The sequence below is a fragment of the Chiloscyllium punctatum genome, chromosome 31 (assembly GCF_047496795.1).
Source record: "Chiloscyllium punctatum isolate Juve2018m chromosome 31, sChiPun1.3, whole genome shotgun sequence".
Classification (NCBI taxonomy): domain Eukaryota; kingdom Metazoa; phylum Chordata; class Chondrichthyes; order Orectolobiformes; family Hemiscylliidae; genus Chiloscyllium; species Chiloscyllium punctatum.
This window is the reverse complement of record NC_092769.1, coordinates 38,693,004-38,765,092: the sequence shown is the minus strand read 5'-3', so window position 1 is coordinate 38,765,092 and position 72,089 is coordinate 38,693,004. Positions and strand designations below refer to the sequence as shown.

At 40.5% G+C, this 72,089-nt stretch overlaps 2 gene segments (V, D, J or C); both read right to left on the bottom strand.

Moving 5' to 3' along the window:
- Positions 1-27,082: 27,082 nt before the first annotated feature.
- LOC140456938 (Ig heavy chain C region, membrane-bound form-like) lies at positions 27,083-49,112 on the bottom strand. The segment is given in 9 exon segments: positions 27,083-27,703; positions 27,843-27,970; positions 30,770-31,099; positions 31,554-31,862; positions 33,803-34,108; positions 37,199-37,504; positions 47,699-47,789; positions 48,499-48,882; positions 49,011-49,112. Coding segments are annotated over 6 exon segments (1,095 nt in total).
- Positions 48,506-53,978, bottom strand: LOC140456873 (Ig heavy chain V region-like). The segment is given in 2 exon segments: positions 48,506-48,882; positions 53,963-53,978. Coding segments are annotated over 2 exon segments (393 nt in total).
- Between the last annotated feature and the right edge of the window lie 18,111 nt (positions 53,979-72,089).

The following is a 72,089-nucleotide window of genomic DNA, read 5'->3' as shown; positions in this document are numbered from 1 at the left end:
TCCTCCTATTTAATTTCCCTCCTAGCTCCCTGAATTCTTCTTTGAGGACCTCATCGCATTTCCTACATATATCGTTGGTGTCCATAAGCACCAAGACAACTGACTGTTCACCCTCCCCTTTTAGAACGCTCTGCAGCTGATCGGTGGCATACCTGACCTGAGCACCTGTGAGGCAACATACCATCCAGAAGTCCCATTCCGGCCACAGAACCGCCTATCTACTCCCTTCACAAGAGAATTCCCTGTGACAATGGTCCTACAAGTCATTTTACCGCCCTTCTGAACAGCAGTGCCTGCCACGATGCCATGAACCATGCAACTGCTGTCCTCCCCTGGTAAGTAATCTGCCCCAACAGCATGCAAAATGGGATACCTGTATTGGAGGGAGATGATGGCAGGGGACACCTGCACTGTCTTCTTACTCTTTTTCTGTTTTTTGGTCACCCATTCACTGTCTCCCTCAGCAATTCGAAACTGTGTTGTGACCAGCTCACTAAATGTGCTATCCATGGCATCCTCAGCATTACCGATGCTCCACAGTGAGTCTATCCCCAGCTCCAGAGTCGTCATGCGGTCAAACAAGAGCTGCAGCTGGACACACTTCTTGCAAGTGTAAGAGTCAGGAGCGTCAGCCACATTCCTAAGCTCCCACATCAAGCAAGAGGCACAGGTCACGGGTCGGAGTCAACCATTGTTGTTTTGCAAAAAACGTTGACATAGTACAGTGGAAGTTTATAGTATCCATTTGCCTTACAGACATCTTCCATTTCATGATTTTCACATATCCATGGTGTGTGTCTGTGTGTGTGTGTGTGTGAGACAGAGAGAGGGGGGCTGACAAGAATCCTATTGTTATTTTGGTATACTCTGATTATATTCAGAGGTTCAGCCTTTTTTACATGAATGTTCATGACTTCGGTGTTTGGAACTGAGAATTAACCGGAGTTCACAATGGTTACGATCATATAACTTGAGCAGCTATTTAAAACAAATCTGAATCTGCTCAAATCTTCCAAGTATTGACTCACAGTCCATGACTCACGAAGGAATTAATATAAAGCTGACATGACAAAAGAAAGGTTAAAAAATAACTTTAGAGGACATTGGAGTGCTTTCGAGAAATGTAGGGTAAGTGAGTAGTCAAAGGCCTGACAAATAGAGTTTTACGTGGATAAAAGTGAAGTTGTCCATTTTGACTGGAAGAAAAGCATTTTTTTTTAAATCGAGGGAGATTCCATAGCTGTGAGATGCAGTGGGATCAGAGTGTAACATTACCTGAATCACAAAGTGCTAGCAGTACGTAATTAGGAAAGCGAATAAATGTTTTCCTTTTATCGTGGGGCAATTTAAAGACAAAAGTAGAGAGCACTGTTGAGCTTGTATCTTGAATGCTCTAATTCTTATCGGTCACCCTGTTTACGGAAGGAAGTAAATTCATTGGAGGCAATTCGGAGAATGCTTACCAGAATAATACTTACAGAATGACTTGTCATACAAAGGGAATTCGGATAGGCTAGGCTTTTGTCAGTTTGTGGTTAGGAGAGGAAGAGACAAATTAATTGAAACAAGGTGTTTCCTCTTACAGAAGCGTAGAGAATGAAGGATTGCTGTCTAAATGTCAGTGGTTGCCCATTTGAAACACATCGAGATGATTTGTTTTCTCTCAAAATGTGGAAACTCTGACACGTTATTAAAGCAGAGCTATGGAATATTTTAAAGGTATAGATAAATAGTTTATTGTTAACAGAGGGGTGGTGAAAAATTTTCAGGGTAGGCAGGAATGTGGATTTAACGTTACAATTAATGAGACATACTCATGTTGAATATCGAACTCATCCCTGTTTGTATGGGATGTGGCAGGGTGATTAAACTGACAAATTGGAGTTTCAATGTAAAGATCCAACAAAGTTTATAATGCTGAAATCCTCCATCTTCAGAGCTTTTTCAATGGTTGAATTTTTCAAGTGTTTGTTTAAAATCACCTAATTTGTGCTGTAACACTAATTGCCGATATGGAAACTGTGAAGAGATTCCAGTAATGAATGCAGTGATCACAAAGAAAGTTTTAGTCCAATGTGTGACTTAATTAAGATTCATCTGAAACACAACAATGTGAAAGAAAATTAGTGTCACTTCCCAGAAGTTCTATGGAGGGGCTTCTGTCTGAGAACATGCCACAGCAATGCAACAAACGCCAGCTTATGTCAGTCACATTAACAAAGTTGCTTTAATATGTCTATAATGATTGCATTTTTCTGAGAGATTCGAGATTTTGTTTGCTTAAAAAATAGTTGCATCAATAAAAAACCTTCAAAAGTGGTCAGTGGAAAATTGCTTGCCCATTCAATATTCAGATCTCAATTTGTATTCGAATATTTAGATGGCTGAACTAGGAAGAAAGAATAAATATATTGAACGATTAGGGTTCCTATATCCTCTGCTCCCCTCATTCTGCCTGTGGTGTCTTTCAAAGCCCCTATGAAAGTTTTTAAGAAAAAACCTACTGTTTTCCATTGTCCCACTACCTCTGGATGTTGATCTACTTAATAAATCCAGTTGATCAAAGAATATAATACTGAATCCCTGAGCATCCAGCAATTTTATACCAGCCATCAGCCAATTGTGCATACAAGACCTAGCTTAAGATGTCTTCTTTCATGACTAATTTCAGCTGCGTATACTGTGAAGAACCAGGAAATCTATATTCTCCAGGGACAGTTGCAGAAAATAAGTTTGCTCCAGTTTGTGTATAAATGATATTTGATTCAGAATTCAAAGACGTGAAAGGATATTGCTGGATGCTGTTGTTTAGATTGTTCAGGGGCTGCCTATTGAAAGCATGTGACAGCAGTGCAACAAACACCTTTGCAGACCAGACCACAGCAATCGCACTAAATTTGCATCCCTAATGCTTACTTTGTTCCTACAGACTGAAGCTCTTATTTAACTAGAACAACAGAATCCATCCAAAGAAAACCCGAAAGAACTGTGAATGTTGTAAAACAGAAAGAAAAACAGAGTTGCTGGAAAAGCCATTGCTTTAAAATATCCAAATCTCTTCAGTGAAATGTTTCCCCTTCATCAGCCCGGTCCTGAACGCTCTCCCTCCCATTGAACTCTCTGGTCTATACTGCAGGGAAAATCCCTTCTCCCCGACATTCTCTGCCTCTTCCCCTACCTGTGCTCTGCTTTCTTGCAAACTAGTTATGTAAATTTGCCAAAAAAAAATCACCAAACCATGCAGTCATCCTTCTGCAGTGTGAACAGTTTTTAAAAAGCAGCTGAATAAGAGCTGCAATACTGAATCCAGATTTTTCAGCCATTCCAGCAGCTGGCACACCCTTGTAGATGGAGGCAAATGCTGATTTCAGTGACTAAACTTGTCTGTTCAGTTGCTAGCCTGGTAAACGTGACAGCCTAAACTGTGATGGAGATGGAAAACCATGCCTTCCAAATCGAAAGGGGTCATGACAAAGTATGTTTGATGCAATATGTGACCATGATTTTGCTTCATTCAGAGTACAAGAAAATGAAAGTAAATTGCTGGTGAACTGACAGTTACAGTAAGATAACATACAGACTCCTCATGAAAACAGCACACAGCAATGCAGAGAATACCATTCCCGACCATAGCAATCACATACTGCCTCTCCATTATCGACATTATTCTTCGGGTCGGAGAGTTTATTACAAAACAGACAGTTTTAGGAGAGGACATCAAGGAAGCTTGAATTCAAAATTACTTGCAAATTTGAGTTACTTATCCCTGATCATTTTAGTCTCTTAAAATGAATATATTCAGGAAATACGTATCCCACTCTCACCCTTATCACCAGCTATAATGTTCATCAAACCTGTGAAAGGGGTTGAAGAATGAAATCAGTATTGATTGCAGTATCCATCTGGATTGTAAGAAGTTGAACAAAAGCAGCTGAACGCAAGCTGCAGGACTGTATCCAGAGTCTTCAGCCATTCAAGCAGCTGGCACTCAATAGTAGCTGGAGGCAAATGCTAACTTCAGGATTTAATTTATCTTGTCTGACCAGTTACAGGCATCGTAAGGTTGACAATCCAAACTGCAAGGGATATGTAAAGTATAATTCTCCAAGATTGTTTGCATTAACTGGAAACTATGTTTGATCTTTTGTGTAATTCGTACTTCATTTGATATTATATTTTCCAAGGCAAATGCTGGAGAAGAAGCAGTTCCTGTGAAGTTATGTAGATATTTCCTTCTGCATCCAGGAACCATGTAGCAGGCCCTAGTTACCACAGTCAGCTTTAAACCCCAAAAGATGTATTACATCCAGAAGTTGGAAGATAGTGTTCTTTCTTCCAGGAGACTTTTGCAGTCATCATTTTATGAATTCTGGTGAAGCCCTGCTGGTTGAACTGAGAGCTTGAGTCAAACGTGATGGTTGGCAGTGCCAAGGGTGGCATGGTACTGACAGTAGGTAGTACAGAAGATGCTGCCTCGTCACAAACCATTATTGAAATGACATGATCCCAGGAGCTAACAGCAACAACAGAGTGAAGACAGAGCAGTGACCTGTCCTTTGCTCCCAGTAGTGGTGGATATTGCTGATCCTGTACTCAAGAGATTTGCAGGCCACGGCCCACTGCGGGAGTTGAGGAGCTCTCCTATTCACTACTCAGACAGACACGAGTGGTCCTCAATTGTTGACTTCATTTGCCCCCGCACGGACAGGATAATATAATGGGGCAGAAGGGAGTTGGGCTTTGCTCCTGACATCCCCTCCGCTTGGCCTAACTCATGAGAATCTTGGCAAATGCCAGTTGACCTGGAAAATGCAACCCTGCATGTGGAGACAGTACTAAAGGTCTTCATTGGAGATATTGCAAAATTGGTTGCCTAGTCTCCATTTGGGCCTGGAGCTCTTCCGCTGAGATATTTTGAGACGCTGCAACAAGTATAAAGTTTTGAAGAAATGAATTGGTTGCATCGTATCTCCCTTTCTTTGCTTCCACACTCCAACCTCATTAGCTTATCTTGCCAACAGTTAATGAGGGTTTTGAGGTAATAAATCTTGAACCAGTTTTATAAAACTAGCTGTCAATCGCTTGAAATATTTACTCAATTCTTCAGGTTTATTATGATGATTTTATTTTGGATGTAGATGTACGCTTAAAATGACTCAATAGCACTTTTCTGACTATTTGCAGATCACCTGACAGTCCAAAGTACAAGGTCGATGAAAAACTGTACACTCCAAAATCTATCATGAAAAAAGTAAGTTTGAAAACAATATGTGATTAATGTTTTGCTTCATTCAGAGGACACAAAATAGAAAGTAAATCACTTTCTGTGGACTTTTCAAGAAACATCACACAGCAGTGCAGGGAACACCACTGCAGGCAAGAGCATTTGCATTACTGTCTCTCTGTTATCTGCATTAGAATTAGGGATTCAGAATTTTGTTTCAAAAATATTGTATCAGGAGAGAACATCGAAGACACTTCATTGTAAGTTTGCTTACATTTTATTATTGATGTTTCTAAACTCTTAATATCAATACATTCAAGAACTTGCTCTCCCCTTTTTGTCTCTAATCATTATCACCAGCAAGAAAGGTTTTGAAGAACACATTCATCATTTATTGCTAAACATCACACAACACCAGGTTATAGTCCAACAGGTTTATTTGGAAAAGCACACTAGCTTTCGCAGTGTCGCTCCTTCATCAGGTGATAGCGGAGGGCTCAATCCTAACACACAGAATTAAAAGCAAACATTTACAGTGTGATGTAGCTGAATCATGAACATTTATTGCAGTCACCCATCTGGAGTATGGCCAGTTTCACTCATACGGCTGAATGCAGGCTGCAGTCCTGAATCCCGAATCTTCAGTCTTCCAAACAGCTGGCACACAATTGTGGGATGGAGGCAAATGCTCATTTAAATAACTTCATGTATCTTTTATCATCAATTGCAGGCATAGCAAGTGTAACAATCCAAACTGCAATGGAAATGAAACCTATAGTTGTCAGGAACAACTGAAGAAATTAAAGTGTCAGTTTGATCCAATGTGCAATTTAACTCCTGAATAATATTGTATTTGGAATAAAGGCTATTGCTGCAGAACCAGCAATTCTTGTGAAGTTATGTAGGTATTTCCTTCTGTATACATGCAAGTACAATGTCAAATATGCTGTTCCAGGCCACAGTTAGCACATTGTGGAACCAGCTGGGCTCTGCCTCCCAAGTGTGTATTTTTCCGAGAAGTTAGATTGTGGTGTTTTTTTATTTAAACAAGACTTTTGCAATAATAATGTTGTGAATTGTGGTGGAGTCCTGCTGCTTGGACTGAGAGCTGGAGCCAGCGCTGCTGTAGTGGATGACACCACCAAGGGCAGCATGCTGCTGATGTGGCCTGACCAAGAAGATATTGCTGGGTCACTATCCCAAGAATGAAATGGCCCAATCCAAAGAGCTGATGGTGAAATCGGAACGATAACAGAGTGGCAAATCTTTCTGTGCCACCAGTAATGTTTGCAATTGCTGAGCCAATACCCATTGATGAGAAAAAGTCAATTCTGTATTAGAACCAGTATCCAAAGCTCTTCACTGGAGAACTTGGACAGTTAGTTGCCCTTCTATAATTGCCCCTAAGCTCTTTATTTGAGACTTTTCTGGACTGTGCAACTGTGAAGAAATAGGTTTGTAACGTTATTCATTTCCATGTTCCAGCCTGCCAGTGGCTTGAAATCCTGACACTCCGATTCAAGTTTCTAAAAATGTTTTTATTCTGAATGTAAATGTTTGCTAAAATTGACTTAATGGCACTTGATGACCATTTGCAGCACTGAAAACATCAACTGCTGAAAGTACAAGGAAGCTGGTGATTCTGGTTCTCCAGAAACTAAGAAGGTCATTGAAAAATAAGCTGAATACAATGTGTGACTGTCTACTAATAGCTCGCAGGTCTGGCTGCATCTGTGGAGTGAAAGCAGAGTTAATGTTTTTAGTTGAATGACTCATGTTCAGAACTTCAGACCTCTCTGAAGAAGGGTCACTTGACTCAAGGTGAACTCTGCTTTCTCTCCACAGATGCTTCAAAATATGTTGAGTTTCTTCAGCAACTTTTATATTTTTTTCAGATTGTCAACTTCCACAGTTTGTTTTCTTACATTAAAGAAATTATTGACTGGCGTATAATCTTTGCTCTATCGTTAATCTTGTAAAAAGACATTTTAGGTTGAAGTTTGCAGTGAATGCTGCAGACCTAATGCTGGGACTGAAACCTAGAGTTTTGGCGTATGCTAAGGATGGTATATTGCCAGCAGTGACCAATGAAGAGATTCTTCATTAATGAAGGGCCTTTGCCCGAAACAGCGATTTTCCTGCTCCTCAGATGCTGCCTGACCTGCTGTGCTTTTCCAGCTCCATTCTAATCTAAAATGAAGAGATTCCTGCCAGGGTTACTCATCAGTTGACAGTGCAGCTTAGTTTCAAGAGTTGCTCCTCCAGTAAGAGGGACACATTTCTGAGCCCTACTGTTCATACTGATCATTGCTGAGGCTGCAACGGTGGGTACAATCAGGGATATGAGGGCGGCAGGACTGAGAGATCATGCAGAGTCAAGATGTCAAAGAGAACTGGTCTATGTCAGCATGGCTTAGCAATGAGAAGGTGCCAGACTCCCTACTGCCATTTTCCAAATTCGACCACCTCCCAGTTAAAAGCTAGTGAATAATTGAGTGAATAATGCATTAATACAAAGTCTTTCAATAATCATTTCCAGCCCTTCAATGTTCAGGCGTTCAGTTGTTCACTTCAAAGCACTGGACTGTACAATGAGGCTAAATATTTTGAAAACACATTGACTACCTAACTCTCTGCTTCCAGATACTATTACATTGGCCACCTCCCCTCACCCCATCTCTTCAAAAAGAACAGACTAAGGTGTCCTGCAAACCTCTGTGGAAGTTGAAAAAAGTCAGCATATATTGCAGTCATATCTTTTGAAAGTGGCCTTTTTTAACAGAATATAATAGAACATAGAACAATACAGCACAGAACAGGCCCTTTGGCCCACGATGTTGTGCCGAACATTTGCCCTAGCTTAAGTACCTATCCATGTACCTATCCAATTGCTGCTTAAAGGTCACCAATGATTCTGACTCTGCCACTCCCACAGGCAGCGCACTCCATGCCCCACCACTGTCTGGGTAAAGAACCTACCCCTGACATCCCCCCATAACTTCCACCATTCACCTTAAATTTATGTCTTTTGCATCCGGGGAAAAAGTCTCTGACTGCCTACACTATCTATTCTAATGTAAACAGGAATTTCTGGAGAGCATTAATTTCTGTAAGATTTATGGAGGAACTTCCTCTTGACAACATCTCTCAGTGTTATAGCAAACCCCACCATTCCAGACCACAGCCCCTCCCAATATTTGCATTACTCCCGGTTATTAGAGTGATTCCTCTCTTTTTTAAAAATATGCTGTATCAGCTCAATAGAGCCTTTTGATCTTCAGGGTTTATTTTCAAATGTTTGCAAGTCATTGATAAGTGTAAATCCTTTGTTTAATTTGTGCTTCACGATGACTTGTGGCTGGGGCCATTTTGACAGACCAGATTATCAGGAAGATGGGAATCAAAGTTTGCCAGAAATGAGGAAGCACGTTTGATTTGATCTGATTTTGATGTGGTTTAATTATGCTTCATTTGGAATACAAGAATGTGAAAAGGGAACGTTGAAGAACCATTGATTCCTTCAAAATGTTTTGTGCAATGCAACGGATGCCAGTTCAGACAACAGCAGCTCCATTAAAGAGGCTGCTAGACTGCCTCCCAAGGAATTTAAGGTGAGTGACAGAGTTGTCTTAAACAGTAGTACCACCACCCTAAATGCTGAGATGGGAAATTGCTTGCTGATCAATATTGAGGTTCTGTTTCTGGACATCGGAGCTATAGTGAAAACACTGAAGAATTGTGTTCCTTTCCTTCACCCCACCTCATCGCTTCTTTTTGTTTCTCTTTCCTGCTCATCCTCACTCCCCCACCCCCGATTCCACACTAACTCCAAAATCATCGCAATGGTCTCCAGAGTTCGGTGACATTTGATGAAATATGGCTGCATATTTGAAGAAATATGGCTATGGATTGGGACCAGCTCCTGGTCTCCTCACCTTGGTCTATCTCCCATACAATGTCGCCATTGAATGCTTCGCACTTTTTATAATTTAAGTTGGCCAGAGGCACCTTCCCTAGTAATAGTCATTTGTTTGAATCAAGCTTATAAAGTGCTTTCATGGTGAATTCAATACAGGCAGCATCACATCCATACCGTTTCACTGACATCATCAACTAATAGAAGACTAAATACTGAGGGCAGTACAGTGCTCTGGGTCAGAGATCTGTAATTACTCCCGGGTTTATTATGGTCAGGTCTTTCAGTAAACTCCAAACGGATGAAGGAGCAGGAAAGGAAAAGGAATAAAATTCTCTTTTCAACAAAACAGCCAATACTGACTAATATGACATGAACATTCAGTGAATTTGAATAATGAGAAATTACTATATTCGGATTCTGAATCAAACATTGAGCTACAAATTGTGCTTGTAAGGGTTAAATTAGCCATAGTGTATAAAGGGCTTGAGTTACTTTTTCAGAGATAAAGAAGTTAAACTTGAATCCTTGCATTTGGGATGTTGTCCCTCTGTTCAAGTGCAGACAAGTCTTTATTTGACCTCTTTACTCCCCACCCACCAACTCCTACCCTCACAACCAAAACTTTCGATGTTAATAAGAAGTGCCAAACATTAATTTTGTGATCATGCACATATTTAAAATGATTTAACTGGTAATTTATAACCAGTTGCAGCTGTGAAAATGTTGACACCTCACATTGTGAATTAGGTGGAAACCTATGTTTGTCAGAAACTAAAGGGTACAAATTGGCAAGTAAGTTTGGTCTAATGTCAGATTTAAATCTGCTATATTAGGGATCCAATAATGTGAAAAGGAAGTGCTGGCAGTTGTTGTAAGATTATGTCAGGATTGCCTCACGAAGGCATCCCATGGCAGTGTGGTGAACACCAACACAGATGAGAACAATCACAGAAAACAGCTGCTTGACTGGTTCAGAAATGCTTGGCTTATTTCGAAAGATCAATCTTGAATCAGCCTAAAATATCCAAAGTTTTTCAATGGTCGGTTGAATTTTGCTTGTCTTTCAGTATGAAGGTCTTGCATAGACCAGAAATAGCTATAAACAATGGTGACATACTAAATAAATGGTTTTCTCTTCTTTTCACTCTGTACTGTCTCTTCCACACCCCAACCCCAGCATTCCCTCATTGTATTGTACTGTAGAGATCCTGTGAAAGTCAAAAGAACCCCATAACAACAGGACCAAGATGGTTTATGATGCATCTTGAAAACAAATAAAGTCCCAGCACCATTTTTTAGATCATAGAACAGCATTGTCAACACACTCCAGGGGGATGGGTGGTGAAGGCAGCAATAACTAGTTACATTAGCAAGATTACAAGACTGGGATTCAAGATATTCTGGTCTGTCATTACCCCCTCATTAACTTCACCATTACAAGGCTAAAATCGGGAGCATTGGAATCTTTACTGCTCACCTGGTGATTGGTTTATTTGCAATCATAGTCAAGAAGCTCAATATGATCAAAAAGAGAGCAGTTTGATTGACTGGCAAAAGAACTAATGAACCTAATCTCCACTCCCTTCACCATCACTGAGCTACGATGTTGGGCTACCTAGTACTTACACTCTACGGAATGAACTGCAGCAACTTATTAGCCTTACACCGAAAGAACCTTTCCTGTCTATAATCTCTATTTCTGAACAGAACAACGATCAGCTAAAGGTCTGTTACACCAGATTCTGACTTTGTATGGATATCTCTGTTCTGTTATTATCGCTATGGCAAAATAATGTGATTTATTAAAATTGCAGTCATTAACTAACTTAAGAAAACTAATCGATCAGGCTTGGAATATTGAATCGCAAGTCTGCGGTTTTTTTTGTTTAAATTGCTTTGGAATAAATTCTGCACAAGTTTACTGATACCAAATTACTTAATTTGTGCTCTTCGATGAATTGCAGTTCTGGAAACATTGTCAGTGCAAACAGTGAGGAAAATGGGAATGTAGGTTCTCCTGGATCAAGTGAAGTAATTGCAAAGTCAGTTTAGTTTCATGCATGACTGACGAAGTCGTTATTTCAGAATATGACCAACCATTAGGAAATAACTGGTGAGCTGGGAGTTTGTGCAATGTTATACAACGATCAGTGGTAACAACTCGGAGGCAATGATTTGATGAGCTCTCAAAGAGGAACTTGCCTGTGTTCACTCCCAAGTCCTTTTAGTATGTGATACTGCAAAACCTCTCCGTATGAAAATCGGAGATTCCCTTTGAAGACCTCAGTTGAAGCTGCCTCCACCACTACACTATTAGGCAGAACATTCCAGTTTCCGAACTATGCTTTTTTTTTTAAAAAGCATTCCTTGTAACCTTTGTTTTATTTTGCTGATCATCTTAAATCGGTGTCCTTTTCTTCTCAAGCCTTTTTCAAATAGAATCCGTACAGTATAGAAACAGGTCACTTGGCCCAACAAGTCGACACCAACCCTCCACAGAGTAACCAATCCAAATGTATTCTCCTCCCCTTTTACTCTACTCTATCCAAATCCCTCATGATTTTGAACACATGTAAAATGTCTTCTTCATCTTCTGTTCTCCATAAAGAGCAGCCCGAGCTTCTTCAAACTATCCACATAGTTCTCCAGTTGCTCATCTCTGGTACCATTTTTGTGTACCTTTTGTGCACATTCTCAAATCCCTTCCTGAAGCATGCTGCATAAATACTAAACATGTGGGAAAAGCAGGACTGTTTATAACTATTTGTCATAATTTCCTTATTTTGCATGCGACGGTCCTATTTCTAATGTTCAGAATCCTAATGATATCTTCAATCTGCACTGCCAACTTCATAATTTGTGTGCATACACACAATATGCATAAAATGCATTAAATATTATACCGGGATCATTTAAGAAAGCATTGATCATTGTATCAAAAGATTTTAGCTTGTTTATAAAATGAACAAAGAACAATCCAGAATAATTCTGAGTTGGCGGAGGGCTGAGTGCAATGGGGCAAGAGGGCATTTGAGCACAAATCTGGGCAACGTTCAGCTTCAGCTGTACAGTACAGCTTAACATTTCCACAAGCAGGAAATGGTGGCAAAAACAGTACTCTAATTCCCTGCATGATGTTGCAAAGGATATGGATTATTGTTAACTCCAGTGAGGACCATGCTAAATATAGACTGTTCAGAGGGGAAATAAAGAGTAAGGGAGACTGGCAGCTAACTTCAAAAGGGAATCCAAAAGTCATCATTAGTCACAAACAGTGAAAGGGTAGCAAAGGAATGAGTGGGGCCAATTATCATTCATCTCCTGTTTAAACGTCATAGGGGCAGGGGCCTGGCTGAGGTATTATGAAGAGGAAGTTGATGTCCAGTTCATGGTGAAACAAAATGTAGTTGAGACTTGGATGAGATGAAGTTTGACAGAATTTTAGAAAGGCTAAAATAAAACAAAATTGTAGATGCTGGAACTCTGAAACAAAAATGAAACTGCTGGAGAATCTCAGCAGGTTTGGCAGCATCTGTGGCGGGAAAGCAGAGTTTTAGTTTTCGAGTCCTGTGACCCATTGAGTATATCCAGCTCTTTCTTTTTCAATGAGAAAGGCTGATCATCATTGAGTGTTGTAACTGATAACAGCGAAATTGGAGATACCTGAGGATACAGAGGAAAGGAACATTCAAGCTGCAGTGGGAATATCCACAACAACCGAATCCTGTTCAAATAGAGGCATGGAATCAGAGACAGGAGAATCACAACATTTAAAATACTTTTGTTCAAAATTGTCTGGATAAATCCAGCAACCAGATTCATCTTAGTGGTAGGAAAGTTTCTAATGAAGTGTAATCACAGCTCAAGCAACAATACTTGGAGATCATATGGACTAAATTTATATGCTGACTAAAAATCTAATATGTAACCTGTTTACCTAAATCAACTGATGAAGGCTCATAATTCTGAATCTTCAGTTTTCTTGGAAATTTAATCCACTTTAGAAACATAGAAAATAGGGCAGGAGCAGGCCATGCAATCCTTCGAGCCTGCCCTGTCATTCATCATGATCATGGCTGATTGGAGTATGACCTTGTTTCATTAAATTCGTTGATCAAAGCTTGAAATGCAGCATTGTGAGACTTCTGCTTTTTTAATGCCTGGCAATAAATTATAGACCCAGACACCATTTTAGTTTGCTTTTAATTTTGATCAATTGCAATTTAACAGACAGAGCATTCAAAAAAATTATAGACTCAATTCTACAGAAAAAAAAGTGACGAAAAAGTAAGTTTGATTTGTCATGTGGCTAAATTGTATTTTTAATGTGGAATCGAACAACATGAGAGAAATTGCTGGAGAGAGTGGGCGGCACGGTGGCACAGTGGTTAGCACTGCTGCCTCCCACAGCGCCAGAGACCCGGGTTCAATTCCCGCCTGAGGCGACTGACTGTGTGGAGTTTGCACATTCTCCCCGTGTCTGCGTGGGTTTCCTCCGGGTGCTCCGGTTTCCTCCCACAGTCCAAAAATGTGCAGGTTAGGTGAATTGGCCACGCTAAATTGCCCGTAGTGTTAGATGTAGGGGTAAATGTAGGGGAAGGGGTATGGGTGGGTGCGCTTTGGCGGGTCGGTGTGGACTTGTTGGGCCAAAGGGCCTGTTTCCACACTGTAAGTAATCTAATCTAATATCCTGCAAAATAATGTAGAGACTTTCTCATGAAGACATGCCCCGAAAACCAGTCTACATTGTTTGTCCTTGAATTTTTCCAAAAAACTTTCAAGGATTATGATCAATATGTATGGTTGTCTCAGATACATTACTGGCAAATGTTGTAACGCCAATACCAAACTCAAGGTCTCTTTCTCAACTTTAAACGTTCCTCGGAGAAATTGAGGATGGCAGAGTCTGGAGATCAGAGATGAAAAATGTGTTGCTGCAAAAGCACAGCAGGTCAGGCAGCATCCAAGGAGCAGGGGAATCAATGTTTCGGGCATAAGCAATAGTCAGTAATTTCTATCAGTGTCCACCGTTACAGCTACAAAAAATCCTCTAATATCTCTCCTCAATGGGTCATTCTTCCCCTTTTAATGTGGGCAGTGAGCACTCAGCTCTATCTTTTTTTTTGGCAGCAAACGGCTACCTTCCTTCCAGCCTGCTCTCAACAAGAGGTTAACTTGCACTGTCAAAGTGTGGCAACACTGAGAACAATCCTCCCCATACATGACCCATGCTATGATCACAAGAGAGGGGCTTATGTCCAAAACGTCGACTCTCCTGCTCCTTGGATGTTGCCTGACCTGTCAAATATTCCTGTTGATGAATGTTTAGCTTCCTAAGAAACAACTGATAAGTCTTTTTATCTTCTTGATGCTTTCTGTAAGAGTATAGCACCAACACTTCTATCACTTGCATCGATAACTACATTGAATAGCTTTGGGTTATTAGTTGTCGCTAATATTGTGGCAGTAGTTAACACAACTTTCAGGCTGACAAATGCCTTCTGACAGTTTTCCATCCATTGAAACTTCCTGCATTTCTACGTAATTCAGTGAGTGAAGCAGCCACACTGCTAAGACTCCCTACAACTTTCTGATAAAACCCACTTGTAGTACTACCAAATGCAGAACAACCTCTGTTATATGAACGTCAATTATCCAAATTTCAGATTATCCGAACAAGACCTCAAGGTCCTTTGTTTGCAATCTGATCAGTTATCCGAGCAATGCGTTATCTGAACAATTAGTTATCCGAACAATTAGTTATCCCCACCCGTCCAATGCAGATAATCAAGATTGTTTTGTAATCGTACTGCTCTTTTGGTCGATGAGGACACCTGTCCATGTTCAATAACATAGTCCAGGAGAGTGATTTGTGTTTTCTTGAGTTCGCTGTCAGCCAGGTTTATCACCAAGCCTGCCTCTCAAAGTCGAGTGAATAATTTTGAAAAATTCTGCAAATTTTCCATCCATGTGTGACTAAAAACCAGGTCATCAATGTGTACCACGCAATTGGGGAACGAAGAAATTGCGTCATTGGTTAGTCTTTAAAATGTAGCTGGCACATTCTTCATACCACATGACATGGCTGTAAACTGTACAATGCATTTTGGTGTCACGAAAGCCGAAATTGTCTTCACCTTTTTGAATAGAAGTAGCTGAAGGGATCCTTTGAGTAAGTCGTAGAGAGAAATATAAATTACTAGTCCCATCTTCTCAATATGGTCTTCCAAACTTGATTTAGGACATGTATCAGATTTAGTAACTGCATGGATTATGCATAGGTCCACACATAATCATTGGATATTATCTGACTTTGGTACCACTGATGTAGGTGAACTCTATTCACTACGACAGATTTTGATTATATTGTCTTTCAGCAAGTGTTCAGTCTCTTTCTGAACCTGTGCCAAACTTCAAAGGTTAAATCTGTAGGATGTTATTTGATTGGAACAGCATTTCCTCAATCAATATTATGTGTAGTGAGATTAGTAATTCCCAGGTTATTCCCACATATCTCCCCATATGATTATACTATTTATTTTGGGTCATTTCGATTTTCATCTGCAAGGGAACTCAGCAGTTTATCCCAGTTTCCCAGAACTTCCTCATTGTTCAATTTAATTTGAGGAGACCAATTCACAATCATCTGAAATTATTTCGTCACTCTGTGTTGTAACCAGTACCACATTCTCTTTTGTTTTCCTATCAAAATAGCTTTTGAACAAAACACATCTCTTCAAGCCACAGAATGGTCACAGAAATAAGTGGAGCAGTAAGCCATTCAGCCCCTTAAGCATACACTGCTGTTCAAAATGACGGTGGCTGATTATTCAACTCAGTACCCTGTTCCATCATTCTTTCTGTAAGCTTTGATCCCTTTAGCCCGAAAAAAAACTATTACGTTTTGGACTCAATCAATTTCTATGACAGTGAATTCCCAAAAGTCACCACTGTCAGGGTGAAGAAAGGTTTCCTCATCTCAGTCCAAAATGCCCGAGCCAGTATCCTTAGACCGTGAGCCCTGGTTCTGGACTCCCCAGCCGTGCAGAACATCCTTCCCGATTATCTAATTCTGGACATAAACACAGACTTGTGCTACATCTTGTGATCTTAGCCTGGGTCAATATGGGGAGGGTTGTTCTCAGTATTGCCACACTTTGACAGTGCAAGTTAACCTCTTGCTGATAGCAGGCTGGAAGCAAGGTAGCCATTTGTTGCTAAGGAAGAGATAGGACTGAGTGCTCACTGCCCATATTCAAAAGGGAAGAATGACCTATTCAGGAGAGATATTAGAGGACTTTTTGTAGCTGTAACGGTGGACAGTGACAGAAATTACTGACTTCCGTAGAACTCACAGGGAATCAGCAAAGGTGACCCAAAGTGCTGATTCCTAATTACACATGTTGTACTTTCCAAATGACAACAGCCCATTGGTTGAAGAAGTTTTCCTTTATTTAAAATTAAAATGCCCATCGATGTATGATACACTTCTGGAGTAGGTGGGACAGGAAGATAAGCCTACTCAGTCTAACCTGGGAACTTAAGCTACTGATCGAGGGTAGGGAGACTACCATTCGACGATAAGAGGCCTGTTTGGCATCTCATACAGAATCGATGCAATTGCCCTTAATTGCTTCATTAATCCCTGGGGATGTAAGTAATAAGCCACTTGTCAGAGTGTTGTGTTTTGCTCAGGTGTCACTGAGTAGTGTGCTGATCTTTAAGTCTGAACGTTCAGGGTTCAAGATCTACCCTCGGGGTTAGACTAGACTAATTGATACTGCCACAGCAGTGCTGTCCTGAGATAATCCTACACATCAGACGTATATGAGGCATTAAACCAAAGCCACTCTGCCCGCTAAAGGGACCCTTATTATTTTGAACTAACGTGAGGAGATTATACTTGGTGTCCCGGCCAATATTTATTGCTCAATCCCGATGAGCAGATTATCCAGTCATTCATCTCCTTCTTGGTTTTCTCATGGCATACAAATTAAATATCACTTTTCTGACATGTGACTACATGATCAAAAGTACTTCGGTTGTTGTCTTGAATATCTCTGATTGAAAATTGATTTGTCAGAACCAGGATGTATTGTTACTCAACTTTGCTGTTCATTTTTTATTCTCTTCACTCTATGCTGTAAGAAAAAAATCCTTTCCAACTTCCACCAAAGGAGAATGAGACAAAGCTCAGTGCTATAATATTTCACTTTGTACGAACATCTGGATGAAACTAAAATACCATTCAATGCAAATATAAAACGAATTGAAACAGTTTTAAACATTTAAAACAAATTATATATTTCACCAAAGGAGTGTATTGAAATATTTCAATAGTTCTCATTGTGTCAAGTACCAGCAAACAGTGGAATCTGTTCCAATCTATTTTATCTTGTCGAAAGAATAGGCTGGGGAAAAGAGCAGTGCATTATGGTCTCCTTCAATTTGAGAATGAGGAAAGGAGTAAAGTGTGGATCAGTGATTAACAGCAGGAACAGTATTCTCCAGGTTAGAATAGATGTGCAGTGGAATATACTAAAATGATAGAATGAGAGAAGCTGAAGTGGGATATTGTCAGCTGAATGTTTTATAAGCCTGTTCAAATCGGGTCAGTCAGGATCTTATTGAATGGTGGAGCAGGCTCGAAGGGCCAAGTGACCTATCCTCGTTCATTGTTCATACATCGAAACAATAATGTTAGTTACTCAAGTGGAAGTATTAAACACACATTTTAAACTGTTACATGGGTACATGCTGATATTTCCATCTATGACTCCCTGGGTTTGATAACATGTAATTGACAGTGGCCCCAGGGGTTCTGCACTTGTTTCAGAGGTCTGGAAATAGATGTATAGGATACTCTGAGGTTGCATTAAGATGTTATATAAATGCACAACTTTTCTACTTGTCTTCCTGCGAGGGTAGAGAGGGTTTTGCTCTTCATCAAACCTGTGCATCATTTGACTTCAATCTGCTTTTCTTTTTTGCATTATTGTGTGGAGTTTATTCTCTGAAGTCAATAGCCTGAGTTTTGCCCAAGGTTTAAGAGGTTTTTACTCACATTGGGGAGTTTCTGTATCCCATGAGGTAGATTCATTGCAATCAGTAATGGAAAATAGAGCAGATCAAATATATTGTTGTTAACTGTTATTAGGTCATTTAACAGGGATAACTATGTGCTGTTCTATGCCCCTCAGGATTTAAAAGCCTTTTCAGTGAGGCCATTGCTGATTTACCCAAGGCGCTATACTGGTGAAGGCACTGAGACTGAAACCTTTATAATCTGGGACAATGATGAAATACAAACTGACTGGAACTGCAACTTATCAGAAAAACTAGGGAACAGGGAGAGATTGGGGCCGAAGCTCAGAACACAGAGGCACTGTAAACCCAAGCACGCATTGACACAGCTTCTCGAGATGAGTTATGATGTGGTTCTGCACTATTCGCGTCTGATCTCTGATCAGAACCAATGCTTCTCTGTCAAACCTATGTGGTTTGTGGAAACAAATAATGTCTGCTAGGAGGCAACTACAAAGCTCTCCTGCAATAATGTGACACAGAATCAAGTGAAATTTGGAGTATCCCATTTTGGGGCTTCTTGCATCCTTTCAAGCTGAATTTGTTGATCAGGTATCAGTTACCATTGAATTGGATGAAATCTTGTTAGTGGTTCATTTATTTACATTTCCCTATCTCTGAGGTTTGCCCCATTTCTTTTTTAAAGAGCCAATGTGTGTTAGATCTCTTTAGTGCTGTCCATAGCAGAGCCGTGCTCCTGCCACTGTGCAACTTCATATTGATATCTGCCTTTAGAAACAATCTGAAACTATGGTCACATACTGGTGTCAGAACTGAGTAGGGCTCATAATAGAATGACCAACTCGACAACTGCTACAAACCAATGTGGGCTAGATTTTCCAACTGTCATTATCACAAGGGTCCTTTTGGTGCCACATTCACTATTCAGAATAACAACTGGTTTTTCTGCTCGTGCAGAATTTCTCTCTATTACTTTAAATAATAGTGTACGGTGTGTGGTTTGTTTCTGTTTATTTCTGTTCCTCAATGACTTTGAAATTCTTACTGTAAAAGGATCGAAGGCAAAGTAATGCCATTCTACTCTCTCCAGAAGTACATTGTTGCTGGTTTTCCTCTGAGGCCAGTGCAGAAGTCTACCAGTTCACTGTAGGCCCGATACATTATAGTTAAGTTTCACCTCTGCCAGCTGGAACAACGTGGAAATTTGAGTATTGATGAAAATAAAGATTTTTTTAAAATTTAAGTCTTTAGTATTGTACTTATCAGGACACAATCAAGAATACCAATGGGAAGGGAGAAGACATTTAATCTGTCTGGGTAATGAGCACTGATTGGTAAAGGCATGGAGAATGGACCAGGTGATGATTGGCAGTTAACTGCCAATGCTTGTTGTGATTCGACTAAATTGGTGATGGCCATTCTCTGATTCATTTGTCAGGGCAACACCTTGACCACTCAGGCAACCTGCCAATTGAAAACTTAACAAAGTTTAGCTGTTAACTGTCCGTCACCATCTGACCAGTCCATTTCCGTTGGGGCCATCTCGATCAATCATTGTGCACTTTCCAAAGCAGCAGAACTCTTTTCCTGTTCAGTGTAAACTGTTATTTCCCTTTACATCAAAATCCTTGCAGCTATGCTGATGCATGCAAGACAAAAAAAAGTATGTCCTATTTTACAGCAATACCCAATTTCTGTATTTGCAAACAACTGTTTGAAAATGGGAACTTTTTGCAAATGGAGGATCCAATATCCGGCTGATATGATTAAAATGGAGGAGAAAGTGAGGACTGCAGATGCTGGAAATCAGAGCTGAAAATGTGTTGCTGGAAAAGCGCAGCAGGTCAGGCAGCATCCAAGGAACAGGAGAATCGACTTTTCGGGCATAAGCCCTTCTTCAGAAGGGCTTATGCCCGAAACGTCGATTCCCATGTTTAAATGGAATCTAGTTTTCAAATTTGAAATAATTTAACCCCCTGACAAGCCCACTTTGTACATGCAGATCCTCTTTGAATATTGTATCAGTCTGGCTGTTGAAAGACAGCTTTGGAAAGTTGTTTATTTATGTTAACTTCAATTTAATGAATTGCTGAACCGGTGGAAAATACATTCTATTGCATTTACGAAACTAAGACATCTTGTGAAATCAGGAGATGTGCACAATGCAAATGAACATCCCATTTACTGCTGGCCTGGCATTTTTATGGCCTTTGGAACCTGTGGTGAAATTGTTAGTGACTGATGTAATTGTCTGAAATTTAAACTGGCGCTTATAGAGAAAAGACTGAGAACTTAACTGGCTCATTATCATCTAATGTATTGAGTTTAAACTTATGTCTGTCTGTAAATTCTTCAAGGCCTTGATCCATGCTGTCTCTTGTACATTTTATATACACACTCTGTTCTTTTGGTTCTCTGATTGCTTTATATCTTTTTGTCCACGAGTATGGTCAAGTCCCCTTAATTAGCTGTACTTTACTTATAAACTTCCTCAGATGCCCTCTTTACTCATTCTCTCTTTGAAAGCTTACTTAAAAGGCAGTTTCATGTTTCTGGTCATTGGTCCAAACTCTACTGATACATGCCAACCACCTTCTCCTGTTTGGCTTTCAGTGCATCCTTTTCCAGTTTGGAAGGTCGAACTCAAATACTGAATATAGGGTTAAATACAGGATTCTTGGCAGTGTGGATGAACAGAGGGATCTGGGTGTGCAAGTACATAGATCCCTCAAAGTTGCCACCCAAATGGATAGGGTTGTTAAGAAAGCATATGATGTTTAGGCTTTCATTTACAGGGAAATCGAGTTTGAGAGCCTCGAGGTTTTGCTTCAGCTCTACATGTCCCTGGTGAGACCACGATTGGAATATTGTGTCCAGTTCTGGTCACCCTGCTACAAGAAGTATATACAGGCTTTGGAGAGGGTGCAAAGAAGGCTTACCAGGATGCTGCCTGGACTGGAGGGCTTGCCTTATGAAGAAAGGTTGAATAAGCTCAGACTTTTCTCTCAGGAGAGAAGGAGGAAGCGAGGAGACCTGATTGAGGTGTCCAAAATAATGAGAGGAATAGATAAAATCAAAGCCAGAGAATTTTCCGCAGGGCAGAATTGACAGGTATAAGAGGGTCATAGTTTTAAGATATTAGGAGAAAGGTATAGAGGAGAGGTTCGAGTAGGTTCTTTACACAGAGAGGTGTGAATGCATGGAATACATTGCCAGCGGTGGTGGCGGAAGCAGAGTCATTAGGGACATTTAAGTGACTGCTGGACATGCACATGGTTAGCAGGGAGTTGAGGGATGTGTAGGTTGTTATTATATTTTACATTAGGATTAAAACTCGGCACACTGTCGTGGGTCTGAGGGCCTGTTCTGCGCTGTACTTTTCTATGTTCTACGTTAAAGCATCTCATAAATGTGAGTAATAATGTCCACTTTTGGCAGATTTAATTGGAATGTATCTGCCAAACCTTTAGCAAAACTGAATCCGCAAACAGCTTCAAACTGTGCGCACATCCATCACATCACATTGCTGCTCCTCGTTAACTCTTCAAATACACTGCTCCATTCCAAATAGCGGACCATCCCGTTCCCATTCAGAGAAATTTGTTCCTGATGGATGGAAGCGGTTGTTTCTGTACTTCTGCCATTTTTATTGAACTCATCTCAAGCTACACTTTAGAATTTGACAGTCAGGTCAAAACTGTTTGTGTTAAGCTTTATCAATTTTGACCAGTTTTCCAGCTCTTCATGTTCTTGAATATTGGAATGGGACTGGGGTCTATCAGGCCTCAAGGGACAGGCAGCAAGGTCATTAGGTAGATAATACAGTGGAAGATGACAAGGGAAGGAAGGAGTTTCAGTGGCTCTCATATTTCCACCTCCGTAGTATTTTATTGATCCCAAATTAGGGAAAAGATGACCACTCAGGTGGTCAATGTAGAGTCTGTTCCCGCCAGTACTGGCAGTTTATTAGCAGTAGGTGGGTCCTCTATTGCGTGGGAGACCTCCTCCTGCATCCTAGAGACACGCCTGCAGGATGTCCCTCCTAATGAAGTACCTCATGGCTCACAACAGGGTATCCCATCTGCATACTGGAACAGTCTCCTGTCCATGGTAGCGATCATTACGGGAACTGGAAATCAGAGTATGTGAGTGAAAGAAGCCGTGAGGGCTAGAGTGTTCACAACATTCCCAGGACCAGGTTGGCAGGTCCTACTGAAGCCATGAAAAAGTCATTAAGAACCCCCAATTGGTGCATGAACAATGGGTTCCTCCTACTCCTAGTACGAGTATTGTGATTAATGCTTTTTAGTGCTATTAAGCAAATAGTGAAGTGTGGCCATGTGATAAACTCATTTACATTCACTGCTGAATACTCGAGACTTTTTTGTGAGAAACTTTATAATTTTTCTAGCTGTTCTGAATACACTTTTTGTTTCATACAATGGAAATTTTATACATAGGGTTACAGAGGAAAAACAGACCATTTGGCACAATCAGTCCATGCCAGTGCTTATGTTCCACTCAAGGTGTTTCACATCTTTCCTCATCTAAATCGCCCATTGTAATTCTCTATTCCCATCCCTTCCAAGTGCTCGCCTAGTTTCCTTAAAATACATCTAAACTATTGATTTCAACTATTCCGTCTGGTCACATATTCCCCGTTCTCATCATTCTTTCAGTGAAGAGGTTTCTTCTGAATTCCCTTTTGGATTTCTTGAGGTACCGCCTTATATTGACAGCCTCTAGTTATGTTCTATCCCAAAGTGAAATGTTTTCTCTGTATCTTCTCCTTCAAAACCTTTCATAATTTTAGAACTGTCAGCCTTCTTTTCAAGAGAGAAGTGAACAGCACAACAATTCTTCCTTGATATGCACAGCCAGAAACTTGTGCAGCATTTTTATAAATCTTCTCTTCACTCTTTCTCATACATTCTTTAATATGTCAACTGGAACTGCAGGCAATACTCTTAATTATAGTCAACCAAATTTTTATAGGGACCCTACTTTCAAATCTATCCCTTTCGAGATAAAATTTAGAGATTTGTTTGCATTTTTATGGCCTTTGGAACCTGTGGTGAAATTGTTAGTGACTGATGTAATTGTCTGAAATCCCTTTGTTTGTCTCCCTCACTTAGATGTGCATCTTTGAATAAATGACCTGCACATTATTCCTACCACGATGTAACACCTTACGTTTATCTGTGTGGATCTTCATTTGCTAATTATTTGAACATACCGTAAATTAATTAATGATCGCTTGCAACCTCTTGTAGGCCTCAGAATTGGCTACATTTCAACATTCCTTTCCAATTTGGTATCATTGAATTGCTAACTTTTTTGTCGTAATTAGATACAATATTTAATTTGCAGTTTTACTTTATTTTGTTTTGAATTTTTAGAGACGTGCAGTAATCCACACGGTAACTATAACAACTAAATGTGGAATGACAGATAGATGAAAATTATTACAAACACAGGACTAATTAATAGACTCTATTAACTGCAAGGTCAAAACAGGGAATTATTTTTTACACGAATGATATGGTGAGATTATCCGTAGTGCAATAACTTTTTCTCCATTTTTTTTGTTGCAGTTTATTTCCTCAGGTCTTTCTGTGCTACTGGTATGAAATTGAAAAGGCACCCATCCTCCATTTTAAGCTAAATGATCATTTAAAAAAACAGCATTTATATAAAATGTAACATGATTTATGAAGTCATCCCTCTAGGCTTATACATATTCACAGCCATGTAGAGTTATATAGGGAGAGGCTGAATAGGCTGGAGCTGATTTCTCTGGAGCGTTGGAGACTGAGGCGTGACTTTATAAATGTTTATAAAATCATCAGAGGCATGGATACGGTGAATAGACAAGGTTTTTTCCCTGAGGTGGGTGGAGTCTCACCTAAACCTATACTCGTGAGTATAGGTTTAGAGTGAGAGGGGAAAAAGTTGAAAGTACCTAAGGAGTAACATGTTCATGCTGAGGATGGTGTGTAAAGAATGAACTGCCAGAGGAAGCGGTGGAGGCTGGTGCAATTTCAACATATAAAAGGCATCTGAATGTGTATACGAATAGGAAGGGTTTAGAGGGATATCGGACAAGTACTGGCAAATGGGACTAGATTAGTTTAGAATATCTGGTCAGCATGGGCAAGTGAGACTGAAAGACCTGTTTCCAAGTTGTAAATCTCTATGACTCTATGATCTACCCCTTTGCTCTTAATGTACTAGTCGAATCTCTTTGGATTATCTTTAACATTATCTCCCAAGGCTATCTCATTTTCCTTTCTTGCCCTCCTCATTTCCCTCTTTAGAATGTCCCTGCACCTCTTGGACTCTTCGAGATTCACTTGATCTCATTTATCTATATCTAATATATGATTCATTCTTAATCTGAACCAGAGCCTCAATATCTTTATTCCTCAAGTGTTCCCTCCTCTTACCAGCCTTATCTTCACACTAACAGGAAAATCACGCCTCTGAACTCTCGTTATCTTACTTCTGAAAGCTTCACTCTTGCCAGCCGTCCCTTGAGCTGCAAACAGTCTACTCCAACCAACCCTTGAAAGTTTTTTGTCTCATACTATCAAAATTTGCCCTAGTCCAATTCAGAATTTTAACTTATATATAATGCCAATCCTTTCCATAGATATTTTACAACTAATCGAATTATGACCCCGGCCCCAAAAAGCTCCCCTACTAACCATTCAGTCACTTGCCCTGCCTTGTATCACAAGAGTAGGTCAGGTTTGCTCCTTCTGTGATAGTTACATCTGCATATTAATGAAAAACATTTACTTTAGCACTTACCAAATTCCTCACCATCCAAGCTCTTAAGACCATGGCTGTCCCATGGTATGTTTGGAAGTTTATAATTTGCGATTGTTACAATCCTATTATTTTTACATATAAATAAGATCTTTCAACATATTTGTTGCTCAATTTCACTCTGACTACTGGGGGGACTATTACAATTGCATCTAAGTAATCATGCCCTTCTTATTTATGAGTTCTATCCACATAGCTTCACTGGACCATCCCTCAGAAATACCTTGTGTTAGAACAGCACTTATATTTCACCACAAGAAAAATTGACTCCAATCTCCTTCTAGCTCTTCCTATTTCTGCCGAACCTTTGATGGTGGGAGGGGCTTTGAACATAAATTATTCAATTTACAGGTGATGGTTCGTAGCTGAAAATAAAGATACCATGGGTGATTTGGGTGATGGGAAATAAAAGGTTACATTGTGTGGAAGGAACATTCTGGATATAAACAAGAATTTTACAAACCGATCTCCATTCTGTCTGCCCAGTTCTTGCCTACACCGCTGTACCTCCAGAGGACTTTCCTTTTATTTTGATGAGTTCAAGTTAATCTCAGCCACTGTTTTGTACTTGTCAACTATTTGTTAACGGGGGTTTGCCGTTTCAGAATGTAGGTTGCCTTATTGTGTACGTTCTCAGAGTTCAGTGTTTGGGGTCCTTGTTGGTTCACCCTGTGCTTTGGTATATAATGCAAAATTACAGAAAAATATTAATAGCAATTTAAGATAAAATGTTAGGATATTGGAAGAACAGCTAAGAGCATCAAGTTTGACAGAGGGTTGTGGGACAGGACATGGAAAGCAGCAGGGTTTCCAAAACTTCTCATCTCTGCCTTCCCTGATCGAAATCAACCTGTGATTTATCATTTTTGAGGATTGTTATTCATTAACATCGGTGTGTCAGATTGATCTCAGTCTCAGGGAGGTGTGACGTGCTTCTTTGTTTAGTGATGAACTCAGAGGAACATACAACAGTAAGGGTGTAAACCCAAAGGGGTGAAGGAGCAGAGGATCCCCCGTGTGTATGTGCACAAATCAGGGAACACGTGGACAGAAGAGCAAATAATCCCTACTTCATCAATAACGCCGTAGAGAACAAACACAAAGCAATTATATGAAACTCAAATAAAACAGTCTCTTGTCTCACCTGGGATGTTGCATCTTGTTTCCGGTGCCACGTTTTTGAAAAGATGCGAAGTTATGAGATTGAGTGCGTGACTGATTCACAACACTATTCCCGGGATGATACACCTCACCAACTCTGAGAAATTGGGACTGTTCTCCTCTGCTGATAGTTTCCAGACTCTGTAAACATTTGCTCTGATTGGTTCTCAATTCCGTCTTGCGTCACATAGATCCCAATGGCTGAATATTTCAAGTACTCACGAGCTCTGACTTGCCTGATCAACATTGACCTCTGATTTATTATTTGTGAGGGTTGCTGTTCAGTAATATCCCTGTGTCAGATAGATCTCAGTCTCATTCCCTGGGATTTGACAGGTGTGGTGTGTCAAATAGACCCCAGGAATTGTGCTCCATGAGATTTAGGTGTGAGAAAAACTCCAGTCCTGAGAATCTGCCCTTGGATTGTGGACGTTTTTTGTCTGAATACCGAACTGAACGTTGACATTTTCGGCTGATGAATGTTTCGTTGGGCGCTTTAGGTGGCGATTTCTGCATTACTAACCCAGGCTGTCCCCACATTGGGAGCACTTTTAGTTTAGACGGTGTAGAGTAAAGTTTCAAACTCCTTTGCCTGCCTTTTATAGGTTTCTGGTGGAGCAAAGCTCCTCATTTGTATCATTCGATGACGCGCGGTCGTGACCCTTTGTGCATAAGAGGAAATGTTCTCTAATCATTCTGCCTCTGGAGTGTTCCATCAGGCATATCGTGTGATAGATGTATTTACATTAGTGGGCTGCATGGTAGCGCATCATTAAACTAAATGACTGAATGAAACACAACCAAACAGAACAAGTGAAAGCATTTGGCTGGGAAAGGAGTAGGATGTGGGAAAATGTATTATTACTGACTGGCCTTGAAGAAAGAATTAAGTAAACTCAAGGTTAGTGCATATTCATTCGAGATTTATTAACAATTTCAGAAAGCATTTTTATCCAAAAAGTTGATGTAAAAGCTAACATAAGTGAATATAATGGCTGGATGCCACATTGAGATGAGAACACATGCGCTGTGAGCTGGGAATTTTCTGTACATCAGTAACAGTCACAAGAAAGAGAGTACAAAGGCTCATCAGAAAGGGTTACACCAGTAACAGTCACAAGAAAGGGAATACAAAGGCTCATCAGAAAGGGTTACATCAGTAACAGTCACAAGAAAGGGAGTACAAAGGCTCATCAGAAAGGGTTACATCAGTAACAGTCACAAGAAAGGGAGTACAAAGGCCCATCAGAAAGGTTAGACAACCATTCTGAGTAAGGAACTAATAAAACCAAAACAAATGGGCTTCAAACAACTGGGAAGCTACTATTTCTTCCAACCACAACCATCTCAAAGATATCAAAGTAAAAAGGAAAATCCATCAATAATTGTCTCAGTTACACGCTGATAAACTGAAGTAATCTCACTGTTAGAGTCAGCAACAGGACAGATTGTAGATTGGGAATTCAGAGACCTTGATAAGCAGATTAGGAAAATCAAGGGGGTCCACAATTCATTCACTTAACCTGGAAAAGAGAGATAAAGCAATGACGCAGATATTTATGATCAGAGACTTTCAGACTTAATGTTTATTCAATGGCACACTTAGAGATTTCACAAAACATATTGGGCTGCTTGTCGTGAGAAAGATGTGATTATTCTCACCTTCACCAGAGTCACGGCAGCGCTGTAGAAAATACTCAGGAAGAACAAGGTAATGAATGTGGAAGCAGTTGTCCAGATGTTGCTGTTATCATCCTCATAGTCTTCAATCCAAGTGCGATCTATTGAATCTATGAATATAAAGCCAAGAGAACGCATTTAGATTGTTTATTGATCCAGATCGATCTATCTGCATCCAAGTCATGTAATTAGAGACCATTACATCTTCATAAAGCAATCAGGTATTTCTCAAGGGCTCTTATCTGTATCTATTAGTGCATTATTGACTCTCAGCAAGAAATTACAAATACTAACTGCACATGTTCTTTCTTCACTGTCCATGTCAGAACGTTTTAAATTATTTTTCTTTCAATCTATTATTTAAGGATATTATTATTTGAGGAATGCTTATTATGAATGATTATTTTAATTATATCATTATATTTTAAATATAGGCTGTGACAGCATTTTGGTTGAAAATTGTGGCCATCACTGATTAAAAGTTCAAATGTGATTCTCATCTTTATGTATTGGTGACCAATTACTTGGCAAATCATGAATGTAAGTGACATCACAGTCAGGACATTGCTTCATATTTTTGTTTGTAGGATCTGTACATTTAGGAATAAGTGTTTGTACATGTGACCCTTAATTTATTTGATGTACTGCTTGGTGTGTTTGGTTTTCCTTTAATGTTTGTGTATGTGGTTATGAGAGTCTCTTACTTCACTCTTGCCCATGTTGGAGTCTGTGCATGAATAAACATATTCCTGTTCCTTTACTGCTGGTGTGCTCATGTGTTTGTGTACCTAAATTTTGGTCTTTTCACATTGTGTAAGCATCATCATGCTAATATGCCACTTCGTTGCTGCCTATGCTTATCTTGCAATGTCTTTGTGAGTGTTCACTTTTCATTAGTGCTATCTAAAATGTGTGCTTATGTGTCTGTTTCAGATCCTACCTACATTAGGTTATTTTCATGTTTATGCTTAATAAATGTTAGCATGCAATGTTATATTTTGATGGATGTTTATATTTATATGATGATGTTTGCTTGTGTGGCAATCTTTCCCAAACCATCTCCTGATAAGCTTGTTTGTGTTATTGTTTGTGGATGCTTGCTGATGCTTGTGCCCATTATTCTTACTTAATAAACACCCCTCTATTTGTTGATCTATGCACTTGTGTGTCTGCATGTGAGACTCTGAATTTGTGTGTACGTGTGATATTGTATCCATGCTGATCAATGTGGTTTAAAAATAACTAATTAAGCTGCCTCTGTCATTGTATGTTTGTGATTCTGAAAATGGGAAAGTTATGATATTAATATTTATCTCTGTGCACTTAAATGCCTGTGTGAGTTGACAAGTGGGAGGACATTTTTCGGAATTTGTATCTGTGTTCATGCTTGTATGTCTGTACGCATTGTGCTGTATGAATGTAAATGTATTTGTGTGTTACCGTGTGTCTATGTTTCTCATGGTTATGTGTGAGTACCCCTGTTCATTTGTGCAAATGATTTTCATTCGGTGTATGTGAGGTTTTGTATGAGCTTAGAGAGTGTTCAAGTGCCACTTGCACGTGTGTCTCTGTGTGAGTATGCATGTGTGACATCTTATCTACATGCACATTTGAGTGTGCACATAAATATGTGCCTTCAGGTGAGAGCTCGGAAATGTGTCATTACGAGTGTATTTGTGATCATCTCTCTGTATCTGTTCTTATACCAGACTGCAATTTTTATTATTCTAAATTATTGTTCGAATTATAATGGATTGCCCATAATTAGATCTGACCTTGGTGTTGTAGGAAACATTTCCCATCGTCATGGAGAGATAAGTGTTTCATGAGCAACACTTCTGTTGCAATGATAGAATTTCTGTCTCTGAGAGAAAAGTCTTGAGTTCAAATCCCCACTGCCCCAGAGATAACATTTCTGAATATATTTATTAGAAAATGTCTACTTGTGTTCTGTATGTGAAACAAAATGATATCAGGTATTCGAATACCAGAATTGATCCCATGTGCTCCAGAAAACTGAGACAAACCTATGGAATACAAACCGGGATGATGCAAACACCCGTTTTGGATTATGGGAATCAATGTTAATCATTTGTTAACAGAGCCAAGCATGTCCAACATGCTTCAAAGGTATTATTTTGCATGGAAATGTTAAATCTTTGGACAGTAAGCAAGAAGCTGACTGTTCCTGTTAGTAACTGGGTTACATTACAAAGGACATCTTCCATGAAAACTCTTCACAGGGAGCAAGAGGACAGACCATTCATCGTTCCCCTCCCCTCTGCTTTACGATAACTTATCTGTTGATTCTCTTTGGTGTGAAAGTGAAGATACATTCTGTTAACTCATGCGCTGGTGCAAGATCCCTGGCAGTTCCCCAGAAACAAAGGTTACATTCAAACTGTTCTGCACTATTTACGATTGGTATGTTCCTATCAAATTTAATTTTATCGTGTCTTAAATTTACATTTCCAATTGGTGCAATGTGGCACTTTAAAACTGATATGAATTTTGTAAGAGTGTCCACTCGGGGGAATCAAGAACACCAAGTTCAAAACTCGTGCTCTACCCTTGACATAAAATGGACATTGTCAGATTTTGTCACAGAGGGATTTACGATGGATAAGGTATTTGGCGGAATCCTGCAATGAGTGAGCTTTACTCTGTCTCTAACCCAGGGTGTATCTGAGCAGAGAACATTAACTGCACAAGACACTTGTCCTAGACCTGTTAATAATCCACTTTAACTACACAGATGGAATGGAAGTCATGGTGGGAAACAATTAATTTCGTATTTAACTCACAACTGGAGGGAAAAAAAACAATTCGATTACTTCTGTTGAATTTTTATTGACATGAGTTAACAGTGTCCATCAGTGCAAGCGAAATGTTTACAAAACTCGGTTTACCGCTGGATTTATCGACTGTTCTGTTGATGATCTTCAGTGGAATCGCTTCATGTCCCACCACACAGGAGTAAGAAGCACCGCTGGCCCACTCCTCCGCTGTAATGGATAACAGGCTGTACATGAAGAAGGAGATGTTGTCACTCTCCGCCATCACCTCGGTGTTCTTGTAGTTACTGGGATTCACCGGCTTGTCATTGTTTGTCCACTTCACGAAGATCTCTCGGGGGGAGAAACCTCTCACTAAACAGGTGAGGGAGAGAAACCTCTGAGCGGAGATTTCTTCTGTTGGTGGCAGGAGGACCGACACTGATGGCTCCAGCGGATTAATCACTGCAGAATATTTGAGACAAATATAAATCAACCAAAAAATCCTGAACCAATATCACAATTTCACTAAATATTAAAATATGCCATGTTTAATTTGGGATTTATTCACTTCCGTTTACTAAAGGAGCAGAATGGTACACATTCTGTCCATTAAAAAAAGTCGAGTTTAATGTGAAAGTTGCCTCCATGTTTCCAGCCCACAACAAGGACATTCTGTCCAACTGTCATTGCTGATGGTGACGTCACAACCCAGGCTTCTTCCCACTTTATCTGACTGAATCAGAATACAATATCCTTTGGTCCATCTTTTTCTTAATCAGCTACCTAGCTATCCTGCCTTCAGATGCATCATTAATACTCCCAATGGTGTTTGTTCATTACCAATCAAAGCCTGACATTGATGTAACTGGATCTGGATTACACATGGGATCCTTTGTGCTTTAATCTCACCACTCACCTTTCTCCTTGTGGATGGAGTCTCTCCGCGGAGTCGGTAGATTCTGATGGTACACCACACATTCAAAAGTAACGCCACTCAGCCAGGCTTCAGTAGAAATGTCTAATTTGCTGATCACGCTGTCGGTATTCTGTCCAGGCTGGTCAGCAATCTCTGTTTTCAGAGGCTTCTTTTCTTGTTTCCAGGTCACGTTGACTCCAGAAGGAAAATTGGACACAACACAGGTTAACGTCACCGTCGCCTCCAGTAAGACTTGTTCTACTGGCGGTGGGAGGATTTTAACGGTGTTAGGCTGGCACTTGGTATGTTCTATGAAACAAAAATCAAAGTCAATGAAAAATGCCCCTTTATGATACAAACAGCCAATCTTCAGATTACATCTTCACAGGGTGAAGACACCACCTTCAAAATGACAACTCCAACTATTGCTGAAACGATGCTTAATATTGTTGATGTATTTTGATTTGTGAAAGCATTTGTGATTACCTATAACATACCCTGTGTAATTACTCCTAAAGAACACTGGCTTTGAAACAAGTGAAACCTGAAAAAAAATAAAATAATCGAAGATACCATCATGTAACTCATGGAATTACCTTTCTTTCAGAGTCTGTCTCTCACTTAACACCATCTATAGATACTTGTGACAAGAGTAATCTCAATATAATGAGTTCATTTCCATGTTCATAATCCTTAGGTGCAAATGCTGCTGGTCATGCTGACTGCCAAATCACATCCTACATTTTAGACAAATGATAATAAATAATAATCATTCTCTTTGCAGAGTTCTAAAGTGTTACAGGAGCGGTGAACAGCCATGGAAATTCTGTTCATTATATTTAACGTGATCAAAAATACTTTGCGTTATTGGTGTGATGTCATTCTCTAATTTATGTCATTGTTCCTCGTGAGCTGTGTTTGGAGGAGATCAGAAAACAAGACATTGAGTACAGCATTGGATATCGAGAAGGACACCCATCTCCTTAAGTCTTTCCCTCCATTCAGTTTGTTCGTAACTGGTCTGTACTTTCACTTTATTTACGAAGGTGCGTTTTTTAATTTCTTCATAGAGTAGGGGAGAAAAAAAAACAAACAAAAGCGTCTTAAATTAATCTACAAACGCGATGGAAATGTGCACTAATTTTATAGACATCCATTACTCACTGTGTAAACATCGCTACCCCAAACCAGGCTAAATCAACCTGTCTCGAGTTCCTAGTTCATTCATCACTATTGGACCGTTCTTACCAGAATTTATTCTCCTGCCTCATCCACTAATTACAGAGAGCATCTTAAAGAAGCTCAGTGAGATCACGTTTATCCCAGTTGATGTGATACCCACTTGGTCTGGGGTCTGATCGCATAAATGAAGTTAAAGAGCTCAGTACCAGATAAAAATCGATGTTGTACAATGTCCAATGCCAACAGGTCATTCCTGAGCAGGGAATGAAGCATTGAACGCATTTTGATTTATTTTCAAGTAAGGGTCACTGCATATTTTAACCACGTGTTTTTAAGACCACAACATCATAAGATAGAGGATCAGAATAAGGCTGTACGGCCAATCCAGAGTTTAGATCAGAATGATGCTGGAAAAGCACAGCAGGTCAGGCAGCATCCGACGAGCAGGAAAATCGACGTTTCGGGCTACAGCCATTCTACTGTCTTCTCTAAACAAGACCCGATCTATCTCTGGCTTGAATACACACAATGGCCTGGCCTCCACAGCCCTCTGCAGCAACAAGTTCCACAGCCCCATCACCCTCTGGCTGAAGACATTTCTCCCCACATCTCAGTTCTAAACGGTGCCCCTTTAACCCTGAGCCTGTGCCGTTGGGTCCTCGTCTGGCCGACCAGTCAAAACATCTATTCCACGTTCACCCGACCTCAGTCTCTCAGTATTTTGTCTGTTTCAATCAGATATCTCTCCAATATCCCCCCTCCATCCCCAAACTTATCCTTGAAGCGGCCCTCTGAACGCCTCTCCAAGCATGGTCAGGCAATAAACTATTTAACAAAGCTCACTGTCTATATATCTATCTTCAAAAGAGAGGAAACATGCTTTTCTGACTTGCCAAAATGTTGAGTCATGAGCGATGCTAATGTAACACTCAAACTGAAATGCGATACGTGGCATGTTGGGAAACGAGAAGCTGTACCGTACTGTTTACTCCGCCTGATAAATGAGCGTGTTTGATTCACATCAGAGTTTAGAATGATTTGTAGCTCTCTCAGTGTGTGTCTCTTACCCTGGAGTGCGGTGATGTTTTTACTTTGAATGTTCTCTCCATGAGTGACCTGGCAGGTATAGACTGCGCTGTTGAACCATTCACCAGAAGGGACCATCAGCCGACTCGTCACCGAGAAGTTCCCGTTTGCCTCACACACGGGAGACGTGAAGAAGCCAGAATCCAAGGGTCGGCCATTTTTCAACCAACTCACGGAGATTGACTTCGGATGGAAATCAATGATTGAACAGACGACGGTTGCAAACTTGCTGCTTGCGATTTCTTCACTGGAGCTCACAGTTAGGAGAAGAGTTGGTGGGAGAATACCTAGATCATTAGGAAACACATCGCATAAATTATCTGACGAATTTCAGAACAAATACAATCAGTTCTCATATATCAAGGTTTCTTATGGTTAATGGATACAAGATTCATAATTGTGCAGAGTGCTGGAGAAGCTGGGATCCACACAGAAAGATCAGCAGGACAATGTGAAAAGCTAAAATGATAGGACACAGCAAGGGAGTCAAGGAGGCATAAAAACTATAGGCCGGTAACATCAAAAGGGAGATAGCAATGTTGGATGGTATTCGTTTTAATGACAGAGTCTGATGAACAAGGCAGACAAATTACTGGCATAAATGAGGAAATGATGCGGTTGCTATCACAGAGACATATTGAGAGCCAGGCAGGAGTGGCTATTCAACATTCCAGGATTTAGTGCCTTCAGGCGAGACAGGGAAAGATGGAAAAGGATGAGGGCTGGGGGTGTGCAGTGCAGAATGTTGCTTCTGTCGCAATTCTGACAAGAGTATTTTAGGCTGTAAAGAGAAATGAAATCATGGATACCTCCTCAAACAAAGGCAAATGGACAGTTCTTCAAAACCAAAATACAGAAAACATAACTACTGGGAGAGCACGATAGACCTTACTATAGGTCCAAAAGAGCAAGTGAACATACATGGGCAAATTTCAGAGAAATGCAAATTAAATAGGGGAATGAGAAAAGAGGTTTTTAACTTCCTCAGCAGAGGCTTGGATATTCATTTTGTCAAACATTTAGAGGGAGCAGAATTCTGAAAATGCCCCCAGGAGAATATTTTAACAAAGTATGTGTTTAATACTGAGAATTTTAATCCAGACCTTGCAAGAGAGGGGTGAATCTGGACTTAACTTTAGGGAATGAAGTCGACCCAGTGGGTAAAACCTCAATGGTGGAGCACTTTGCAGACAGTGATCGTAAATCAGTTGGATTTCAGATTGTACTGCAAAGGAATAGAAATTGGCCCAAAGTTCTGAAAAAGGAAAGGACAATTTTAGTAAGATCAGGTAATGACTTGACCAGAGTTGACTGGAAGCTGACACTTATTGGTAAATCTGAGTCAGAGCAGTGTGACACATTTAAGAGAGAGATAAGAAAATCACAGGGAGGACATTTCCCAGGAAGCCACTGAGTGGGACCAAGAATGCAGTGGGCTCTGGACACCAAAGGGCATGAAGGGGGAGATAAAGAGAAACAAGGGAGGCTTCCGGTCTAAACTGAAATCTTAAAACAATTGGAATTAGTATGGAGTACAGAATGTGCAAGGGGGAGTTTGAAAGACAGAGGAATTAGAAGAGCAAAAGGGACCATGAGAAAATAATAGCAGTCAAAATAAAGGAAAATATTTTTAAAAGTTACACGCTCATTCATAATAAAAGAATTATTCGGGAAACAGTAATGCTCATTAAGTGTATTATTGGAGTGGAGCCGGAGGATTAGGTTGTGGTCAAAACGAACGTGTTGTGCCAGTGTTCAGTCGTAAGAGGGACAATGTTGGGACAGAAAACATGGAGGGGTGTTGTGATGTAGTTTTCAGAAATTAGGACACATTACGTGATGTTCTGTGTTGTCTTGCTGAATGAAAAGTCGTTATATTTCCAGGGCAGATGAAAAGTATACCGAGCTGTTGAGCGATGCAAAGGATGAAATAGTTGGGTCGCTGACAATAATTTAGAATTCCTGTCTGGCCACAGCACTTGTCCCAAGTGAGTGTAGATCAGTCAACGTTGCACTGTCATACAGGACGAAGGAAGGTATAAATAATGAAAACACAGATCTGTCAAGCTCATCTCAGTGGTAGGGAAACTATTGAGAAGTGAAATTAGTCTTCATTTGGAAGATAAATCAACAATTTTCAGCACGGTTTTATTGAGAGGAAGTCATGTGTAAGAATTTGATAGTAGTTTTCAGAGAGATAACTCGATGTCCAGATGATAGAAATAATCAGAGCCAATGGGATCGGAGTTAATTTGACAGATTGGATCTACAACTGGCTGAGTGGTGGGAGCAGGGGATAATAGTCATCAGGTGTCTGCGTGACTGGAAATCTATGTCTCCTGGTGCTCTGTAGGGATTGGTTTGATTTCCATGTTATTTCTCTTACATACTAATGATTAAGACTCAAATTTAGGAGGATTAACCAGTGAATTCACAGATGAAATGAAAACTATCACGTTGGTAAGTCGTGAGCATAATGGCTTTCGATTGCAGGAGGATATAAAAGGGTTGGTTGTATGTGAAGAGAAGTTGCAAATGAAAATTATTCTGCATAAACGTAAGGTGATGTAATTCGGTAGAAGAATCTGTGAGGTATGACGTTTTGAATGGTGGAACCCTGGAAAGGCCTGAAGATCTTTGGTGCATGTACCCACCAATCCCCTATAGTACTGTGTCGTCTGGATAAAGAGGCTAAGAAGGTGAGAGGATATTTGCTTTTATGAGCCGAGACATTGACAATGAAGAGTAGGGAGATGATACTGGAACTTAATAGAACACTGGTTAGGCCATACTGAGGCGTTGTATGCATGTTATCGAAGGAATGTGATTACACTGAAGGCAGTATTGATGAGATTTGCCAGGATCTTGCCTGGGTTGGAGGGTTTTAGTTATGAAACTAGTTTAGATAGACAGGGGTTTTCCTTGGAGCAGAGGAGAATTAGGGAGAAGATTATCATGATGTCTAGAATTATTTTAGGCATAGACAGGGTAAACTGGATGAAACCTTTCCCCTTGATGGAGAGAGAAGTTAAGGCCAGGAACTTCCAAGTGGATCTCAGGGGAAAACAAAATCAAACAGAGGGTGGTGTTAGCCTGGAGCTCAGCACCTCTAAGTCATGTAGAGACTGAGCCCCTCATAGTAGGTATGAAGTATTGCGATGCATCCTTGCAAGGGCAAGTCCCACAAGGCAATGGATCAGGTGCTGGCACATGAGACTGGAATAGTTAGTTGGCTGTTATTGATAGGCATGAACTGGATGGATCAAAGGGCCTTGTTCCTGTGCTGTATAAGGTGATTCTATGAAAACGGTTATAGATAATGCCTTCTTCATATTAATCCCAGATGCTCTGTTTATCTCAGTTCCCACAACACATACCTGAACATGGCATTTCTTTGATGTTGTGCGACCCGCTGTGTTGAACCTCACAGTAGATTTTGCTGGGGCAATCTGCCGCCGACTCGGGCAGGGTTAACTGGCTGCTCAGGGTGTAGGTTCCCTTCTTGTTTCTCACTGATGGGTAAGTCTTAAATCAAGTCGTGATTAACTCCCCACCTTTCTTCCAGGTTACCTTGGTGACGTCAGGGGAATAATCCATCGCCAAACAACCAAAGGTCGCAGAACCGGTGTCGTGCTCCTCACAGGAGGAGACCAGGCCATAAAGCGTGGGGAGAGATGGTGTCTCTACAATAGAATGACCAATTGAGCATGTTAGTTTCTGTTCATTTGACCTTATCAGTTACTCAAATGTATCCTCAGCTGTAAACGTTTACCAGTATGCTCCCACTGAGTCTACAACATAACTGGAGTTTATTTTTGTTTCCTACCAGTTGCTGATCATGATCATTGGTTCCTTCTTTAGAAACATGCCCTCGACCTTGACCATTGCCATATAATTTAGGAAGAAGAACATCCTGATCCCACCCCAGTAACTTTGAAGATCTCACCAACTGACACTTTCACTGGATTGCTGTGAAGAGCAAAGAAGTTTCACAAAATACAAACCAAGGAAATGCAGATTCATCGAAATTCTACACTGTGTGCAAACAGGCCATTTGGCCCAACAAGTCCACACCCACCCTCTGAAAAGTAACCCATCCAAACCTATTCCCCTACCCTATTAGGCTACAGTTAACCCTGACTAATGCACCTAACCTCCCAATCACTGAACACAACATTTGCAATTCCCCCAGCTTGCACATCTTTGGACTGTGGGAGGAAACGCACACAGACTTGGGGAGAAAGTGCCAACTCCACACAGACAGTCACCCGAGGCTGGAATGGAACCCGAGTCCCTAGCACTGTGAGGCAGCAGTGCTAACCACGGAACCAGCGTGCTGTCCCACTAGGTACTGTGCTGCTGGAAATATACAACCGCTGGCAGTACCCCCGGAGAGAAATCAGAGTGAATCATAGAACATAGAACATTACAGTGCAATACAGGCCCTTTGGCCCTTGATGTTGCGCCACCCTGTCATACTAATCTGAAGCCCATCCCATCTACACTATTCCATGTACGTCTGTATGCCGAGGTAAAAACAATGACTACAGATGCTGGAAATCCGATTCTGGATTATTGGTGCTGGAAGAGCACAGCAGTTCAGGCAGCATCCAAGCCTGTCCAATGATGACTTAATCTTGGCGAATCTACTACCGTTGCAGGCAAAGCATTCCATTCCCTGACTACTCAATGAGTAAAGAAATTACCTCTGACATCAGTTTTATACATATCTCCCCTCACTTTAAAGTTGTGTCCCCTCGTGTTTGCCGTCCCCATACTTGGAAATCAGGTCCAGTGAGCCTTCCTCACTTCTCAATGCAAGGCAGAATGTTCTCTCTGGGAGGAAGGTCACTGCAGCAGCAGCACAGGCAGGAGCTGAGCACTGGGACTGGGAGGAGGGCTGTCACGGCTGAACTCATGCCAATTGTCTGGAAGTTGAAACATCTAATTTACAATTATCTGAATTCTGGAGGCCTCTGAAAAATGGAGGACCATTAAGGTTCAGAGACTTTGGAGTGTTACAGCTGAGTATTTACGTAAATATGATTTGAGAAATGAACTGGTAATCTTTAACTTTAATAACTATCAAATTGACATGCAGTTCACCACCAAACCTCATCTTTCAGACTAACCACTGCACTTACTCTGTCTAGACCTAAATTTCCACTCACATTGACAAACCCAACCCATTCATGCCCGGAACACACAACCCCTATCACACAAAACACATCCAAGGCAATCCATATTGGTAGTATAGCTGAGAAGAGAGATCTCGGTGTCCATGTACATAGATCCCTAAAAGTTGCCAGCCAGTTTGATAAGAGTTATTAAGAAGGCATACTTTGTGTTGGCTTTCATCAATACAGGGACTGAGTTTCAGAACCACGAGGTTAGGCTGCAGCTGTACAAAACTCTAGTGTGGCCGTACTTGGGAGTATTGTGTACTGTTCTGGTCACCACATTATAGAGAGAATGTGGAAGCTTTGGAAGAGATCAGAGGAGGTTTACCAGGATGTTGTTTGGTATGGAGGGAAGGTTTAATGAGGAAAGGATGAGGGTCTTGAGGCTGTTTTTGTTTGAGAGAAGAAGCTTGAGAGGTGACTTAATTGAGACATAAAAGATAAACAGAGGGTGGACAGTGAAAGTCTTTTTCCTTGAATAGTGATGGCTAGCAGGAGAGGACATAGATGATAGATGTCAGAGGTTGTTTCTTTACTCAGAGAGGAGTAGGGGCATGGAGCGCACTGCCTGCAACAATAGTACACTCGCCAACTTTAAGGGCATTTAAAAGGTCATTCGATAAATTTATTGATGAAAATGGAATAGTGTAGGACAGATAGGCTTCAGATTGGTTCCACAGGTCAGCACAACTTTGAGGGCTGAAGAGCCTGTTATGCACTGTTATGTTCTATATTCTATATTCCAGATGGACATATGATCTCAATTCCTTTCACTCATTTACACTCCTGCCGCCCTGCACCTGGCCCATGGTGAATCTGGCCCTGACTGGACATGGCACCATCATTTTCACAACCTCTGACAAAAGCCCACTACCCAAGACATGACCTCAGCCCTTGATCACTGACCTCTCATCTTACCCAAGTCAACCTGTGCACATTGCATCCTACCTCCTTTCGCATCTGTGCTTTACAACCTACCATTTTGCCAGACTCCGAGCTTTGCATTTTGACAACACGTCCACCTGTCACTTCATTACAGTGACCTTCCACCCTGAAACATCCTGGCACTCTGCCCGCCGCTACACTAACCAGCCTGGCATCCTGCCCACCTCTCCATAAACCTGTCTGGCAAAGACAGACCTCCTGCATTTCAGCTCAAACTACCTGCATTTCAGCTCAAACTACCCCTCACCTACCAAGCACAATTTGAACAAATTATCCTGTGACCATTACCATTTACCTTGATGCCACCTTGCCAGACAGAGTGCATGCAAGCTTACCCAGCAGCCAGCCAACACCTCACAGCCTACCAGCCCAAACTCTCCCACATGCCCAATCTAGCCCCTCACTTGCTCACCACCTTCCAACTTTGAGCCTATTCCAATATAAAGTCAGTGAGTCATAAAGTCGTACAGCACAGAAACAGTTCCTTTGGTCCAGCTCATCCATGCTGACCAGAGTTCCCAAATTAAACTAATTCCACTTGCCTGCCTTTGACCCATATCCATCCAGACCTATCCTGTTCCTGTAGCTGTTCAAATATCTTCTAAATATTGGACCTATCTCTGCATTTACCACTTCCTCTGGCAGTTCATTCCAATGTTTTGGACAGTTACAACATGAAGCCCTAACTCCTGCACTCAGTGCTCTGACCAATGAAGGTACATGTGCAAAACACCTTCAACACACTAGGTACCTGAGACAACGCTTTCAAGAATATATGAGTCTGAACCCTCAGGTTCCTCAGTGTTCAACATCACTATCCAGTGCCCTACCATTAACTCTGTAAGACTCTATGAGTCTGGACCCTCAAGGCCCTGTGTTTAAACATCACTATCCAATGCCCTACCATTAACTCTGTAAGTTGTGACCTGATTTATCTTCTCAAAATGCACCACGTCGTATTCATTTAAATTAAACTCCTTCTGCCACTCCTCAGCCCATTGGCCCAGTTGATCAAGATCTCATTGTACATTTAGATAACTTTCACTGCCAATTATACCACCAATGTTGGCATTACATGCAAACTTACAAACCTACAAACCATGTCCCATTCAATGTTTTCATGGCTTTCAACCAATATTGTAGCCTGTTTCCCTTTCTCCCACATATCTGTAGCATTTTTTTAAGGATTGAAGGAATCTATCTCCTTATTGAAATCATTTAATGTTTTGTCCTCAATCAATTTCTGTGGTGGAGAATTCCAAAGGTTCACCATTCTTTTGCTGAATAGTAAACAATCAGGTTCAATGTTATCGAGTGTTGGGAAAATTGGTGAGCAGCAAGATTAATGATGATCCCATGAATGGAATAGCCTTCTCGAGGGGCCAAGGTGCCTTCTTCAACTTCCATTTTGCATGCTGTCATGTCCCTTCGGCAGCATGTTCCAAAACTGTGACCCTTGAGGATAAGGGCGCACATGTATGTAAATACGTCTCCTGAAAGCTTTCCTCCAAATCAGACTTCAACTTGACTCACAACTATTTCCCTGCCCGTTTCCTCTTCCTCAATCACAGCTATGGGACTCACTTCCTACCAGCGCTGTGAATGTGCTAATACCACACCAACTTCAGCAATTCAAATAGACTGATGACAACTGGTTTCTCAAGGCGATATAAAAAGTCTGACACTTCCACACCGGTCTAGAGATTCAAACAACCACTGGAAGAATTGTAAATTATTTGAGGCACTTGTGTGTCTACACAAGATGACATGGTTTCCTTTTGTGTGATTTGACTGTGTTTTCACTGAAGGAACAGAGCTATTTCTTAATCATATAATAGGAATCAAGCATCCCTCATTTTTAGCAAGGCAATCACATATTATATTTTTTTATTCCAGGGAAGTATAGTGTTAAATTTATGAAATATGATGATTGGGATGTTTCAATTGGAAATAGTCAGAGATTTAAAGTTTACTTTCATGAGCAATTAATTCCAGCCTCATTGTTTCACAGTACTCACAGGAATGTCTTTCAAAAATGGTGACTCCCTTTGTTTACTGAATCAGTAAATCTAGGATAGTTTTTGCTTGTTAATCAAAGGTATTAAAGAGTTTTAGCCAAAGGGAGACCTGCGAATTTAGCTCACAGATACTCCATTATCTAAGTAAGTGGTGGAACAGCTCGAGGGGCTGAGTGCACTCCTCTTGCTCCTACCTTCCTATCATTGTGTCATTCGTTAAGCTAGCACTGGCGGTGAACACTTTTTATTAAAATATTTCAACAAATTAATTGTTTCACACATGCTTTAAAAAAATTCTGTTGATTATTTGGAAAAAGATCATTGACATTCTCTATTTGAGTGATCAAAATAATTTCCACCCAATTACAGCAGCCACTGCACTCTGGAGTGGGTTGTTACTTCACAATAGTTTCTTGTGAAACTCCAGCTCGAGATCAGGGCGCTCAAATTCAATGATTCTCTGATATTTAATATCTCTGAACATTCGCAATTTGTTCAAATGCATCTTTTCTCTGAAGAACGTGTTTAATCGAACAGAACTTTTTTCAATGAAACAACAAACTTTAAATGCTAGAAAACCAAAATAAAAGACAGAAATTTCTGAAGAAACTCAGCAGGTCTAGCAGCTCCTGTGGAGAGAAGGCAAGGTTAACCTTTCACATCCAGAGACCCCCTCTTCACCAAATTGTTTTCATGTTTTTGACACAAGAGCTCACACATGTTGAGATAAACAGTGATTACGTTGGCTTGACTCCTGTTGGAGAAAGGATTCTTAGCAGAGGTACTGGATGGTCGGAGTTAGCAATTGAAGACCATCTGAAAAGCTACCTCCATCTGCTGCAAGTGTTGGATTCAGCGGAACTCCCACTGGACTGAACAATCAAATTCAGCTACAGCACTGGTTTAATATAAAGGTGAGCACTTACTCTATTAACACCATCTAGCGAAGCCCAAACGCTTGTGAACAAATATTGATCTGGAAAAAGCTGCTAACTGCCAAAATTCTGTTTAATATCTAAGAGAGACAAGTCAGGACAGCGATTGAATAGATTTCACTGGCCTCTGTGAGTGGAATTCCAACAAACACCCAAACATCTCAATCTGCTTTCTTGCACTGAAGTAACCTGATAAGAGATGGTGTTACATACCTCTCTAACAGGTTGTAAGTGAACACAGGCCACCTGGCACAGAATCAGGGACACTACTACAACATCACAACAGACCTGAACACAATGAGCTCGACACTATCACAGAGAACACAGCCCACCTGTTTTGACAGTACATAAACCATGTTAGTTATTAACACCTTCCAACAACCAGGAATTGTTTCAGAATGTTTGTACAATGAAAGTAACATTTCAACATTTATCCAAGAATACTTTGATAGCAGCTCCGAATTGTTCAAACTCTATGGGAACTACAGAGGAATAAAACTAGGAATTGCATTGCCATCAATTCACTGTCACTGGATTCCAACCTCGAACTCCCTTCCTCTTTCCCCTGTGAATGTTGCTGCACCAGATGGTCTACTTAGTCTGAAAAAGATTAAAATGTTTTGAAGTGTAATATGACCATTGCCAGTGACATTAAAAGCTGATAATAGGTTTTCAAATAATAAGATGCAAAAAAATTCTGATTCTACATTGTGCCACGAAACATGTCCTGCATAACTGAGGCACAAAGAAAGTATACAGCATATTTCCATCTGCCTCGCTCAATCAAATATCTCTCGTTGCCAACAACCAATTTCAAAACTCTTGCTATCTGCTTTTTGTTCCTGAAACGCTCGTTCAGATTGGAACAACTTAGTCAGGGCTCTCAATTCTGAGGCACCTAATCGAATATTGTATTTCTGGCCGATAAAAATGGTTTTGAAGCGCGAGATGAAATTGAACTGTCTGAGATTCAGGGATCCGAATTGGACAATTTACAAAATGGTCAGGACCGTTGACAAGTTAGTCAGAGATAGCACTGAAACAAACTGTACAACAGACTTAATCCTAGAGGATACATTGCACAACTCCTCACGTCAAATATATTCACTGTACTTGAACATTCATCAGTGGAACTAACCAGTGGATTAATGTGAACGAGAATGTGTTCACAATGAACATAAATAACCACTGAGTTAATAAACTTCATAAGTCATTGTATTTAATAAAATGATTGAGGTGGGAAATATCGCCAATTAAAGCACAGATCCGGAGGCAATGGATTATTCTGTAAATTATTTTTACATATTCTTAAAACGGTCCATGAACTGGGGAGATTTTGCATGCACTGCATTAAGTCAATACTGCATTCCAGTGTGGAAAGCATTTCTGTTGAAGGAATCAGGGCAAGGTCATTTTCTTGTTAACTGCTTTTAATGAACGAAAATGTTTAAAAAGATATGAATTCAAAACATGCTTCTGTCTGGAGTTGCCCGCTTTAACAGATGTCTAAGTAAATGTGGGCACTGCTGCCTCACAGATCCTTGTCCCCAGGCTCGGTTCCAGCCTTGGGTGACTGCCTATGTGGAGTTTACACAATCTCCCCTGTGTCTGTGTGGATTTCCTCCCACAATCCAAAGATGTGCATGTCAGGTCAACTGGTCATGCTATATTGTCTATAGTGTTAGGTGCATTAGTCAGGTGTAAATATAGTGTCGTGGAATGGGTCTGGGTGGGTTACTCTTCAGACGGTCGGTGTGGACTTGTTGGGCCAAATGGCCCGATACATACTGCAGGAAATCTAATCTGAACGATTGTCACACTTAACAAATGTGAGCAGATTCCTTCGGATCGCTACATTGCAATAAATCGGTCAAGTATATTAATTAAAATAAATATTACTCTATTTTCAGAGTCTGAATAAACAACGTGCTCCGTTATCCTCTAGTTCATGTCTTCTGCAAATTTGTGAACTCTGCATATGTCTGAACACATCGATGTAAAATGCATTCTCTGCGTTTGCAGCAAGTACTCCCATGGTTTTAAGAATAGAGTTCCTACAGTATGGAAACAGGCCATTTGGCCCAAAAATTCCACATTGACCCTCTGAACAGTAAGTAGCCCAACCAGACCCATTCCCCATAATTTATATTTACCCCTGACTAATGCACTCTAACCTAGACATCCCTGAACACTATGGCTGTGCTAAATTGCACAAATCACCTGACCTGCACATCTTTTGGACTGTGGTAGGAAACCAGAGCACCCGAAGGAAACCCACGCAGACACAGGGAGAATGTGCAAACTCTACACAGGCAGTCACCAGAGGGTGGAATCGAATTTGGGATCTTGGCGCTGTGAGGTAGTCGTGCCAACCACTGAGCCACCATGCTGCCCTGCGAGTTCATGAGTGAATTATTTTAATTAATTCAAAATTTGTCCTTCGTCACATAATTCACGATAGCAGATATTTCCGAAAGAATAACTCTTCAGTTGATTTTTTTTGTAAAATGTAACTATTTAATTAAAATGCACAGATTGGGAACACATAAAGCACTGTGCAGATTAAATAATTCAGTTAATGTTTTATTTTTATCCTGCAAATCCAGTTTAATCAGGGACATAACAATGAATTAACTCAAGTTACATATGAAACTGATCAAAACAGTGAAACTGATCTGTTATTCATAGAATTGTGCAGAATTTCCAAATGGTCTTTGTCAATGATCTTTTCCAGTCAGAAAAATATGTATGTAGTGTACAGCGGAATTGAAAGGTGTTTCTTGATCAATTATAACACAGTCATGGCATTTTTGCTCAAGAGCAAGAACTATGAGAACATTAGACTTTTGAAATGCTATTTATATTTCTCTATGACTTGTAAACTGTTTAAAGACAGACCTTGTGATTGAACTAGACAGTGGAGTTCTGAATTTGGATTGGAAAGCATGGATTAGATTAATCCTTAATTATTACTTTTAAGTAAAAATGGTGCCCGAAGGTATCTGTTTTCACTTCATTTCTAAAACCTTTGCGATTTGCCTTTCACTTAATAATAGGCTTTATGAAATTTCAACTCGCATGCTGATTGCATTGAATGAGGAACCTGGAGCGGTTCACTGTCACCAACCGTGTTAACATTGCCAAACAATGTTGAAACCAGAAACAGTTTCCCAAATATAACACACTTAATGTTACCCAAGCACAGTCCTTCCTCAACAGATGAACGATCACCAGATCACAACATGGTGTTTTTGCAGCAGAACTGGCTCTGCAAACATTTTCAACAGAACCAAGAACATGATGTAACCTCACAAAAAAAAAACAAATTGAAATCTAACAAAGCTGCACAGAATCCAGCAAACTAATGATTATATTGGATGGAAATAACAAGTCATAACAACAACCTTGTTTGTGAGGGGACTTAACACTTAAAGCTGTAACGTTTCTGGCAACAGTTCAATTTATTTCCAACCTGCACACCCTTCTTGATCATGACAATCTTGTGAAGAGTACAGTAGAGCGGTTGAAGGCATATATTGATTAATCACTTCATCGTCAAAACAAAATTATTTGAATTGACAAATTTTACCACATTATAATTTTAAGTTAGTTTCAATTACATAATCTGATCAATTCTGCAGTTTCAGATTTTAGTCCCAAATTTTATTTTGAATGAGGCTACTCAAAACAAAATTCAGCTAGTTTACAATTAGAACTGAGTTTTTTTTTTAAAAAGTCAATACATTAAAAACTTGTTTTTTTCATTTCTCACACTTCCGGGTTTCTTCCTTAAGTTTGTTTTCAGTTACAAATGGATGTAATGTTTTCAATCAAGCAGAGAAAAATGTGTCCTATAAGTTTAACAAATGCAGAAATGATAAATGAAAAACAAAATAACTTCACAAATATTGGTAATGAACAATAATCCAGAGAGTCAATCTCCTCACCAGAAAGAAAACACCAATTACAGAAAGCATGACAACGCTGATCAATTTCACAAACTGAATAAGAATTCAATCAACTCTCTTCAACAGAATCAAGGAAAATAAAATCAGAATCCAATCAACTCAAAACAACAGATTTAAATGAAAGATAATCAGAATCCAACCAATTCAATTCAACAGAATCAAATAAAACAATTTCAAAAGCCAATCAACACAATTCAACAAAACCGAGTAAAATCAAAATTCAGAATCCAATTAACACAGTTCAAACTGAATCAACGAAAGCAAAGCCAAACTCCAATCAACTCAATTCAACAGAATCAAGTAAAACAAACTCAATCTAATGCAATATAGCACCGCAAGAAAATTGTATGAGTTTCTAACCTGCTTGTCATCAACAAAAATAACAAAATAAATGAGATAATATAATCATGGTAAGAACATATATTCAAGAAATGAATAATGATATTTTAGCATATTTTAATCATGTTTGGTAATATCTTGAACATCTTTGAATTCTTAGCATTTGTTGTTGATAATAAAACTCACAGTCAGGGTGTCACTAACATTAAACATTATTTATAGCTGACAGATTAAGAGACATTAGGTGTTTCAAGTAACCCAGCCACACAGAATGCCCATCTGATAAAAAAAAGAGATACACTGAGCAACTGACTCTATCATCACCATTTTAACTATTTGCTGAGCCTTAACTGAAGTCTATAATCAGTCTGAACAAAAATCAATCCGAACTAAACCAAACTCAGCACAGAATCTGAGTTTCATTTAATTCAGAAATTAATCACATGAATAGAAAGTTTTTAAAAATTAACTAAGAAAGTTCAAAGTTCTTACCTGAAGTCACTGTCACCATGGTCCCTTGGCCCCAGTATTCAAGATAGTCACAGTGTTACATTCTCTGGACTGGGTCACACAATAACTAGCTCTACATAAAACAAATCAAAAATCTACCATCATTTTAAATTTTCAGAACCACAGGCAAAATAAAGTCAGGATAAATCTGCATCACATAATTGCGCTAGTGAATTCTGATCATTCTTGATAAACTTTAATACTGTTTTATCCTTCACAGAGTAACACATGAGCTGATTCTCAAAATTCCCAACGGTGTATTGATAATTACCCAACACTTTTACAAATTAAATAATGATACTGGCATTAAACCGCACAGAACTAATACTGCACTGCAAGTTAACGCAGTTTGTAGAAGTAATCACTGACGAGTTTCAAACAGTGGAGGCTGAATAGGTTTTTGTATTGATCATAATTGCAGTGTCACCCAGTATCACAATGATGTAGACCAGTACACTCATTCTCTGTTCTTTACTCTAGGTCTCAATTTTCATTTGAAAGAGCCATTTAGTCCTGATCATGTTTAGAATTAATGCCATAGTTGACATAACAATTAGCAGTGATTTCCTGAGCTGTCAGATATATTAAAACTAACATTTTGTCCGAGCATTTAATTGATGGAAGTGTTAGCAGTACATATGACATGCCCAAAACATTGTCCCATTGTGTCACCAGTTTGCCAGTTTAAATGGTACATTTCCTCTTTGATAGTTTTGTAAGAGGCAGCCTGAGGTCTGCGTCAGATCGCAGTTGGTATAATTACATTTAAAACTCGTACTGACCGTCAGTTTATGATGGAATTGACAAAATGTTCACTCGAGCTGTTTTTGAATGGGTCCAGCCCTGGTTCCTCTCGCTGTGGTATCTTGCACAGTAATAGATGGCGGTGTCTTCGATCTTCAGGTTCCCCATGTCCAACGTGAAAATGTTGTTTGAATTGTCTTTGGACGCAGTAAATCGATTCTTAATCGCTGGTGCATAGTTACTGTCGGATGAACTATAGTACTGAAGCAGCCACTCCAGACCCTGTCCGGGAACCTGTCGGACCCAGTACATGTAGCTGCTGCTAAGATCGAAGCCGCTGGTTTTACAGGTCAGTTTCAGGCTGCCTCCGGGACGGCCAGACTCTGCCTCTGGCTGGGTCAACACAATCTCCGATTGGACACCTTTAAAAAAGAAAACAAATAAACAATGAGCATTAATTCTGATGAAATGATGGCTGAGTCTTTTACATTCCTGCGGTAGACTAACATTGAGACAGTGACAAAGACAGACTTGAACAAAAAACACTCACATGATAAGAAAGTTAGGAATATACTGAGAAAAATTGTCGAAACAATCATTCTGATAACTTGTGGGAAGCGGTTCTGTCAAGATCTTTCTAAACAGAGACGACCCAGGAGTGTTGAATTACGGTCTGGTGCCCAGGATTTATATGGCCATCGGAAAGGGCCGGCTTACAGCTTCCGCCTGTTGGTTTCCTGCTGGAGGCTCAGACTGGATCCTGGTCTCAGCTTGTACAGCCCGAACACATGGGATCATGGATTTACGAGGTTATGCTGAAACATGGACATATACACATCTTGGGATATTTATTTTGCTGAATAGCTTCTTTGGGAGTGTTTTTATTTAAATGGTGGAAGTAAAATTGAGTAGCTTCTGTTCTGTTTCACATGATAGTTGCAAGTATTTTGTTTAAAAAAAAACAAATTCATTCGGATGTTAGCTCCCTTTATCTCTACATTCATTCACAAGCAGATAAAACTAAAATCAAAGTTCAAACATATTACCAGCTAGTAAAACAATTGAGCTTGTTTTCCCAGGACACTGCCAGTCTCTGTCCCAATACAAAATAACATGTAATTCACACTAAACATTTCAAAATTCAATTTAGAGAACTGAACACAGAGCTTGTCCAAAGTGATTATATTTAGAATATTCAATTAGAAGTTAACTCCCTTTAATTCTACATTCCACCACAAGCAGATAAAGCTAAAAAGAACTTCAATAATATTATTAACCAACAAAATTAGTGACCTTATTTTTGCTGTCACTCAAAGTCTCTCTCACTTTACAAATTAACATACCATTTTTAATCTGCGTTTCTAAATTCAGTTTAGGCAACCTAATATGGAGCATGTCTGAAGTGATTATGTTCAGAAGGTGAGTGTATGTCACTAAACAGTTTGGACTCGGAGATTAGAAGCACCTCCTTACATTGCAGAATGTCTCTCCCTGCATCTTTTTTTTCAAATTGCTCTGACCCTAAAATGCATAGTAAAGGAAAGCTGTGTGCCTGAGAAACAAAAAAAAATGAGTTGGCAGTGATACATAACACCTAGGTAAACTTTTGAAAGAGCATCTAATGAACTAGAACAGGACAGTCCATACATCCATATCTAACAGTCTGGGTGCATCAGGAATGTTTAGTTAAATTAGAGAGTATTAAAATAATCATTACCACAGATGTAAGTTATAAACAGTACATGTCTCTGCTCACTGATAGCTCTGACAGGGGCACATAACTCATAAAAATCAGTAAAAATTCGCTGTTACACGACACCAGTGTTAACCATGTATAAAGGGCCCACTCAGGTTTAATGAGATGCATGAATCAGAGAATGGTGTAACAAGTGATGTGAGTTTGAACCAATTCAATGTTGTTAATTTACTTTGAGATGATAACAAATGTTACTGCAATGTGGGATTTTGGATCCATTAACTTCATATTCAGGAGCTTTAAAGATACTCAATAAACAGGCTGAACTAACCAGAACGTCATTGCATTCAATGTCATGTTTTCTGACAGTCACACAGTGAATGCTGTATTTAGTGACTTTCCTTTTTAAAGAAGAAATGCCAAGTGAAATGTATCCATTGAGAATCAATGGGAAAATATCGTTTGTTTGGTAGGATTTTACTTTAGTTGATTCATTTTCTCTGTATTAGGCCAGATACAATAGTTGGCAGCAATTAAACTGACTGCAGAAAAGGTCCTTGAGTTCCCAGTTTCATTTACTGGAAGCAGGTGGAGATTCTGCAGTGGATCAAAGATATTTTGTTTCACTGTTGACCAGTTGGTGGAAAGCAAACTGCAAACCATAACCACCGCCTCCTCAGAAACAAATCCACTCAGCAACAATGCTGGAGGAAAGTTTATTTTTCAGTTATGTAACTTGGAGAACTAGTCACTCCTCTCATTGAAGGAAATATTCGCAGAGTCTCAGACACAACCTTAACATCAACAGTTCATTTGAGGATCACTACAGCACTGTTTAATATTGAGAAAAATTGATATATAGTCAGAGAGTCATGTAGTGATACAGCATGGTTACAGATACTTCGGTCCAACCAGTCCATGCCAGTCATAATCCCAAACTAAACTAATCCCACCTGTGTGTACTTGGCCCATATCGTTCCAAACATTTGATATTCATTTACTTATCCAAATGTCTTCTGAAGGTTGTAAGACCATCCCACACAAAAACCATTCTCTGTGTAAAAAGTTGTCTCTGATATGTTTTTTTTAATTTTTCTCCTCTCATTGTAAAAACATGTTCCCTATTGTTGAAATCTCCCACCATAGGGAAAATTCGCCAATGTCTTAGTCAAAAATTGAAAACAATCCCAGCTCCAAACAATTACAAAATATCACTATGGATCTTCCTCGAGTCCAAAAAAGATTGTCCCCTTTGATCAATGATTTGTAAAATTTACTCGTGTATCTACTGTGATAGACGTTTTCAAATAACTTCTTAAATGCAAATGGTTCACATCAATCGGATTAAAGTAACATTTTGTGCACTACCCCACACACAAAAAAAAAACTAGTTTGTTAACATGATTTGCTCTGAGGAAGTCTACGATGGATTCTTTTATCAAACAAAATCATTTCCACTGTTGTGAGCGCTCGGCTATCTTCTGTGCAATGGTCTGAATTTTAAGTTGTGTCTGACTGCAGATGAAACTGGCTGATCTGGGTAAAAGTACAGTTTGTGCCTTTCACATTGTTGATGTATATTGCTGACTTTAGTTGAATAAAGAGGTGTTGTCTCAGGCATCGTCTGGCACTATTAATTAGACCATTAATTTCCACATCACTAGCCAGATTATCAGGTGGAGTTTATTGATATGTGATATTTTTGAAATGAAAGCTTCGTACATTTCCAGTACAAATCATGTCAATTAGAGCCATTCACCTTTCCACTCATGGCTTGATAAACCTATATGAGGTCGCCCTCCCGAACTCTCACCCTCCAGTGATAAAGGTTCCAGTCTATCTGGAATTCCAACGGTGGTTCTGTTCCCTCACATTCTGCTGTTTAAGATCCTCCTGCCACCCCAGGTCCACAGACAGTGTCCCTTGATACCAGTTCAAAGAAATGAAAGGACCTTGTCCCACCATATTTTTCAATTTTCTTTGGCTTCAAACACCATCAAAAATAAATGTTTGTGTAATTGCTGATTTATGGGAGAATGCCGTGTACACAATATCTGCTGAAATACCTGCCATACCATCCTGAATCTGGTTCGCAGGTTCATCTGTTGCTCACAAATGCAACCAGACATCAGGTAACAATGAACATCGCCCACACCCAACCCTCCACCATTCCCCTCTGTACTTTGCACTTTGTGAAATCCGTGTTGTCAATAATCAGTTAAAAGAAAGTTTTTTTTTAAACTTTCTTAATTCATGTTGCTGATCTTGGCTGAGTAAAGGTATGTTGCTGTCAGCATTTCTGGGGAACATGTCTGCATTTTTTCCATGTCAGTTTACAATGATATTAAGTCAAGAATTGTCAAAATGTCCTGAGAAACAACGTTTAGAAATGGGCCTATTATCTCCTCAGGGCTGTACCAACTGTTTGAATATTGATACAGTTCTGCCCCTACGTTTTCCCCATAAACCATGATTTACAGCATTGGAGGTCATATCTATGTTGATAATGGATTAGACCCTACACAATGTTCCCGAATGTTTACAGTGCTATCACCTGCAGGGTTATGGACAACATGCTATAAATTGGGTGTTGGCTGGAAGGCTCTGTCTTCACGTGATACAGGTGCGATGGGCGAAGTGATCTCTCTCTGTCGTGAAAATTTCTGCTACTCTAAATTCATCTTTCCTACTTTGTCTCGTTCAGAGGCTCTTCATACCAGAAATATTCCAAGCATTCGTTTCAATGAGATCAATACACTCCACCTGATAGTCTGGCTCGTGATGTGGAAATTAATGGTCTAATTAATGGTGCCAGATGATGCCTGGGACAACATCACTTTATTCAACTAAAGTCAGCAATATACATCAACAATGTGAAAGGCACAAACTGTACTATATCCAGATCAGCCAGTGTCATCTGCAGTCAGACCAAAATTCAGACCATTACACAGAAGATAGATGAGTCCTCACAACATTGGAAATGATTTTGTTTGATAAAACAGTCCATCATAGACTTGCTTTGAGCAACTCGTGAATATTGCTTGATTTTTTTTTCCGTGGGGTAACACATGAAATTAGATTACTTACAGTGTGGAAACAGGCCCTTCAGCCCAACAAGTCCACATCGCCCCGCCGAAGCGCAACCCACCCATACCCCTACATCTACCCCTGACCTAACACTACGGGCAATTTAGCATGGCCAATTCACCTGACCTGCACATCTTTGGACTGTGGGAGGAAACCGGAGCACCTGGAGGAAACCCACGCAGACACGGGGAGAATGTGCAAACTCCACACAGTCGCCTGAGGTGGGAATTGAACCCGGGTCTCTGGCGCTGTGAGGCAACAGTGCTAACCACTGTGCCACTGTATTCCGACTGATGTGAACCATTTGTACTTCAAGTTATTTGAAAATGTCCTTTATAACAGATATGTGAGTAAATTTTAGAAATCATTGATCAAAGGGACATTTTTTTTGGATTCAAGGAAGATCCATAGTGATATTTTGAAAATGTTTGGAGCTGTGATTGCTTATATTTTTAACTAAGACATTGGCATACAGTGCACAACTTCACAATTTGCTGTAACATGAAATTCGTAACCACTGTGAACCTGGAAGGTGATGGTTCAGAATTTAACAAGGACCTAACAAGGTTCGTGAATGGACCAACGAATGATTCATGAAATTTAACAAAGGCATTTCTGAAATGATTAATTTAGCTAGGATGAATGTAGACACACAAATTCACATCTCTGTTTGCATTTCAATATACTATAAATCACTTTTCTATTATATCCTAAAATACCTGCGTCTTCGTTCATATTTAATAAACTCTATCTTGTTCCAGTGTTATGATAGTTTCTTTATTTACTTCACTCAAGACTGTATGCTGTATTCTTGCCTCAGTATTGACCAAACTCAGTTTGGTGCCAGCTTATATCACTTGAGCTGCTTTTTCAGGAAGTGAATCTCTCCACCTGTTATGTCAAAATAATCTGTTCATGCTTAGTTTGAAATTAATCCTGTTAATATCATCCCAAATTCAGGCTCGGTTATTTTGTATTTATTCATTGGAAATGAACAGAATATGACTGATCTGTTCTTGGTGGAGTGGGAGAGGGAGTTAAAGTGTTCAGCCACGGGGCCGTGGGGTTGGTTTGCACTGGTGTCCCAGAGATGATCTCTGAAATGATCAGCAAGTTAGTGTCCGGTCTCCCAGATGTAGAGGAGACCATGTCAGGTGGAACAGACACAGCAGATGACATTTGTTGAAGTATAAATAAATTTCTCTGGATCATTTGGGGCCTTGTCGGAGGTGAGGGGGAGGTGTGGGCGCAGATTTTGCACTTCCTGTGGTGGCAAAGGAAGGTGATAGGGGTGGGAAGTGGGCTGGTGGAGGGGCATGGACCTGACGAGGGAGTCGCAGAGGGAATGGTGCCACCAGAATGCAGATAGGGGTAGGGAGCGAAATATACCCGAGTGATGGGGTCTGTTTACAGGCGGTGGAAGCAGCGGAGGATGATATGATGTATGCAAGGTCGGTGCATTGGAAGTTGAGGACCAGGAGGGCTCCCTGTTGAGGTTGGAGGAACGGGGTTCAAGGGCATCGTCGACAACGTGGGAGGGGAAATTGCAATTTTTGAAAAAGGAGGTTATCTGGGATGTTTTATGGTGGAACTGGTCCTCCTGGGAGCAGGTGCGGTGGAGGCAGAGGAATTGACAATAAAGGGATGGCATTTTTACGGGAGGTCAGGTGGGAGGAGTGTAGTCCAGGTAGCTGTGGGAGTCAGAAGGCTTGTAGTAAATGTTTAGTTGGTCACTGGAGATAGAGGTGGAGAGGTCTCGGAAAGGGAGCGAGGTGTCCGAGATGGTCCCTCTGAAGTTTAGGTCAGGGTGGAAGGTCTTATTAAAGTTGATGAACTGTTCAACCTCCTAGTGGTAGCATGAGGTGGCATTGATACAGTCATCAATGTAGCGGTGGTAAAGGTGGGCAATGGTACCAGTGTAGCTGTGCAAGATTGACTGTTCCACATATCTGACGAAGAGGCAGGCATAGCTGGGGTCTTTCCAGGTGTCCATGGCTACCCCTTTGGTTTGGAGGAAGTGGGAGGATTGAAAGGAAATGTAGTTGAGGTTGAGCATGTACTGCTTGGGTTGGCGTGACAGGAAGAAACGGAGATCTTCGAGGCCTACATCATGGCGTTTGGATGTGAACAGGGCCTGGACATTCTGTTCATTCTGGGGCTTATCAATTGCTTGCAGTTATTATGGAACTGCAAGGACAATGGCTGGGAACTCGGAGAAACCAATGATTAGGTCTTCTGCTTGAAGCAAATTTTGACCAGAACATTTAAACACCACAAAGCTCGCTGTAGGAAATGCCAGTGCTGCAACTTTTAATAATATTTGAAACTTTGTTAAAAATAGGGATTTTTAGTCATAGTTTCTGAAATAATCAAGAAAATAATTAACCGTTAGAACAAGCTCATTCAAAGAGAGAGGATTTGCAAAGTTTGAATCCATACAGTGCTGTGGTTTATTTGAATTCAATGTCGGTCAGAGTTAGATACTGACAAGGTGATCTCTCCATATATTGATTCTGTTAATCTGACAGACCGACATACCTGTCTGTACAAAACTGTATTATTTGTTTAGTTGATCAAAATTTAGAAAACAGATCAAACAGAATGTATTCGGCTGGGGAGGTGATGGATACAGAAGGCAGAATCAAAAACTGGGAACATTAAATCTGAAGAGAGAGTAACAAGGAGTACAAGATCAAAGACATGACAAGGTGCATGTCGATATGTTCCAGACGTTAGTGAATCGAATGAGCTTGTTCGATGGTCGAGAGACTCGTCCGATGATGTCCTGGACTCAGACCATGAAACAGAGATCGAAATGTCGATTTGCAAATGTCACTTCGATGTGATCGCTTCACACTCTGTGTCCTGATATAGGCCACATTGACAGATGTTTCCGCCAGATTGCATCCCCTGGGTTTATTTTCTGATCAGAAGTGAGATGTGTGGCTTGCTGCTGGCACATAGAAACAGGAAGTTGCGCGCCAGCTGAGAATGATCCATCAGGCGCTACTTTCCGTATTATCAGCACAAACAGTCTTCCTCCCTCTGAGGGTGAACACACACTGACAGGGTCAAGAACAAGCGGACAGATTGCTGTAGGTCTCAACATTGTATTCAATTCCATTCCCATTTCCCAGAATGAAACAGAAGAGACACAAGATTATTTCAGCTAGAGTAAATTATCTGTCAGAGAGATAAGAAGAGTTACCATCAGGTGAAAGGAGCTAAATGACAATACGTAGTTTCGCTCATAAACCTGTGCTTAAAAGTAGAAGGCTTGAGGGAAGTTAATAAGTAAATCTAAGAGACAGCATCAATTAAAATTTGGGAAAGTAAAGTTTAAGCAATAAAATTCAGCATGGTAACTCTTCTTATCTCTCTGACAGATAATTTAATCTAGCTGAAATAATCTTGTGTCGCTTCTGTTTCATTGTGGAAAATGGGAATGGAATTAAATACAATGTTGAGACCTACAGCAATCTGTCCGTTTGTTCTTGACACTGTGGAAGTGATATCATATCGGAAGTGGTTGATTCTGTTTTCCGGAGAGGCAATAAGATGTGACATCGGGTGTAAAAAGTGGATGTAATGCTTCTTGACTTCAATCAGGTTTTTAACCAGATCTTGCATCTTCAAAAAGGTAAGGGTTCATGGGATCTGGTGCAGTTTGGCAAATGCATCGAAGGTTTATTTGTTGGCAGAAGGTGATGTTTGAAGGTAGTCATTGTGAAGACATCTTGTGTCCAGTGGCTTATTATCTGACTTGGTGCTGGATCCTTTGATGTTTGCAGAGTATATGAACGGTCTAGTCAAGAATGGAGCCATTTTGATTAGTAAGTTCAAAGATGAGGTGAAAAACATTTGGTTTTGCAATTAGTGAGGAGGAAAGCCAGTGTGACATCGATGACCTTGCCTGTCGGAGAGAAGATTTGAAAACAGAACATTATATCCTAAAGTCTGTGAAGTAAAGCATTTTCGAGACTAACAATTTAAGTGAATATATGATGTATTGTTGGAATCTACAAAATACAAAGGATAAGCGATCTTCAGGAATCCTGAAGAAGGGCTCATACACGAAACGTCAATTCTCCTGCTCCTTGGATGCTGCCTGACCTGCTGCGCTTTTCCAGCAACACATTTTCAGCTCTGATCTCCAGCATCTGCAGTCCTCACTATCTCCTCGATATTGTGGCTAGACCATTAATTCAGGAAGCTGGGGTCTGAGCCCACAGTGCTGCCACATCAAGTAGTGAATTAAGGTTGATAATTAAACAACTCATTGAAGGAATAAGCTCCACAAATATTCCCTTGCTCTGCTTTGGAAAGAACAACACATCAGCGCAAAAGTTAAGGCTGAAGCATTCACAGCAACCTTCAGCCAGATGTGCCAATTGTCTGATCCATCTCAGCATCTTCCATAGATCACCAATGTTACAGATACCTGTCAGCAGGGAATTCGCTTCGCTCCACGTGAACTCAAGACACTGTTGGGCGAGTGGCACTGGTTACTGCAAATGCTATGGAGCCTGACAAAATTCTGGCAATAATACTGATGACTTGTGCTAGCCAAGCACTCCCGGTACAGCTACAACACTGGCATGGACAATCTGGAAAATAGGCCAGGTATGTCCTGGGCACAGAAAACAGGTCAAACCACCCTGGTGAATTACTGCCCCATCAGTCCATGCTCAATCATGAGTTAGGTATCGGAAAGTGCTTTCCACAGTGCTATCAAGCAGTACTAGCTCAGCAATAACCTGCATAAATGTGGGTCATGCAAGGCCTACTCAGCTCATGACTGAATTACAGACTTGATTTAAACATGGACAAAGAACTGAATTCCAGAAATGAGGGGAGAGTGACAGCCCTTCACATTAAAGTCACATTCGACAGAGTGTGATATTATGGAGTCCTAGCAAAACTAGATTCAATGGGTATCAGTTGACAAACTCCCTGCTGCCTGCAGTCAGACCTCCCACATTGGAAGATGGCTCTGCTTGTTAGAGGTCAGTCGTCTCAGCCAAAGCAAATCTCTGTTGGAGTTCCTAAAGAAAGTGTTCTTGGCCCAATCATGTTCCGCTGCTTCAGCAATGACCTTCCCTCCATCAGAAGGTCAGAGGTGAAATGTGCATTGATCTAGCACTTTTTCTGTGACTCCTCAGTCCACATTCAAACGCAACAAAATCTGGACAATATCCAGACTTGAGCTGACAAGTGACAAATAGCATTCACACCACAAAACTGCGAGACAAAGACCATTGACAATAGGAGTGAAGCTAACCAAAACCCCTTGACATTCAATAGTGTTACCTTCACTGAATCCCTCACCATCGACATCCTGGGTTTTATTGTTCATTAGAAATTGAGCTGGACACTCCATATAAATACAATGTTTGTAACAACAGGACAGAGGTGAGGAATACTGCAGCGAGTAACTCACCCTTCTGACTTGCAAAGACAATTGACTATAAGAGACAGAAGTCAGGAGAGTAATAGCACAGCTCACCCCTTGACTGGATAGGAGCACCTTCAACTGCACTCAAGAAGTTAGGCATTGTCCAGGACAAAGCATCCCACTTGATCAGCAGCACATCCACAAGCGTCCATTGCCTCCATATCTGATGCTTAGTACCAGCCGTATGCTGAAAAATGAGTTGCTGGAAAAGCGCAGCAGGTTAGGCAGCATCCAAGGAGCAGGAGAATCAACGTTTCGGGCATAAGCCCTTCTTCAGGCATACCTGCCATATGCACTATCTAAAATACTGCACTGCAGAAACTTAGCCACTTCCTTAGACAGTACCTTCACACTACCACTTGCATCTCGATGGACAAGAATAGCAGATACATGGGAACAGCACCACTGTAAGCTCCTCTCGAAACCACTCCTGACATGGAAATATATCATCGATCCTTTACTGTAACTGGGTCAAAATCTGGAACTCCCTTCCTCAGGCCATTTTGGAACATGTTATTTCAGAAAGGCAGCTTACTGCCATCTTCTGAAGGACACCTGCAGACAACTGAAAGCAACCACCGTGTTCCATGAGTCAATAAAAAAAATCATTCAAGCTAACATGACAGTTTGAGAAAGTGGTTGAGGAGGCACTATGGGTATTTAATAAGCAATCAAAAGGTTTGGAGCAAAGTTCCAGAATCAATCTCTACCATGGTAGCTTCAATTCATGAAAGAGTATGAAAAGAAAATGCTGGGGTAATGAATGATAATCACAGACCTACCAAAGTTTTGAAACATGTTACATGGTTCAGTATTGTCCTTCAGAGGAGGATGTGTGACTTTCCTACCTGGCCTGCCTACCTGTTCAACAAAAAGGCGATGGTTCCTTTCCTGTGCCGAACCTGACTAAGAAAGTGAGGACTGCAGGTGCTGGAGACCAGAGTTGAGAGTGTAGTGCTGGAAAAGCACGGCAGGTCAGGCAGCATCCAAGGAGCAGGAGAATCAACGTTCCAGGCATAACAACTTCATCAGGTATCTTAATGAAGGCCTCATGCCCGAAACCCCGATTCTCCTGTTCCGGATGCTGCCTGACCTGCTGTGCTTTTCCAGCACTACAGTCTCGACTGAGAAGCCATTTGGTTGTAATAAAGCTTAAGAAAGTTCAACCATAATTAGCCGAGCAAGATGGCAGACCTTCAAAAAGGCAGCTGATGACTACCTTCTTGGGATATGTGACTAACTTTTTCATAAGTCAGTGCAGAATTCAAAAATGCAAATTATGGTGAGTCAGGCTGTTCAGACAGAGCCCGGTACACATTTAAGATTGATGATTGGATGCAAAGTCTCCTGTGGTGTTGCTGTGAACAGCAAGAGAGTTCTTGCCAGTATTGCACTCCAATATTTGTTCATGAAGTAAAGTGTCAGATTTATTGCATTTCTGTGCTTTCTGTGCATTTCCCACATTAGGATCACAGTGGTGATATCATGAGACCAGGATTCTCGAACTCCAGTTTGATGTTGAATGGCCAGGGTTTGGAATACCATCGTTTGCCCAGGGTGAAATTTGAATTTAAAGAAATCCTGGAATCAGAAAGAAAGCCAAATGGTGACCATGTAGCCCGAGTCAATGGAAAAATACAAAAACAGCTGCTGCACGAATGCCAAGGCATCTGTCACCTTTCCATGGTCTGGCCGACATGAGATTCCAGACCCACTGGGAAGTAATTGACTGTGTTCTGAAGTGGCTTTAGCAAGTTATTCAATGGGCAATTGGGGATAGGGACTCATCGCTGACCCTAACCAGAAAGTAAACGTGTAACAAAACCTCACAACAACTATATCAATTAAATGTAATTGTTGCGGCAGTTCCTGATGTCATTTCAAGTATTTCATGTGAATGTTCTAACACACACTTTGAGTGATGTTGCACCGTCTAAACGGACTACAATATAAATCATTGGTCATTCAGAGAAGATCAGTTCAACATTTAAGTTTAATTGTAGAATTTTCAGCACTGAATTTTTAACCTAAATAAAAGTTTTCAATCAATAAAATCTGTTGCAATTCGTCTTCATAAATTTGTATTCACTTCTACAAATGGTCAATATTCTTAAAACATACTTGTTTCGATTTGAATCTTACCAACAAATCACTTTGTTCATCTGGCTTTGCTGTCATCATCACTTCCTTGAAGCCAATTAAGCATTTATGTAAATAGACACAGAAATAGAATTCTCAGAATAGATTACAGAACCACAAAACCCTAATTTATATTTCCCCACAAGCACAGCACACGAATTGTGGAAAAAATGCAAATAACTCAATGGATTCCAATACTAATTGATGTTAGGACTTTTTAATACATAAGTTGTATGATTGTTGAATGACAGAAGTATCAGTTCTCATATTTAGTCAAAAATCTATAATTCAGAGATACATTGGCACAGCTAATATTTCTGTCTCTATTTTTCTCTCTTCCCCTCCTGCCTTCTCCCCTTTTTTCTTTATATCTGATGCCGTGTTTTGCCTCTCCACAATCGGACGATGTTTTCCTTAATAACCTGATCCAACACCTCACCAACATATCCTCTCAGCCACATTCATCCATGTCATTAGAGAGATTTGAGTCAAGATTTTCTCAAAAATCTGTCTGAGTATTGAGTGATCTGGAAATGCTTGATAGGAATGAGGCTGCAAGACTGTGATAGCGTTTTCATTGTATCTCAGCAGTATTATTCTTGGCTGAGGAATGTTTAATGGTTCAGGGCAATGCTTATTCAGACTATAATTAACCTTTACTGCACATCTCATGGAATGTTTAATATTGTCGAGGTCGATTTATTCTGTATCGACTCTGTGTTGTACCTACTCTGGGAGGGTTTTTTTTAGGGAATCCTGGACGCAGCTCTATTCTATGTCTAAACCAAAATATATTTGACATGATTGCATTGGACAGCACAATATAGAGGGAGATTTACCCAGCCCATTACATGAGCTGTACAATCACAGAAAACATTTGATGTAGCCGTGTAAAGGGGCTTGGACTCCTACCCACTGTCTTTCTGGTTTTGAAATGCTTGATACCAGAATAAAAAGGGAACAACACTATGCACCGAAACTTTGTTATACAAGCAGATTATCATCTACAGGCACATACGCAAATCATCTATGAACAACCCTTGCAGTGTTTAATGGATGAGTGCTGAGAGAGCTTTAATATGCAATTCGTGTCTATTCCATGCAACACATGCTGACAGTGTGCTTGATATGGTAGTTTAAATGTAGTTTTGATTTGTCTTTAACCTTTTCTGTGACAGTCGTGGTTGTGTTTGACAAATATTCAACAGAACTGGAGGACTCTATGGCTATAAATGCGGTCACTGCATTCAAGGCAGAATGCAATGCCATCAAACAGGGAGAAAGATGATCCCTGTCTTTTTTCATGATGAGGAGAGATTGAAGCAGCTGGGCTTCAAACATGAAATTTAAATGTGGCCTATATAATTCTGAAAAGAGTAACTTAGAGCAAAGGTCAATGACAGGGAACCAGAAGCAGCTTGTTCAGCCAATGGAGTTTGGTCTTCCAAACAATGACATCATGGCTGAACTGATAATCCTCACCTTCACTTTCCATCGTTTTAACTGTAAGCATTGATTCAATTACCAGATCAAAATCTGTCCATTTCAGCCTTCGAAATACTGAATGACCCAATCTCGACAGTCTTCTGTGGAAATGAATTCCACAGATTCACTACATTCTGGGAGACAAAATTCTGTTCTGCCTGAAATTTGTGACCTCTAATTCAGAGATTCTACTCCCTGGTCCGAAACTCTCCCACAAGGGGAAACAACATTTCTGCATTTACACCATCAAGTTTCCTGAAAATAATCGATGTTTCAGAATGTCACCACTGAATCTTCTATGTTCCATTGAGTATAGGCCCAAATGACTCAATCTCTACTCTCAAGACAGTCCCTGTATTCTCAGGATCAGTCGACTAAACCTCGTGTGGATTGTCTCACATTCCAGTGTACCATTTCTTTGTGATTTGAGTCCAAAGAACAATTCACAGTATTCCAGCTGTGGTAAGAATAGAGGTTTTTTTCAGTTTTAACAAAGATTATAGTCATACAGACATCCAGCAAAGAAACATACCCTTCGGTCCAACTGCACTGACCAGACATCCCAATCTGAGTGAGTACCATTTGCCAAACATTTGGCCTATCTTCCTCTAAATGTTACCTGTTCATACACCCATCCAAGTGCCTTTTAAATGCAGTAATTGAACCCGCCTCCACCACTACCACTGGCAGCTTTAACCATACATACACGTGAAAAGGTTACCCCTCAGGTTCTTTTCAAACGTTTCTCCTCTCACCTTAATCCGCTGTCCTCTAGTTTTGGACTCTCTCACTCGAGGAAAAAGGCCTGGGCTATTCACCATATCAATGCCCCACATGATTTTATAGGTCTTGTTCAGGCCACTCCTCAGCCTCCTTTCCTCTCACTGCAGGGAAGAGAAAAGCCCCAGCCGATTCAGCCTCACCTTATACCTTAAATACTCCAGTTCCAGCATCATTCTTGGAAATCTTTTCCACACCCTCTCAAGTTTCACAAAATCCTTGATAGAAATGGTCAGCAGGATTTGTCTGTAATAATTCTAAATGTGGCCTCACAAAATGTTCCGTACAGCTGAGACATGACATCTCGACTCCTCCACTTAATGTTATGACCGATGAAGGAAAGCATGCCAAACACCATCTTCCCCACTCTGTCTCCCTGCAACTCCACTTTCAAGGAATGATGCATCTGCACCCTTTGGTTTCTTTGCTCAGCAAAACTCCCCAAGGCCCAGCCATTAATTATATAAGTCCTGCCCTGGTTTGCCTGACAAAAATGCAACACCTACATTGATTTAATGAAGCATGGGTTCATGAAAGGCAAGTCATCTTTAACTGATTTATTGGAATTCTTTGAGGTTATAACGAGCATGGTAGACAATGGGGAACTGGTGAATCTGGTGTATCCTGATTTCCAAAAGGCATTCAGCAAGTTGCTGCACAAAAGGCTGCTGCATAAGATAAAGATGGACAGTGTTACGGGCAATGCATTAGCATGGACAGAAGAATGGTTAACTAACAAAAGGCAAAAATTGGGGATAAATGGGTGTTTTTCTGGTTGACAATCAGTGGCTAGTGATGTGTCTCAGGGATCAGTGTTGAGAATGCAATTGGTTACAATTGTTGGGACTGCAATTGTTTACAATTCAGGTAGATTGCTTCGAGTTAGAGACCAAGTGTAGTGTGTTGTAGTTCGCAGAAGCCACTTAAATGAGTGATAGGCCAAAGTGTGCAGAAGGATATAGACAGGTTAAGGGAGTGGGCAAGGGTCTGGCAGATGGAGTACAATGTTAATAAACGTGAAGTCATCCATTTTGGTAGGAACTATAACAAAGTGGTCTACTTTAAAATGGTGAAAAATTACAGAATGCTGCTGTGCAGGGGGACCTGGGTGTTCTTGTGCATGAAACACAAAAGTATGGTTTGCGAGCACAGCAGCTAATTTGGAAGACAAATGGAATAATGTCCTTCATTGCCAGTGGATAGAGTTTAAAATTAGGAGCTGCAGCTGTATCGGGCGCTGGTGTGGCCACACCTGGAGTACTCTGTACATTCTTCATCGCCTTACATGAGATGGCACTGGGGTGGGGTTTGCTGAGGAGTTTGACTACGTTGATTCTGGAAATGAGGGGGTTGGCTTATGAGGAGAGATTGAGCAGACTGGGATTATACTCGTTGGAATTCAGAAGAATGTGGGAGGGGATTGTAAAATTATAAATGGGATAGATAAGAGAGAAACAGGGGGGCTCAAAGTTTGTGAGAATATTTGTAGCTCAGGTGCTCATTGTTGTGGTTCTGTTCACCGAGCTGGGAATTTGTGTTGCAAATGTTTCATCCCCTGTCTAGGTGACATCCTCAGTGCTTGGGAGCCTCCTGTGAAGCGCTTCTATGATGTTTTCTCCGGCATTTATAGTGATTTGTATCTGCTGCTTCCGCTTGTCAGTTCCAACTGTCCGCTGCAGTGGCCGGTATATTGGGTCCAGGTCGATGTACTTATTGATTGAATCAGTGGATGAGTGCCATGTCTCTAGGAATTCCCTGGCTGTTCTCTGTTTGGCTTGTCCTATAATAGTAGTGTTGACCCAGTCGAACTCATGTTGCTTGTCATCTGCATGTGTGGCTACAAAGGATAGCTGGTCAAGCCAAAGTCTTCACCCAAAGGGTTGTGAATCTCTGGAATCCCCTGCCTAGTGAAGCATCTGAGGCGAACCTGCTGAATGTTTTAAAGGTGAAGATAGATTTGTGAAGAGTAAAGGAATGAAGGGTTATCGTGAGGGGTGGGTAAGTGGAGTCTCAGTCCATTGAAAGATGATCCACGATATTATTGAAAGGCAGGGCTGACTCATGGAGTCAGATGGCCTACTCCTGATTGTATTTCTTATGTTTGGATGTTGTTATGTTCCAACAGACCTCCAATTCAATACGTAATGCTCTCTAACTACTAAATAAAAACTGAAAGAACTGTGAATGCTGTGTATCAGAAACAAAAGCAGAAACTGCTGGAAATGCTCAGAAGGTCTGGCAGCATCTCTGGGGTGAAAGGCTCACCAGTTTATGGTTCCCTGGCTTTTCCATCCAACTTTCTTCAATAATGCTGCCCCATTAGTCACTCTCCAGTCTTCTGGCATCTCATCTATGATTATCAACGATACAAATATCTCAGCAAAGTGTCCAGGAATCTCTTCCCTAGCTTCCCACAAAGTTCTGGGAAATACCTAATCAGGTCTCTAGGATTTATTTCCATTTTTCTACTTTAGACCTCTAACACCTCCGTTTCTGTAAAATGAACTCATTTTAAGATCACATTATTTATTTCCCAAGTTTCTTCGCTTCCATGCTCCTGTCTACTGTAAATATTGATGCAATATACTTGCTTAGAGTTTCTGCCATCTCCTGTGGTTCCATGCATGGAAAGCCATGTTGATCTTTAAGGGCTGTATTCTCTCCTTAGTTATTCTTTTAACCTTCAAATAATTTTAGAATCTTTTCGGATTCTCCTTCATTCTATTTGCCACAGCAATTTTATGTCCTCTTTTTTACCTCATGATTTCCTGTTTAAGTATACTCCGACTGCCCTTATACCCTTTTCAGGATTCACTCAATCCCAATTGTCTATATCGGATGAATTCCCCCTTCTTTTTCTTGACAGGAGTTACAATTTCCCTCATCATTGAGCTTTCCCCATGCCTTGCCCTTCACACAAACAGAAACATACCATCACTGAACTCTCATTGTCTCATTCTTAAAGGCCTCCCACTTGTCAGCCGTCCCTTTACCTGTGAATAACCTCCCCCAACCAACTTCTCAAAGTCTGATACCATCGAAACTGGCCACACTCGTATTTGAAACTTTTCATTTTTAAATCAATTCTGTCCTTTCTCATCATTATTATTAAACCAATAGATTTATGATCACTTTCCCTGAAGTGTGCCCCTGTGGACACCTCAGTCACTTGCCCTGCCTTGGTTCCCAACAGAAGGTCAAGTATTGTGAACTGTCTAGTAGGTGCATCCACATATTGAATAACAACATTTTCTTGTTCACACTTAACCAATTTCTCCGCATTCCAAGATCTTAACACTACCCCAAACTCTGTTTCGAAAGTTAAAATTCACTACCATTATCCGTTTTTTCTTACAGATAGCATAATCGCTTGTAAATTTCCCACTAACTATTAGGAGGCCCATTTTACAATCCCAGCAAGGTCATCACCTCTTTCTTATTTTTATGTTTCATCCATATAACTTCACTGGGCAGTCTCCAAGACATATCCTCTCTACATCCAGCTTTAATGTTCTTTCTAACCAAAAACACCACTCCATCTCCTCTCTTGCTCCTCTGTCTATACATTCTATAGCATCTATATCCTGGAACATTAAGCTGCCAGTCCTGTTCATCCCTGAGCCACATTTCTGTAATGGTAATGATATCCTTGTCCCACATTCCCATCTATGCCCTATGTTCATCTGTCTCATATATCAGGCCTCTTGCATCAAAGTAAATGCAGTTTCACAGCCTTCCCTCGCTCTTGCCAAACTGTTATCTGCCTTGACCCCTAGAACTGCTCACCATATCACACCTCAAACATTTCTCTTTTCTCACGATCTTGTTGGTTCCCACCATCCCCCTTACTGGTTTAAAACCTTCAGCATACTGCTAGCAAATTTCCCCACAAGAATATCGGTCCCCTTCCAATTCAGATCCCTCTTATACAGGTCATTTCTATCCCTGAAGAGATCCCAATGATTGAAAAATGGGAATCCTAACACCTGCAGCAGCTCCTCAGCTACACATTAGCTGCTCTATCTGACTGTTCCTAATCTCAATATTCCATTAGTTTTTAAACAAATCCCAACATGACATTTGCCATCTTTATTGACAGTTGAAATTAAAAGCTAACTTTTTGTGGTTTGGAGATGCAGACTCCCTGTAGATTTCTGAACACAATCTCTATCTTGCCTGTTAAAATACATAACTTCACGGTTTATGTCTGTTCTCATTTATTTCATCCACATTACATTATTATGCAAAGCTCCTTGTTCACTCTCTTGTCCTATCTGTATCCCTCCGCAAACTTCTTTTTGGGTCATATTCACCACTTGTCTCCGCTCCAATTTTTGAGTCATTCGCAAACTTGCCTACAATATATTCACTTTCCTCATCTAAGTCATCAAAATACTTTGTAATTTTTTTTTGTCCCCAGAACAGATGTATGTGGTACTCCACAGGTTGACATCCTGTACAATAAAACACTTAATCAAACTTTTCTGATTGGGATTTCAAAAACCCTCTCTCCATGTTAATACAGTCCCTCCAAAGCCAAGGCTCCTTTCTTATTCAGTAATCTTATCCATGGGTGCTATCAAACACATTCAGAAAATCAAAACATATTACAATCACGGTTTCCTCCATTTTCTCCAAGAATTCCGATACTTTTGTCAGGCAAGATTTCCATTTGGTAAAGCCATTCTCAGTTTTCTGCTATGACATCCCTTTTTAAAGACTCCACCATTTTTTTCAATAAATGATGTTAAACTAACTAGCCTCAGTCAATCTTTTGTGTGCCTTAACTTTTTATAAGTGAAGGTGTTGGGTGAAGGATCTACTATCAGCCCTCACTTCCAACTGCTGGAGAAGCACTGTCATTGCATCTACTGTGAAAATCTCAACAAAATGTATCTATGTTCATTTACTGAGAAAGCAATTCCACAAATGTTCTAGCTCATCACCTTCTGCTGGCGGTCCCAGATTTTACGAAACAATTCATTGAAAGTCGACAAGGCTAATTAGCATCAAACCAAGATCAATATTTGAGCAGAAATATCTCAATTCCTGGTCACGTATTTTTGTTCATCTCTTTTTCGGACATTAGCTTCGACAATGTGGAATCTGTGTGGGTGGAGCTGTGAAATACCAAGGGACAAAAAACATTCGTGGGTGTCATATAGAGACCCCCAGACTGCACTTGTCATGTTGGAATAGTATTAAACAGGAAATTAGCCAAGCATGTGACATGGAGACATCGGTGATCATTGGTGATTTTAACCTGCGTCTAGATTGGACAAATCAAATTAGCCACAATGTCTAAGAAGGGGAATTCCTGGAGTACATATGGGATGGTTTTCTTAACCAACATGTGGATGAACCAACTAAAGAGCAGGCCATCTTAGACTGGGCACTGTGTAATGAGAAGGGAATCATTGCCAATCCAGCTGCGTGAGATTACTTGGGGATGAGTGACCATGACATGATACAACTTTTTTATCAAGATGGAAAGTGAGCCAGCTGATTTGGAGACTAGGGTGCTGAATTTTAATAAAGGAAACAATGAAGATATATAAGGCATGAGTTGGCGTTGATAGATTAGTGGAAGTTGCTTAAAGGTGTGACAGTAGATAGGCATTGGCAAATATTCAAAGAAATCATGGGGGAGCTGCAACAACTATTTATTCCTGTCTGGTAGAAAAGCAAAATGGGTAACAGGGCCAATCCATGGCTAATAAAGGAATTTAGATAGTATCCATTTGAAGGAAGAAGCATAGAGATTGGCCAAGAAAAATAATAGGTCTGATGTTTGAGAGCAGTTTCGAATTCAGCAAACAAGGACCAAGGGATTGATTAAGATGGGGAAAACACAGTACAAAAGGAAGTAAGCTTACAGGGAACATGGAGACTGACACTATTCGGTTCTACAGTACGTGAAGAGAAAGAGATTGGTGAAGACAAATGTAGGTGCCTACAGATGGAAATGGGGATTTGTATAACAAAGGACAACGAAACAGCTGAACAATTGTATGCATACTTTAGTTCTGTCTTCACAAAAAACAACAGTTTTACAGGAGGTTGGTGAGGCTGCAGTTGGAGGATATGTTCTGTTTTGGTCACCTTGCTCGAGGAAGGAAGTTATTAAACTGGAAAGAATGCAGAAGAAATTTATACGGATGTTGCTCGCACTCAGTGGTCTGAGTTATAAGGAGAGGCTGAACAAGCTCGAACTTCTTTTCTTGGCAGTCCAGGAGACTGAGAGGGGACCTTATAGAACTGTACAAAATTATGAGAGGCATACACTCAGTCTTTTTTGCCAGGGTTGGGGAATCGAGGATTAGATGGCATTAGTTTAAGGTTAGAGGGGAAAAGTACAAAAGGGAACCTGAGTGGCAATTTGATTACACAGAGGCTGGCACGCGTATGCAATGAGCTGCCAGTGGAAGTGGTTGAGGTGGGTACGTTAACAACATTTAACGGCATTTTGACAAATACATGGATAGGAAAGGGTTAGAAGGGTGTGGCCTAAATGCAGGGAAATGGGGCTAGCATGGGTGTACATTTTGGTCAGTGTGGACCAGTTTGGGCTAAACGACCTCTCTCTGTGCTGTAGGACTCTCTAACTCGAAGATACAAATCAAGTACCAGAAATCCTGGAGAATGCAAGATTTAGTGAGAGGGAAGAACTGAAGGAGGTCAATATTAATAGAGAAATGCTGCTGGGAAATTGAGGGGATTGAACCCGATAAATCCTCAGGGCCTGATAAATCTATATCCCAGAGTACTTAAGGAAATGGTTCTAGAAATAGTGGATGCTTTGGTTGTCAGGATTCATTAGATTTTGGTACAGCCCTTGCAGATTGAAGGGCAGCTACTGCCTCTCCAATACTCAGAAAGAGAGGTACAGAGAAACCAAGGAATTATAGACCAGTGAGCTTCAGATCAGTAGTGGGGAAAATTATCAAATCCTTTATCAAGTACTTTATGGCCGAGCATTGAGAAAGCTGTGGCAAGATCAAACAGAGTCAGCATGGATTTATGGAAGGGAAATCATGCTTGTCAAATCAATTGGAATTCTGTGAAGATGTAACTATTAGAGTCGATAAAGGGGCACTGGTCAATATGGTATATTTGGGCTTTAAGAAAGTTTATAACAATGTCCCACTTAAGACATCACTGTAAAGTATTAAAGCGCATGGGATTGGGGTAGGTGTACTGAGATAGATAGAAAACAGATCGGTTGAGAGGAAACCGATTAGGGCTTAAGGGGTCCGTTTCAAATTGGCAGCCAGTAACTTGTGGGGTGCCACAGGGAGCCCAGCTATTAACAATTATTTTAATGATTTGGATGAAGGAATAAAATGTAATATCTCAAGGCTGCAGATGATACCAAGTTGGGTAGGAGGGTGAACTGTGACCAGGATGCAGAAACGCTATGGCATGGCCTGGACAGATTGGGTGAGCGGGAAAATCAATGGCAGATGCAGTTATTCTGGATAAATGTCAGGTTATTCACTTTGGAGACAAAAGTAAGGTGGTGGATTACTACCTGACTGGCTGTAAATTGGGAGAGGAGAGTGTGCTGCAGGGCCTAAATGTCCTTGTGCACCAGTCGCTGAAGGTAAGCATGCGAGTGCAGCAGGCAGTAAAGAAGGCAAATGCTATATTGGCCTTCATTGTGAGATGCTTCAAGTACAGGAGCAGGGATGTATTGTTACAGTTATACAGAGCCTTGGTGAGGCCACACCTCAAACACTGTGTGCAGTTTTGGTCTCATTTTCTGAGGAAGGGTGTTCTTGCTTGGAAATAACATACGAGGATAGATTGTCCAGTTTAGGATTGTATTCGCTGGAATTTAAACGAATGGGAGGGGATCTCATTCCAACAGGACAAGACAGGGTAGATACAGGGAGGATGCTCCTGATGGTAGGTGTGTCTAGAATCAGGGGACACAGACTGAAGATTTGGGCTGGATCATTTAGGACAGAGAGGAGGGAGACATTTCTTCACCCAAAGAGTGATGAGCCTGTGGAATTCATTATCACAGGAATTAGTTGATGCCAAGACATTGAATGTATTGAAGATGTGGCTCAATATAGCATTTAAGGCAAATGGGTTCAAAGGGGAGTAAACAGGATGAGGTTGTTGAGTTGGAAGATAAGCCATGATCATGATAATGTCAGAGCAGGCTCAAAGGCCTGAATGGCCTCCTCCTGCTCCTATCTTCTATGTTTAAGAGTATATTGCCCTGAGAAAACCATGGACAGTATTAGTGCTTCCTCATTTAACTCAAAATATCACTCATCATCCCACCCGAAAAATAATATGGAGACATAACCTCTCAAATTTCAATGATACATCGCCTCCCAAGTGTCAAGATGTGATGATTGAAGGGCAGCTTTGCTCATTCTTAACACAAGATGTCATTTTGTTCTGTAATTGTTTGTGTGTCTGCAATTCTGTGTGTGTGTGTGTGTGTGTCTGTGTCTGTGTGGTGGTGTGTGCGCATGTGTCTGTGTGCTTTATCTGTGTATTTATGTATCTGTGTCTGTGTGGTTGTATGTGTGTGTGAGTGTCTGTGTGTGTCTCTGTGTAGGGATGTGTGCGTATCTGTGTCTGTTTGTGTCTCTGTGTAGGTGTATGTCTGTGTGTGTGGTATCTGGGTATGTGCGTGTGTATGTGTGCATGTACATTTCTGTATCTGTAGCCATGTGAAACACATCATATTTCCTTGAATCTACTTTCTTTGTCAGAGGCCACCAGCATGCTCCAGTTGCTGGAAGGTGCTCTGATGTATTTCAGATTGTGTGCCTCCATGCAATGTAACTTTACTGCTTGATGAAAAGACTGATTCATAAGAGACAGCTTCTATCACCAATTTCTCACTAACAATTACAGAGTGTCATGATGGGTTATTATCTTTAGTTTTAGCGTCTCAGGTCACCCTGACAGCTCATGTCAAACCAATGGAATCTTCCCATTCATTTCTCTCAGCCAATAGGGAC